We start from the raw sequence: 72,089 nt of genomic DNA on the forward strand, positions 1-72,089 counted from the left end.
GATCCTCTGCAGTGAATGGGTGCCGTCAGAATGAGAGTCCAAACAGGTGATAAAAACATCCACAAGTGATCCACATGACTACAGTTTGATCAATGTGTTGATCACTTCTGTGCATCAAAGGCTGACCCAGAAGAGAAGAAATGGTTAAATAAAGTCATTATTTTTGTTTTCTTCACACATAAAAAGTATTAGGTTGAACCTGCTAAATCCAAAATCCACCCAGGTGTACAATGGTATTCTATGAAGTACCTTTGAGTACCATATAAATACAGTGGTATGACCAGCACATCCCACATAGAGAGTTATTCGCAGGAAGGCAGATATTTCTGCCTTTTAGGGATGTCAGTCTATGAATACAGTTCAAGTTTATAGCATTAACATGATTTGCATCTAGATATATATTTTTTCTTACCAAATGCAGAACATTCATTTTCTGAATAATATATTCTTTTTCTTATAGCCTACAGCTGTTCACCACAAGTCTTCTCATTAACATGTTTCACACATAGCTAACATGTCATACTTGTTGAATTTCATTTAGGATTAATATTCTACCATATAACAACCAGTGTGTGCTGGTGGCTCATGAAAAATAATATTCTCTTAGAAACAAGTGTGTAAACCAAACCAAGTACAGAAACAAGGTCAGAACTGAACTTTTCCATTAAGGGGTAATAACTGCCCACTGGAATTGATTTCCAGGGGCATCTTTTACAGTTGTGAGGGCAATTTTTATAATCACCTTATTATTAAAGCATATGTTGTCTATAATGTCAAATGCTTCAATTTACCCTATACATTAATCAATATTTTAAACTATTGTCAATAATAATAGACTGTTTAAAGTTGTATGGAAATTATACAAGTAAATACTTGTATTTTTGATTATTTTTCTTTATATTGTACAAATAAGTCGGACCATGACATTAGCCAAGTCTAGCACAAGTTATGCAAAAACGCCCGTTATAATCACTGAAGCTACAAAATTAATATTTTATTTACATATCTGCACTGTGTTGTTTATGATGTTGGAATTCGCGAGAGTCCGCACTTATCAACAGCTCCGCCTTTTTCAGCGCTTATCTAAGCACCTCTGATTGGCCAATGCATTCCTAAATTCAACAGAAACACGTTTGATTAGTTACAAGGCTCAACACTGTACAAAACAGCACATAAAAGCTAAACCTAAATGTAATTCCACGAATTGACACTTATTATTCATTTTCACATTTCATTGTGATAGCCATAATACATTGTCTAATTGTGCAGGGCAATTTTTTTTTTTGTTTTTGCCTTTTTGTCTTGAATTTATGGGTCGGTTTTGTTCATTTTAGTGGCATTTTTGCCACAAACCTTCATTAATTTAGTAACATAACTGAATTTAACCAACTGAAACGTACGTGATTCTCAAAGGGGTAGTTCAACTAATTTTAATAATAATAATAGTGTTTTCATAACACGTAAACTGAAAGATACTCACATATTTTGCTAATTATTGCTGCTGAAAATTTTCAATTATTGTCATGTTTTAGGCTGTACTAATCGGTCAGACTTAGAAAAATATTTGGACTACTATAGACTGACAAAAGTTATTACAAATCATTGAGAAGAGTGCAAAAAAACAGTCTGAGAAACAAACAGCGTTTGTGGTTGGCCAAACTGAACCAGGGTTTCCAAGGCAAGAATCTTGACAACATTTGTGTTTGTTCTTATTTCTGGTCAGGTACATGAAATATTAGGCTAATATCTTAATTATTACTGCTTGTACATATCTTTACCACCTATTAATTTTAGTTTGTCAACATATAGCGCCCTTTCCTGCTTACTAAGTCCTTCTCTATATGATTTAGCAGCTTCCATAGTTTTCCCCATGGTTTAGACAGCATAAATTAGCAGAACAACGTATTCAGTATATTAACCGTGCAATCCATGCTGTTGTTTACATCCGAGTATCGCCAATATGGCCACACATCCAGGTAACTGACCAAATCGTGACGTAAGTACAAACCCTCTATAATAATAATAATAATTACTAATGTTGCATATGTACCCCCAGAATTTAAATTGTTCAATTTTGTCACTATTGTGTACTTTTTTGCCTATATATAATGCAAATTACCAAAATGGCAGAATTTACATTTTTAAGTCAAGTTCATTTTATTACTTTGCACTTCTCTATATATTTTGTATATACATTGCATAATGCAATTGTCCAAAAAATTATTACTAATGTTACACATGTAGGTCCCATGAGACATAAGAGGTCGTCAATTGATCTTACCGTGCAGTTGCATCACAGATATCATTGTTGAATTATTCTAAATCGATTTACAACTGCATGATATCTTTAGCAGCATCCTGTGTGTCAAAAAGCATTGATGAAATGAGTGATATAATGCGTTTGCTCGCTGTACGCGCTTGGAGTGAGGCAGGACCTGGGGGAGGAGACATGTGTATCACGCTTTCGCTCATGCTTCTGTGTTTCGCCTAACAATTCCACCTCATCATGCACATTGTTCCACCGAACTGAACGAGCGAGCTGTCACTACGATCATCCAGCATCCCTCCATCACACCTTCCTTTATCCACTGTGGATCTGCTCGCGTTCGGAGAGAACTGGAGAGCCGGACAAAATAAACAACCGTAGCTTTGCGCGGGTCATTATTTAAGTCGTCAGACTTCATGGGACGCGGTTTTAACGCGAGACGGTTAAAAGACCTACTCGTCGACGTACAATCTGTTTCTGGAGACAATGTTTTAAAACAAACACTGGCGGGCGCGCTTCGCTTTAAATGAGCTCAGCTTGGAGAGCCACTCGGAGCCCAAGCAAGGAACTAACTTGAACTACACGAAAGTAAGTATTTCGCTTTATTTTTAATCGACTGTTTTACTTGCTTCGTGGTTGTTTTGTTGATATGTCAAGATTATTACAATTCATGACGCGATTTTGACAGAAAATCGGTTGTCAGTGGCATTCTAGGGAGTTTCAACATTTGCGTCCAGATGTTTTTGACTGTGTCTCATGTTTTTGTATAACATTCCCATATTCGTCTTCATCAGATTAAAGTAGTTTAGAAACCTAGTATTTGTTCCTAAACTGTGTAAGTTAATTTCAAGTAGGCTACATACTGTACCTCACTACAAACGCGTGTTGTAATTTTGACCAAATTACAAATAAATTTATTTGTTGTAGTTATCAAATGTACTTATTTATTATACCTTTCCACCACCTTAATGTCATTTTAAGTATCCTGGTTGATAAATATAAGTGAAAATGAAACATTTTAATCAAAAACGTAACACTGTGTGTGGAAAATGATATTTGAAAAGTATTTCAACATATAGGTGAAAATTTGTGGTTAAATGTTAGCCTATATATCAAATTGAACGCAAGAACCTGCTGACCCTGATGAGACCAGTTCTGTCCTCTGACATTGATTAATATGATCTTAGATCATTATAAATCAGGCTTAAAAGGTGACTTTCTTATGCCCAATTTGTATTTATCTTGTAAACGTTTAGACACATTGTCACCTCAGGAAAGTAGTGATTTCACCCCTGTAGCTTATTTTTGATTGGCTGAACTGTTAACTGACTAACAGGACATTAGTGAATCTATTTATTTCAATGGCACTTCCGTTCCACCACAGCTGGCGGAGGATCCCATCTTAGCTCATGGGTGCTCAGTTATGCTGCCAATTTTCTTTTTTTTTTCTTTTTTACAGCATGGAAATTACATCATGGCAATACTTATTGGCTGATGATGACACTACGAGAAAATGCACAGTCGCAAACTCTTCACTAATGACTATCCTGAACTGTAACGTTCAAGGCAGCAGACAGGGAAAATTATGTCAATTTCACACTTTTTTTAGGGGCGCCTAAAACGATAAGGCACTTGTGAAATATCTACTGTCTTCCATCTAATATAACTACATATTTGCAATTTTTTCAGTATTAAAAATTACTCTTTTTTTTATCAGAATACACAGATATTTTTGAATGACTGTTAATGGAGAAAGATGTTGTAGAAGGAGTTATAATGGGTTCCTATTATTTTCCATCCCTTAATACATTCCATTTAAGTCTTATGTACAAGTGCTTATTTATCTGTCGTGGTTACAGGATCTCACTTAAACTGCATTTTTATTCATTGCATTTTACCAGTATGCAAGACTGTTGTTTACCCATTTTTCTACATGTGGTTTACAGCTGTCTTTTGAAAAAATGCCAAGGCTTTCGCTGTCCGAATTACATGCATGCCTAAATAATTGACATGCATGAGTGATTAATTCAGACATAAACCTGAGCGTGGTTTTCATGGGAGTACAGGAGCTGGCCGTTTGTCGCTCTCGCTTCTAGAAGGCTATTGAATAAATCATCGTTCTAGAACTGACAGGGAGCGAGCCTCGGGCACTGTGAGCTCATCACGCCCTGTTATTCATATTAATGTTTTTAAAAAGGCAAAGTCTCACCAGACCCACAGGCAAATTTAGTATTTTTTTTCTCTAGCCTGTACTGTGGCATATGTTTGGATGGTTCAGGGAACATTATTTCAAAGGTGAACAACATCCAGCCACTACGAGGTCTATCCCTGAATCATTTGTGAGGTGTATTCGGATGCTTAGATGGTATTTTGGTGCATGGAAATGCTTATATCTACGTTTTCTGACTTTAAAGTTTGAGTGAGCTTCCAATGTATATGGTGCTACATATTTAAAACATACATAAACATACACAGTCAAGCTATTGAAAAAATTAATTTCCTCCGAGGAGGCAAGAGAGACAATGCCTCCTCAAAATATTGGATAAGAAAAAATTTGTAGTACAAAAATAAAACAATGCCAGTACTACAACATGAAAAAAGTGCATAAATCACTTGTTTTTCTAAAGTTACAGTGGGAGTCTGTGTCTCTCTCGCCTCTCCTGAGCCCATTGAGTTTTAACAGACCCCCTAAAACATGCATTGGGTTTGGTGGGGGGTAATTGAGAATGAATGGGGTAAAGTCAAGTGAAAGGATGCAGTGGCTCCATTGCGATATGATTGGATATGACTGGTTATGTATGGCTATGATTGGTTCATGCCATAAATACTGCCTCGTGTCTGTTCCGCATTCGCTATTCACTCTGAACAATGTAATGGCTTTAATAGGAAGACTAATTTTAAAAAGTAAGTAAACAACTCGAACACTAGATGCAACCACTTGGTTCGTCAAAATAAGACTTAAAATGGCCTGAAAACATAATCTGTGGAAGTTTTTAGTGAGTAATCAGCTTCTTGAATTTTAAAGTAAATCTCTGTGTCTGTAACCAGTATTTACCGAGCTTTGATAACTGATGATCCGAAAAAATGTTCAAAATAGGTAAAAGTTAACTACTAAAAAGAATAGCTGAACATAAGTACACAAAAAATATATATTGTTACTGCCTTGAGTTAATACGTTGGAATCAATATTAAATGCTTATATAATATTATTATTATTATTATTATTATTATATTTTTTTTGTTATTATTATTATTATTCTGATAGTGTAAGTAATGCTTATTTAACCAAGAATGTGACTTTGCAATTTTAATGTTAGGACACCACTTAGACTTTTTAGATTTTTTTTTTTTTCTTTTTTTGAGAAATACCATATCAAAAAAAGAAAAGAAAGGGCAGTATTTTAAGATTTTAAAAATTCTGTCATCATTTGCTCACCCTCATGTCATTCCAAACCTGAATGACTTACTTCTTCTGTGAAACATGAAAGATAAAAACAAAATGTCTTGTTGGATTTTTTTGGACCCCATTGACTTTCATTGTATGGACAGTGGACAAAAACGTTTCTTCTTGTTCTCTTGAAGAAAGTAAGTGATATAGGTTTTGAGCAACTTGTGATCAACTATGATCATTATATGCCTTTTATGCAAACAATTTGTGTGGTTTTTATACAACATATTAACATAAATAACTTTGCACTTTCTCACTGAACATAAATTAAGCACAATGATGCACAGCACTATGATTGTATATAGCACTTCGGAGACAATCACATACTGTAACAAAGGCTTGCATCATACAGCAGAGATTGGATCCGCAATACAATGAGGTGCATAAATGCATATTTGCATTGAAGTAAATTATGTAACTCAGCCAAAGTTGCAGTAGTTCTCTCTCAGAAAGCAGGGTAATGGATTTACTCAGGGAAAGCTGTGATACTTTGCACCTTTCCCCACATATAACCATCAGCAGTGGAGAGATATCAGCTTAAGCAGTGTATTGTTTGTTTCCCTCTGCATCTCGGCTCACGTTAGTGTTGTTTTTTTGCCTGTGTCAAGGTCGACTCGGGGGGATATGCAGTGCCCATTTCCTCTGGCGTGCATGGAGTGTCTCACTTATGGAGATCACAGCTTACGATCCATTATGATGTAGCCCAAACCCCTAGTAGCTGTGAACTTAAGTGAAACATGGTTACACTCTTAGTGTGAACTGTGGTTGGAAAGAGCAGAGGGAATGTTGGGTGTTTCATGAGGTGAAAGATTCAAAATTCAACTCGTTATTTTCTTTAATATAATCATGCTAGTGGTAGAATTTGTTCATACAAATTAGCTGATCTTTATTTAGTAATACATTCAAAATTGCATCCATGCATCTGCCATAAATTGGTATAATGAACTTATCAAAGAAATAATAAACAATATATGTTTATATCCCATCATAGTGCCAGTTAATTACATTTGCATTGAGACAAGCTTCATTCTTTAAGGTAATGATTGCACCTCGGGCTAAAAGAGACCCGTAGAGCTTCATAAATGTAATGGATTGCTTTCCGGCTCTATAGATTAATGAGGAATTGGTAAGGCCTGGTTCAGGTGCCCTTAAGCACTCCTTTGTTCATTTGAGATGAAATGGAGACATTGAATTTAACCCAAGGCTGTAATTAAACTCAAAATGAAACAGGACACACGGTTTTCCCAAAGGAAGGCCACTTTCCCAAGGGAAACCCAAGAATCAAACTTTTTCAAATGAGTCTCATAAGAGTGCCAGACTTATGAAGGGAAAAGAACAGTTGAATGAATAGTTGACCCAAAAATTAAAATATTAGCATTTTTTGCTCACCCTTATATTATTCCAAACCTGTATGACTTTCTTCTGCTGAACACAAAATAAGATATTTAGAAAAATGTTGCAAACAGTTTCAGTCCATACGAAATTAATGGGAGCCAAAACTGTTTTGGAAAGACATGAGGTGATTAAATGATGACAGAATTTTCATTTTTGGTTGAACTTTCCCCTTAAAGATTTGTCTTTCTTCTTGTTCATTGAAAGATACCTATGAAACGATGATGTCCAACCCCTTACCTGCTCTACACAAGCACCATAATGGCACCAGTGAACCAAAAGCCTTGGAAATGCAGGTCTATTTTTGGCCCATGTCGGATGGCTTTCTCCTTTCCACTCGCCTGTGCGTATCTGTTGTTTTGCACAGAGAATAGACAGCTGCCAGACACAAGCAAATGATTTTATCGCTTGAGATGAAGATGCCCTCCGTTGCTGATGGAAGGGCTTTGTAAATACACAAGTGCATAATGAGAGGCCATCTAATTTTGACAGCCTACATGATGGAAATTTAACCCTCCTGCTTTTCCACAATTCTTCCAAGTCTTGTCATATTGTATATTGAACAGATTGTTATTTAGATTTTCGCTGTGTGTAGATATTATATAGGATATACACTACCATTAAAAAGTTGATTTTTTTAAAACATTTTTTAAGTCTATTATGCTCATCAAGGTTGTATTAAATTGAGCGAAAATACAGTAAAAACAGTCATGTTTGGAAATATTATTACAGTTTATAATAACTGTTGTCTATTTTAATATACTTCAAAATGTCATTTATTTCTATGGTGCAAAGCTGAATTTTAGCATCAAAGCTTCAGAAATCATTCCAGCATGATGATTTATTATTATTATTATTAGTTTTGAAAACAGATTTTTTTGAAAACCATAATGAATTTTTATTAGGATTCTTTGTGAATAGACAGTGTTCAACAGAATAGAAATTACTTGTGATTTATAAATGTCTTTAGTGTCTCTTTTGATATGTTCTCGCTGATTAAAAAAAATAGCATCGACCACAGACTTTTGAGTGGTGGTGTATATAGATTTAATTAGTAACAGTTGACAACATCATCATATAAGCATTTTGATCTGCTAAATTAATAAACAGCATATCCATGGACCTCATTCAAGGTAGATGCCTTGTTTAATTTGTTGGGAATAAAAATGAGGCTAAACATTTGATAGGTTTTATTGTCTTAAAGGGATAGTTCACCCAAAAATGAAAATTCTGTCATTAATTACACACCCTCATGTCGTTCCAAACCTGTAAGACTGTTCATCTCTGGAAAACAAATTAAAATATTTTTGATGAAATCCAAGAGCTTTCTGACTCTGCATAGACAGCAATGCAACTGACATGTTCAAGGACCAGAAAGATAGTAAAGACATTGTTAAAACGTGACATCAGTGGTTGAACCATCATTTTATGAAGCTATTGTGAATACTTTTTATGCACAGAGAAAACAAAAATAACTTTATTCAACAATTTCTTCTCTTCCCTGAACACCCTTCTCCCATTGGTCAGACAAACAGTTAGCCCTGCCCTCACCTTTACCCCATTGGTTGAGTTAGTTTTACTGTGTTAGAATGCTCAACTGTTTGAAGAAATCAGCTAGGGCTGTCATTAACGATTATTTTGGTAAACGAGTAATCGGTCGATTATTCTGACAATTAATCGAGTAATTGGATAATTATAAGTAGTTTTTTTTTTTGTGGAACTTAAAATAGACCTAAGCGAACAATAGCCTGGAAAATTACTTAAAATACATATATAATATAGTGCTGTCATGATTCCTCGATTCAATTCGAGTACTCAATTTTAAAAAAATCCTTGATTGCATTTTGCCCGTGTCGAGTAACCAGCAAAATACTGGAAATGGACGAGAATCCACATGAACTGTTATCATTTACACTAGGGCTGGAGGATTTTATCGATTCTGCGATATAAATCGATATTTTTTTTCCAAAGAAAGTATCGATTTTTTAGCCGCGAGTATCGATACATACGTCCCATTCAAATCCCCCGTGTTGTTTACCCCCGTTCGCGTTGCAGGAAGAGCGATTTGGTCAGCCAGCCGCTAGTGTTGCTGTAGAGCAAGTTACCCGTACTAACTTTACACAGACGCAGATGTCTACCTCTTCCTGTTTACCAAGTCAGAGCGAGTATATTCAGAGAATGGCGGCGAATATAAATCCAGCACCCCCCTGCTTAAAAGCAGATGTGTGGGAGCACTTTGGTTTTAAAAAAAAGAAGGAAAGCAACGACTTGGATAAAAGCATCGCGGTTTGTAAGCTATGTGGCACTAACGTTAAATATTCCGGCAATACCACAAATTTACGAGCGCACCTAAAACGTCACCACCTGGACAAGTTTATGCTTACGGAGGACCCAAAGCAGCAGCGGCCGCGTGACCCAAAACAAACTACGCTGGACATCGATGGCGGTTGTTCCCACAAGTTTCCATCTGCTTCACCAAGGTCGCAGAAAATTAGAGTCCATTGCCTACTTTATTTGTCAGGATTTGAGACCGTATTCAGTGGTGGAAAACCCATTGTTAATTGCAAATTGCAATGTTGCACTTTATTTACTTTTCAAAGGCTTGTAAGCTACAGTTTGCACTGTTTCAATAAATGGAACTAATTTTCTCAACACATCTTTGATTAATTTTGTCCAGCATTTATTTTGCAAGCTGTCTGATGTTTTTTGAGTTTATTTCAATTAATTCAATCCAAGTAAATGAAACACTCACAAGATTTCACCAAAATCACTCTTTCTCTTTTAAATCTATCAGAAAATGATGTAAGCGTATTGAATTATATAGAATCGTATCGAATTATATCGAATCGTATCGTTGGCTAAATATCGTGATATATATTGTATCGTGAGCTGAATATCGTGTATCGTATCGTATCGTGAGATTAGTGTATCGCTACAGCCCTAATTTACACGTCGGGAGCATCTCAGACTCCATCTCTGCATATTGTTGTAACTTTGAGTTTACTATAACGCTCATCTGGAAACGTAGTGTGCGCCATTTCATCACATTTATAAGGTAAATCATTTATAAACCTACGCAAGCACAGGAAAATACATCCATATATCTTTCAGTATGCTTCATCATGGTTTTTAAAATAAAAGTTTAAACCCTTGCTCTGAGTTTATACGTTTTTATGTCCACATATTTAAGAAATCACTGTGACTGTAGTATTTCTGTCCTAAAGAAATGGCCAAATATTAAAGATTAAGTGGACATTTGAATTAAATGCTGTTTAGGATTAAATCGTGCAGTAAATTATAAACAATCGTTGGCGCCCTCTGTAGGCATTTGTTATAATGCATAACATTAGCTTCATGTTTATAATACATCATGTATTTTTGTTTAATAAAACTATATGATTACTTGCTTTTGATACTTTATCTGAACTAATTATTATTGCTTCATTGCTATATATGTATTTCAAATTCTTATAAAAGCTATTGTTTGCTTAGGACTATATTTATTACCTCAAAAAATCATCCAAATAATCAACAGAGTACTCAATTACCAAAATAATCGTTAGTGACAGCCCTAATATAATAGCAATGAGACAATATAATTACTTTAAATAAAGTATCAAAAGCAAGTAATCATATGTTTCATTGAACAAAACGTACAAAAAATACATCATGTATAATAAACAATACAACTAATGTATGGATTATATCAAATGACTGCAGAGGGCGCCAGCGGCCTGACGATTGTTTTTACACTTTACTGCCGATCTAATCCTTGTTAAATATTGACTAAATGACATTTAATTCAAATGTCTACTAATCTATTTGGCCATTTTTTTAGGACAGAAATGCTACAGCCACTGTAGTTTCTTGAATATGTGGACATCAAAACGTGTAAACTCAGAGTAAGTGTTTGAGCTTTTATTTTGGAATTGGGATGAACAGTTAGCATACTGAGAAAGATAATGATGTATTCTCCTGTGTTTGCATAGGTTTCTAAATGATTTATCTCACAAATTGATGAAATGGCGCACATGGCGTTTCCAGTAAGCTACACACATTTAAATAATAACAGCATATAGTATAAACCTACATCACATATATTTATTTAATTAAATAATAGCTTGTTCTCGAATTGAATCGAGGAATCGTGACAGCCCTAAAATCAACCTGTAAATGTTTTACTTACAGTTGACTTTGCATATTAATTTGGATTAAATCTTAATATTAATATGGTATGATGATAATCTGATATTGAACAGGCTGTTTATCCCTTGCAGTGCTGTTTTGATTCTTGTCACATTAAATAAGGCATCTACTCTGATGCATCTTGTGCTACTCTGAAAGTCTGTGCAAACTGCTATCGGCTTTTAAGGACACATCACAGTCTCAGAGTCTCCCTTCTGTGAGGTGCAGGGTTCAGTGGTGTGACATATCAAAGCTTATTAAATCCAATTTAATGACCACACAAGCTTCCACAGCCTCAGACCTTTGCTTATGTCAGCATTACGAAAGGTTGAAGAGTCACATCAGTGGATGCATTTAGCTTGTAGTGCAATGAAATACTTGAATACACACAGGACATCCATGATGCAATTAGACCACAGCTAAAAGGTGAACTCAAGGTGAACTCTCCATTGGCGATGATGATCCGGTCTATCTCTGAAACGGAGGGATTATGTAAAAATTGTTGAAAAGGTAATTATGCAAATCGTGGGAGCGGTGAGTTCGTGTTCTATGTCAGCGCTCTCCAGTTCCCCACCGCTGGATGGGTCTGCAATAGAAAAGCCTGTTTTTGCCCTTGAGGTAGTCACAGGCTTTTCTCACCAGTGATTGTAGATCATAAAAAAAGCGGAGTATGACATTTCACATTTAAAGCATGGTACATAAAGGTTGCGTGAGGGTCAGAGCCTGTGACGAAGATCAGTCCGAGCCATCTCAGTGGATCTTTTCTTAAGCGCCGTCTAATGCATTTCAGCATTATAGTCGTTTTTATGTCTTCTCCGTCTCGGTCACAGTGCTTTGTGGAGTCTAGCATTCAGCTTATAAAAGGCAGACTGAAATAAAAGTCATGTTCGGTGCCAAAGTTATATGCCATTTCTCTGATAGTCTTCCTTTAAAAGTGACCTCATATTAAGAAACGTCTAATTAGTGGTGCATGCTACACTTTCATATCCATTTATATATCCATATATATATATATATATATATATATATATATATATATATATATATATATATGTGTGTGTGTGTGTTTTATGTATATATTTTTTTTTAAATGGCCCCAGACCCAAACATCTCAATCATACACTAGCAGTCAAAGGTTTTTGAGCAGTAAGATTTTTAATGTTTTTTAAAAATAAGTCTCTTCTGCTCACCAAGCCTGCATTTATTTGATCCATTTGAAATGTTTTACTATTTTAAATAACTGTTTTCTGTTTGAATAAATTTTAAAATGTAATTTATTCCTGTGATTTCAAAGCTGAATTTTTAGCATCATTACTTCAGTGTCACATGATCCTTCAGAAATCATTCTAATATTCTGATTTGCTGCTCAAAAAAAAACATTTATTATTATTATCATGATGTTGAAAACAACTGAGTAGTTTTTTCAGGTTTCTTGATGAATAGAAAGTTTGGAAGAACAGCATTTATCTGAAATAGAAATCTTTGTAACATTATAAATGTCTTTATCATCACTTTATTATATCACATCATTTTAAAGCATCTTTTCTAAATTAAAGTACTAATTCATATAGTTTATAATAGGGCTGGGCAATTTGGCTTAGAATCAAAATCTCGATTAATTGAATATTTTAACCCGATTACGATTAATGAACGATTATTTTATTTATTAATAAAATTATATTTAATTATATTTATATAATATTTATTTTTTTGCCCTCATAGTTCACTGACAAGTTTTGTACAGTAAATATGCTCACATATTACAAGCGAGAGATTTTTGGATGAAGGGTGCATTACTTGATTTTAAAATAATTGAAGGAAACACACTATCTACGATCTATGATTATTAATTGAAATCAGTGTTGAACAACTGAAATTAAAGCAAGCATTGCTTAAAACGAAAAGTCACATTTTTCTTAAATTAGTGAAAATAAATAACTTGCACTATTGGAAACAAAATAAATAATTTTCAATGTTTTTCATATTAAAAGTAGAAAATAAGCAATATCTCCTCTAAATAAAATTACCCTTTTATATCCTGTAAATACTTTTTACTGTATAAATACCGTTTAAGCTCTCCATCGACATGTCGACGGAATAACGTAACGGAGTGCTTGTGTTTTTTAAAGGGAAAGTAATTGAAATAATCTTCCTGGAAAAATTTTAACGATTATAGGTTCTGAATGTCGATTTCGATTATTTTTCGATTAATCGCCCAGCCCTAGTTTATAATAATAATAAAAAAATATATACTGACTCCAAGCTTTTGAATGGTATAGTGTGTACTTTTACTAAAAGTTTTTTATTTCAGTTAAATGCTGATCTTTGGATCTTTCTATTTATCAAAGAATCCTGAAAACAAGTACTCAACTGTTTTATATATTGATGATAATAATGAAAAAAAAAATGTTTCTTGAACAGCAAATCAACATATTAGAATGATTTCTGAAGGATCATGAGACACTGAAGACTAGAGTAAAGATGCTGAAAATGTAGCTTTGTTCACAGGAATTAATTACATTTTAAAATATTTTAAAATAGCAAACAGTTATTTTAAATAGTAAATATATTTCACAATATTACTGGTTTTGCTGTACTTTGGATCAAATAAATGCAGGCTTGATGAGCAGAAGAGAAACATTAAACAATCTTACTGTTCAAAACATTTTGACTGGTAGTGTAAACTAAAAATCCATCATGAATATGAATATAAATAATAAAATATTTATAATTAATAATTATATATTATTAAAAAGATAATCAAAGCAAATAATTATTCCTGTAATGTCAAAGCCGGATGCCTTCAGAAATCATTCTAATATACTGATTTGCTGCTCAAAAAAATATTATTATCAAAGTTGAAAACAGTAAAAAAAAAAAAGCTGATTAATAATTTTTGTGAAAACATTGATGAAAACTTTGATGAATAGAAGTTCAAAAGAACAGTGTTTGTTTAAAATAAAAATATTTTGTAGCATTATAAATGTCTTAACTGTGACTTTTGGTCCTTTCCCAAAGGTCTTGGAAACTTTTTACCATGCCTGTAATTTATTTTTGCTTTTTTTTACTAAAATCCATCATATAAATATGAATGATTTAAACAGTAGATAGCCTAATTCATAATTATAATCAAAATAACGAATTAAGGTCGGCGGTGATAGCCGTGTGGTTAGCGCGCCGACATATGGCACCGTTGCGCTCTGGGCGTCCCGTGTTCGAATCCCGCCTCGAGGACCTTTCCCGATCCTGCCCCCCATCTCTCTCTCCCACTTCGCTTCCTGTCCTATCGCAAAAAAGGCCAAAAAATAAAATCTTTAAAAATAATAACGAATTAAGTATACCATTTTAATATTTATAGTGTGGAAATTATTTATATTTATTTTTCAAACATAAAATTTTCCCGTAGTTGCTTTTTTCCAAAAATTGGTTGTTTACAAAATTATTTTAGACATGAGATGAGATATGAGCCACAAAAGGTAAATTTCAGAATATCATAGAATATTTTTTTATTATTGTATCTGCATTATTTCTAATTTTGGCCAATTATGAATATAATTTTTTTTTAAATATACACAAGTCTAGCAATTCTAGCAATTCTTTCCATTTTCACCACAGAATGTTATTAAACACAATTAATAATTTGAGATACGGTTAAAATTAAAAAATTTTTGGAATTGTTCTTGTATCAGGAAAAATGAAGATTTGCATTGGCACAGCTTAAAATGTTTTTTTTCCTTAATTAGAATTTTATAGTTCAATAGAGATGTAAGCGCTAATGAAACCAAGTTTAAAAAGAGGTAAAGTGCTTCAGTCCCTCACATCTTGTTGCAGTTGTGCGCTCTGCTCTGTCTCAGTGAGAGGCACAGAGGAGCAAGAGTGCTCTCCTGCTGCTCACTCCAGTTGGTGACATTTTACACTGACCCCTGGTGCTATCCAGTGTTCTGGTTGTGATGACGCAACAGTTCAGGCAGCGTGACAGTGGCACAGTTGTGGCTGAGCTGCAGGGTGTTTGACTGCGCAATGTGTCTGGGTCAGAGATGACAGCGTCCTGGTTGATTCAGCCTCCTGGGATCCTGATTTGGTCAAAAGTTTTTTTAATTTTCTGCTCTGGTTTGTAGGGAAAATATTGTGCTCTCAGTAGATGAAAGCATGATGAAAATAGGCAAAATGTTAAATCAGTGAACATGCGGGGTATTCCAATTGTGAGGAAATCTGCAGAGCTTTGTTTGGACCTGAGGATAAGCTACAGAACATTAAAGCCAGGAATCATCGCTGCTGTCTCTGCAGTGTGGTGATCTCTAGTGTCTCCCCACGGCACTTATCCAATTATAAGGCAAATGCTAATGATCAAAGTTACCATTCTCTCCTCTGCTAGCTCAATTTTGTGAAGTTGTGAGTGTTTAATGACCTCTTCACCCATTTGGACTCTGGTGTTCTGGTATATGGAGTTCTGGTGGAGCCTGTTAATGCAATCCTGCCAATCACAACACAGAGTCCCAAGCAGGTGTGACACCAGGGTTTGTGCACCATTTGAGGATGTTTTTAAGTTCCAGTTGAGTTCCTGAATTTGATTAAAATTTTAATTGAGGTAGAATATTTTAAAAATAACTTAACAAATCATTAATTCAGTTCCTTGAGCACCAAATCAGCATATTAGAATGATTTCTGAAGTATCATGGGACACTGAAAACTGTAGTAATGCTAAAAAAAAAAAATTATTTTGCCATCACATAAAATAAATTGCATTGAAAAAATATTATTAACATAGAAAATTCTTATTTTAATTTGTAATAATATTTCACAATATTACTGTTTTTACTGTATTTTTGATCAAATAAATGCAGCTTTGCATACTTATAGTACACTCTAAAAATGCTGGGTTATTTTTTTTTTTACCCAAATGCTGGGTCATTTAATTGGGTTGTATTTATTATTTTTACCCAGTTAGTTGTTTTTGTGAAAAAATGTTTTTCTGCAATTTAAAAAATGCTGGGTTATTTTTTAACCAAAATGCTGGTTCAGTTTGTTGTGTAATTTTATTGAGTTAATTTTAGTATTTTTTGCTCAGATGCTAGGTAGTTTTTCTGTAACTAAATGCTGGATTATATTTTTCCACCCAACCGCTGAGTTGAGCCTGTCTCCGATGAAACAACCAAAATAAAGATTTGTATACATTTAATTACATTCATAAAGTCTTTACTGTGCTGTAAATTATATTATTTTACGCAACAAAACATACAAGGACGAGTCACTTAAATTAAAATGCTTTTAAATGTTCCAATTTGTATTTCTTAAATGCTTGTTTAGGAGTTTAAATGTATGTAATATTGTAAACTATGCTGTATTCACCCAAATAAATTCAATTTGTCTTGTATTTTTTGCCCACATGGGTGTTCTTGCTCAATAATAAATGTTCATCTTTTGATTATTGCTGTTGCCTCTATAATTCTGTGTGTGATTTTATATTTCCAGCCCATTTTAAGCCAGAAATATTTTTAAACAATAGTTGACTTGACTTAAATAAAACAACCCAGCATGTTGGGTAAAACCATTTAACCCAACCAGCTGAGATAAAATAACCCAGCATGTGTTCTGTCCAATATTTACCCAGCGCTGGGTTGCCAAATAACCCAAGCTGGGTTGTTTTTTAACCCAGCAATTAGCTTGTTGATCTTTAGAAAATATTTAATGCTTCATACAACAGTTAGTTATATTCAGAAGAGTGACTGTCTTTTTTAAGTGAGTCTCTGAATCATTCATTCAACTCATTCAATTCATTTGTTCAAAAACAGTTCGTGAATTCAGGATCACATACTACTCTTCCTTTTTTGTAACCATATCTTTCTATTCAGCAAATGATTTATTCAGGAACTGATTTATTAAAGAATAAGTTCACTTCTAGAATAAAAATTTCCAGATAATTTACTCGCCCCCATGTCATCCAAGATGTTCATGTCTTTCTTTCTTAAGTTGAAAAGAAATTAAGGTTTTTGAGGAAAACATTTTTCTCCATATAGTGGACTTAAATGAGGATCAATGGGTTGAAGGTCCAAAGCTGTTTCAATGCAGCTTCAGAGGGCTCTACACGATCCCAGCTGAAGAAAAAGGGTCTTATCTAGTGAAACAATTGGCCATTTTCTAAGAAAAATACAAATTAAGATGCTTTTTAACCACAAATGCTCGTCTTGCACTAGCTCTGCAATGTGCGTCAGACTTCACACATTACGTAATCACGTTGGAAAGGTCAAGCGTGGTTGTACTCCAGTTTAAAAGCGTAGGGTAGAGTAAAAAACTTGAAAATCGTGTTTTTATCTTTTTTGTAAAGGGCGTTTAATTTTCTTTGCACGTTTTCTGGAAACACTGGGTTGATACTTCTGTCTGCGTCACGTGTGACCTTTCCAACATGATAACGTAATGCTTGAAGTCAAGCTAGTGCAAGATATATATATATATAAAATGACCCATAGTTTCACTAGATGAGACCCTTATTCCATCATCCTTGGATCGTGTAGAATCCTTTAAAGCTGCATTGAAACTGCAATTTGGACTTTCAACTTTTCAATGAAAAATCCTAAAATGCTTCCTCAAAGATTTTATTTCTTTTCAACTGAAGAAAGAAACACATGAACATCTTGGATGGCATGGGGGTGAGTAAATTATCAGGAAATTTCTATTCTGGAACTGAACTAATTCTTCAAGAGTCATCAACATTGATTCATTCGGTAACATGACTAGTAAGAGTTGCAAGAAGCTATAGGTAAATTGAAAAAAAAAGTTTTAGCGCTTACCACGTTATCACACCTGGGGCCTCATTTATAAAACTTTCTTACGCACTGATTTGATCTTAGAGTGTTCGTACGATCAAATCCACGTCAAAGTACAGATTTATAAAAAACCGTCTTTGACGTGGAAAAGTACTTATCTCCACGTCAGATTCCAGCTTGGCGTACGGCCGTTTCCTTGTGGTAATGCCTGGTATTGCAGATAGTTCAGCCTCACTATAATTTGATTTCTTGCGCTCCTTTTTACTAGCCATTGTCACAGAGTTTTTGCTTTAGGAATGAGCTCATTTTATGTTAATTAATTAAGCAGGGGCGTTTCGACGGCGGAACATTCAGCTGCACACAATTCCACGATCATTTGTGATTTATAACCGAATGACTGGCGTACGCATGGATTTCGTGGTGCATTCGTTTTCCCTGAATCGCTCTTACGATCAAATCAGAAAAGTTCTTAGATAAAATCAAGGATGGTTTCTACGCAAGTCTTTATAAATGAGGCCCCTGGTTGGGACACATTGAAGAAAGTATTCAGCTACTTACATAAAGTTTCTTTAAGCTTGTTTATAGTCTCGCTAAATAGGGACAGTTTGTTTTCTTGGCTCCTAAAGATATTTGTTCCACACCCATCTAATCTTGCACTGCAAATCTGTCAAGCCAAAATAATGGCAAAACAAACAAGTCATCAGCACTGTATAAATAATTCAGCAGTTCACACAGTAAATCGTTTTATGTAGCTTTAGTTGATCTGCATCTGAGTTGTTATGTGTCACTTTCTCAATCTGTCTCGTTCTCTCCCTCTATCATCTCTCACTTTCTCTATCGTTCTGGACCATGTCTGATCCGATCTCCTGGTGGGTGCCGTCTGCCCCCATCTGCCTCAGACCGCCTTGCTCCGTGTTCCCCATGGAGCCTGCCATCATTAATATTGCTTTCACATGTGTGTTATGAAAAAAAAACACTGGTACCTGCTGTCGGTGTTGTTAGGTGATGCTTGGGCAGAGAGGGAGAGACACACTGTCTTTGGAGACTGTGAGCTAATGGCTAACTTGTAGAAACAGATGTGGAATTCAACATTCAGTGAACGTGATAAATGATGTGGAAATGTATTTATGTTTGTGTAAGATGAGGCTGAATCATTTTTACAAGAACACATTATTTCATGTTAATGTTTAATGTGTTCAATTATTTTCAGTGTCTGATTGAATGTCTGATTGTCTTTTATATACATTATTTAAATGTAAATAAAAATATAAATCGTATATTTATTTTATTATATATATATATATATATATATATATATATATATATATATATATATATATATATATAATACAATAGGGAATATGTAGCTTTTAAAGTAAAATGTGATTCACTTTTTCAAGTCAAAGTCTAGTGGTTTATTTGGCAAATTAGAAATTTGAGAGAACTTAGTTTCTCATGTTTGAATGCATTAATTCCAGTTTCTGTGAGTTCTTCTACAAATATCAGAGCTGACTTGGTAAAACAAAGTTTGTTTTTTAGTGATGACACTTGCATTTTAACTCTTAATGTATTCGGCGCTGTACCAACTGCACTGATTTGTAAAACAGATTCATGGACTAATTGTGTAAATGTGCTGTGCAGGTAAGCAAACACTGTAGAGCAACATAATTTAACACTCTACTTTTAATTAAGACCACTTGCAGGCACATTTATCTCACTGTTTGTGGTAAATTACTTCAGGCTTTGCTTTCCATTATGAGTTTTCATGTGTTTGCTTCTAATAGTTGGAGAGCTCCAGCTACTGTGTTGGATCAGAGACGACGTCCGCGGCTTCCGGGCCATGAGTAGTTTTAAGGGCCAGGATGTGGAAAAACAAGGCATCAAGCTGCCAAAAAAATGGATTGATTCCAATGAAAAAGTAAGTTCAGTTTCACATTTACTCTTCTTTTATGCTTTTGTAACATTATACAGTTGAGGTCAAAAGTTTACAAACACCTTGCAGAATCTGCAAAATGTTCATTTTTTTATTTAGTACTGACCTGAATAAGATTTTTCACATAACGTTTACATATAGTCCACATAAAAATTACCCTGCTCAAAAGTTTACACGCACTTGATTCTTAATACTGTGTTGTTACCTGAAAGATACACAGCTGTGTTTTTTTTGTTTAGTGCTAGTTGTTCATGAGTCCCTTGTTTGTCCTGAACAGTTAAACTGTCTGCTGTTCTTCAAAAAATCCTTCAGGTCCCACAAATTCTTTGGTTTTTCAGCATTTTTGTTTATTTGAACCCTTTCTAACAATGACTGTATGATTTTGAGATCCATCCTTTCACACTGAGGACAACTGAGGGAGTCATATGCAACTATTAAGATGGATTAATTGGAGGCAGGGGTGTAAACTTTTGAACAAAATAAAGATGTGTACATTTTTTTTTTTTTCATTTAGCTTCAGAAGATACTTACATGTTTCCCAGAAGACAAATTAAGTTAAATTTACCCTGATTCTAAAAGTTTTCACCAACTGGCTCTTAATGCATTGTGTTTCCTTCTGGAGCATCAGTGAGCGTTTGAACCTTCTGTAATAGTTGCATATGAGTCCTGCAGTTGTCCTCAGTGTGAAAAGATGGATCTCAAAATCATACAGTCATTGTTGGAAAGGATTCAAATGCACAAAATGCTGGAAAAAACAGAATTTGTGGGCACTAATGGATTTTTCTGAAGAACAGCAGGCAATTTAACTGTTCAGGAAAAACAATGGATTCATGAACAACTATCATAAAAAAACAGCTGTGGATCATTCAGATAACAACACACTATTAAGAATCATTTCTGATTCTTCTTCGGATTTGTGGTGAAAAAGTAAATAAATTTGTATTTTTCTTAGAAAATAATCATTTTGCTAGATAAGACCCTTATTCCTTGTCTGAGATGGTGTAGAGCCCTTTGAAGCAGCATTGAAACTGCAATTTGGACCTTCAACCCGTTGGCCACCATTGAAGTCCACTATATGGAGCAAAAATCCTAGAAAGTTTTCCTCAAAAACCTTACTTTCTTTTCGACTGAAGAAAGAAAGACATGAACATCTTGGATGATATAGAAACAAGTAAATTATCAGGAAATTTTCATTCCGAATGTGAACTTCTCCTTTAACTGTAATCGTTTACTCTTTTCTTTTAGTCAAACTTGAAATGTTTCTTTTCTGTTTTCTTTTTCCAATCTTGACGGTAGATCCCCACAGACCGTACGATGGTTGTCAGGGGAGGAGGAGACGCTTACAATTCCACAGGTCGGTTGAGAAAACGGCGTCAGCGCTATGTGGAAAAAGACGGCAAGTGCAACGTCCACCATGGAAACGTGCGCGAAACCTACCGTTACCTTACGGATATCTTCACCACGCTGGTGGACTTAAAGTGGCGCTTCAATCTGCTGGTCTTCACGCTGGTCTACACCACCACCTGGGTGTTTTTTGGCTTCATTTGGTGGCTCATTGCCTACATCCGTGGAGACCTGGACCACACTGATGACAACGAGTGGACGCCGTGTGTCAATAACCTCAATGGCTTCGTCTCTGCTTTTCTTTTTTCTATCGAGACTGAAACCACCATTGGTTATGGGTACCGTGTCATAACGGACAAATGTCCCGAGGGCATCATTTTACTTCTGGTGCAGGCCATCTTGGGCTCCATCGTCAATGCCTTTATGGTGGGCTGCATGTTTGTCAAGATCTCACAGCCAAAGAAACGTGCCGAAACGCTCATGTTTTCCAACACAGCTGTGATATCCGTGCGGGACAGCAAGTTGTGTTTGATGTTCCGCGTCGGTGACTTGCGTAACTCGCATATAGTGGAGGCCTCCATCAGAGCCAAGCTCATTCGCTCTAAACAGACCAAGGAAGGAGAGTTCATCCCCCTAAACCAAACGGACATCAATGTGGGCTTTGACACGGGGGATGATCGGCTGTTCCTGGTGTCGCCACTGATCATTTGCCATGAGATTAACAAGAACAGCCCCTTCTGGGACATCTCTCAGGAGCAACTGATGCGAGAAGAGTTTGAAATAGTGGTCATTCTGGAAGGAATGGTGGAGGCCACAGGTGAGTGTAGATCATGGAGAACGAGTGCTGGCAAATGCCATATTTAAACCGTTTTGTAGGCAAAAACATGCTTCTCCATTGACAGCCATTCAACAGGAGACATGTATTTTGGTTAAAAAGATTACAAGCAAAATGACAAGTATTTGATTATTAGAGAAGATGTTTAAACTATATTCAATTCTTATTATTATTATCAACGTTAAAAACACTTTTTGCAGTTTAATATTTTGAGGAAACAGTTTTTTCAGAATTCTTTGATTTATAGAATGTTCAAAATAACAGTATTAATTTGAAATAGAATATTTTGTAACATTCGAAATGTTTTTTTTTTGTTCTAAATTCTAAATTTAAATTTTAAATGTTTTTAATTTGAATGGTAGTATATAATAGTTTCACGATAAATATTTAGTAGTACAACTGTTTTCAACATTGATAATCCTAACAAATGTTCCTTGAACAGCAAATCAACATATTCAAATGATTTCTGAAGTATCATGTGACACTGAAGAATGGAGTAATGACTGCTAAAAAATTCCCCTTTGCGTCACAGAAATAAGTACATAAACGCAACAAAATAGAAAACAGTTATTTTACTTCACAATATTATTTTTTACTGTATTTTTGACCACATACACTACCAGTCAAAAGTGTTTGAACAGTAAGATTTTTCATGTGTTTTAAAGAATTATCTTCTGCTCACCAAGTCAGCATTTATTTGATCCAAAGTACAGCAAAATCAGTAAAATTTTGAAATATTTTTTACCATTTAAAATAACTGTTTTCTATGTGAATATATTCTAAAATGTAATTTATCCTGTGATTTCAATGCTGAATTTTTAGCATCATTACTTCAGTCACACGATCCTTCAGAAATCATTCTAATATTCTGATTTGCTGCCCAAAAAAACATTATTGTTATGTTGAAAACTGCTGAGTAGAATTTTTTCACGTTTCTTTGATGAATAGAAAGTTCAGAAGAACAGTATTTATCTGAAATACAAATCATTTGTAACATTATAAATGTCTTTATCATCACTTTTGATCAATTTAAAGCATCCTTGCTAAATAAAAGTATTAATTTCTATCATTTCTATAAAGAAGAACTATTCAATTTATATGATGATTTACAGTATATCTAATGATTCATGTACTATATATAAAATCTTCAGAATCTAAATCATAACTGTTGATCCAGATCACAAAACTAAATGATTAGTTAAGAGTGATCCAGTGACTCTGATGTGGTTGTAAAGGTTAAATGCTATCACATAAATTCAAGAGACTTGGAATGTAGCACACAAGTCACTTCTGCGTTACTATTACGGTGCTTTTGGGTCCTTCAAGCCGCTTGACAGCTCTAGTCCTCATTTACTTTCATTATACAGAAAGGGGTTCCCAGAATCTTCTTTAAAAATCCTCATTTTGTATTCCACAGTAGAAAGAAGGTCATACAGTTTGGAACAACATGACTGTGAGTAAATGTTTCTGAAGTGATGCTGGAGGCACAGGCTAAGTTACTGCCATTGAGATGAATAGGAATAGGAATGCATGGCTCTCTCCAGGTACATCAGAGCTCTTCAGATGAGTCAGGGATATTTCAATGGGTGTTGCCTGCAAGTCAAACATGAAAAGTGACCAGATTTACCACAGTTCCCCTGGTAACAGAAAGCTGACAGCAGGGCGTGATGTGGTATTTTCATGGGATTCACTAATTATATTGACAGTGAATTCATGTGACAGCAGTTGCAATTACACTATGCTAATTAGCTTTTGCATTGTTCTCTGTGTCAGTATAGACAGATATTGCAGCCTGCATGGAGCAGAAGGATGGAGGACTCTTGAGATGTCTCTCAGTAAGACAAGCTCATGGCCTGTCAATAGAACCGCCTCAGGGAAATTAGCGAGCAGAAGACAGTTAAAAGAACTAAAATGCAATTCACTCTGACGTACACATTAATACACACACACACACACACACACACACACACACATACTCACAAACACACTTTCTCCTACATCCAAAATAATGAATCATTGCTCAGGAGTGGGAAGCAGCGAGTAGTTTGATTCAGTCCACAATCATCACTTGTTCTGTGCAGTTATACTTTTTTTGTCTCACATCTGACATTCAAGAGCATCCCACTTTCAGTCGATGTAGGTTTAACCAATCTATTATTAGACAAAAAGCAGGATTACAGTAAAAGAATTAGTATCAGAACACGATACCAAACTATTCAGGTCAGGACTGCACCTCAAGGCCTAACAAAATTGGAATACTATAAAGAATTATTATTGATTTCCAAAATAAAGCGCTTTTTTGGGGCTTTAATCTAATAAGTAATGGAAGTAATGGAGGTTTAAGATTGGTAGCTCCTGGCCAATCACATTAATGGCATCAGGGAGACAAGAGTAAAGAGTAAGAGACTCCAAGTCTAATAACAAATATAATTGTTCTCATTACAATTTTAGTGTGAGTCTCAACCTGAACAGCAACTCATTTTTAAAGGAATAGTTCACTGATCAGAGTAAATTTAACTTATTTTGTTTTCTAAAAAACATGTAAGTATCTTCTGTAGCCTCTGAAAGATAGCATTAAATGAAAAAAAAAAGAAGATATTTAGGCAAAATAAGAAAAATTTACACATCTTAATTCTGTTCAAAAGTTTTCACCCCTGGCTCTTAATGCATCGTGTTTCCTTCTGAAGCATCAGTGAGAGTTTGAACCTTCTGTAATAGTTGTATATGAGTCCCTCAGTTGTCCTCAGTGTGAAAAGATGAATCTCAAAATCAAAAAATCGAAACATTTCTGCTGATTGTATTTAGGCTTCCTAACCTATAAGAATCATAACCTTTAGTTGGCCACACAGCATATTTTTTGCAATAATCCAAAAGCCAATGGAAAAATCCTATTGGGTTTTTATTTAGGGAACTAGGGTAATGCTAACTTCTGGGCGGCTGGACTACAGTTTTCATTGCCACATAAACCTTCAGAAATCATTCTAATATGCTGATTTATTACTTTTTTTTTATCAATGTTGGAAACAGTTGTGCTGCGTAATATGTTTTTGGACCTATGATTCGTTTTTCAGGATTCTTTGATGACTAAAAAGTTGAAAAGAACAGCATTTATTCGAAATAGAAATCTTTCTGAACAATACAAGTCTCTGCCAACATTTGTTATCAATTAAACACATCCTAGGTGAATAAAAGTATTAATTTCTTACAAAAATATATATTTAAAATATAAAAATAAACGTTTACTGACCACAAACTTTTAAGTGGTAGGTTATGTTTGTTACAAAAGATTTTTATTTTTAAAAATGCTGTTCTTTTTAACTTTGTTTATTAAAGAATCCAGAAAAAAGTATCAGAGGTTCCAAAAAATATTAAGCAGCACACTGAAGACTGAAGCAATGATGCTGAAAATTCAGCTTTGCATCACAGTTTTAAATTACATTTTAAAATATATTCACATAGAAAAGTTAGTTTACATTAAAAAAAAAATATTTTACAATATTACTTTTTTTTTCAGGATTTTTGATCACATAAATGCAGCCTTGATGAGAATAAGAAACATCTTTAAAAAAAACACAAAAAATCTTACTGATCCCAAACTTTTGAACAGCAAAAGTTTGTAAGTGCAGTTTTTTTTCCATTAAAACTGCTCAGACATGCATTTTAGGCTTAAGCCTTGTCTGTGAAACCAGGGCTATATCTATTAAGTGTGATAAAAGTACTTGTTAATCTTGTCTGTGTAAAGTTATATTATTCCTGTCATGTCCAAACAGAAGGAACAACTGGCATAACCAGAGGTTCATCCACCTAGAACAATAGTGTCATCACTAAAATGATGAACTTTACAGCCTTAATAACCTACCTGTCTGTTTGGAAAATGAATGTAAGTGCTTTAACAAAAAAATCACACTGCACATTTCGCCTTTTAAACCATTTGTAATTAACTGCACCAGAGACTTCCATTATTTTAAACATGTTTTGTACCAACTGAAGGATACATTTTTTATCAGTGGTAGTGCATAGCATGGCACAGATGCTGTTTTGAGAGCTTAACCTGTGTTAAACCCGGAACAGATCCTTAAATAAAGGCTTTTAAACTTCCCACAGGGTGCTGCACTTAGTAAAACATGTTTGGTTTGTCCCTCAGAGGCTTCGAGATGTTTTAAAATGTCTTTCCATTGATAAATAAATGCTTTAGAGGCTTTGCTTTGGGGTTCTAGAATAGTCTGATGTTTTAGATTTTCCCTGAGCGGCTAACAAAGCATTTTGTTCACAGTGAAATGGTTTTAAATGAACAGTTTAAAATGTCCAAACGGAGGCGTGAAAGTCAATTGCAGAGCATTAGCACTGAAAGTAAAGCTTCTCTCGCAGTAGCACTCATTGAGTATATAGTTCGATTGCATAGCCTGTGTGGTTATCGAACTACTGTACACTGGGAATCTCATGAATTTTGATATGTTTGATGAATGATATCTGCTGAGTTTCCTAGATGTCATTTATATTCATTATGACAGCCTCTATATATCACTTTGTGTGTGTTTACTTGTGTGTGTTTGAAAGAGATGCTTGTTGAAAGTGTGTTTTGTTGCTCTGTTTGTCACTGCACGTCTCTGGAGTAATTGATGCGGTTATTCGAGGTTCACTTAAGCAGATGATGAGAAAGCTTGTTTTCTATTTTTAGGCGGTGTGCCCATAAATATTCATCGGTGCATGTGCATGCATGTCTGTGCGTTTCACGGGAAACATGATATTCTTAATTAATTAAGCTTAAGTACATTCCTATTGACGTATTGAAGATATCATTACTAACTTTCAAAGGCCAAAAGCACAATTAGACTGTGACCTTTAGATATTTGAGAGAGACATAATGGAACAGTTAGTTCTTTAGCAAACGTTACATAAATGGTTTTAATACAGTTGAGGTCAAAAATTTACAAACCCGTTAAAAAAGTCATTATTTTTTATATTACCAAAATACGAGGGATTATACAAAATGCATGTTATTTTTATAGTACTGACCTGAATAAGATATTTCACATAAAAGTTTACATATAGTCCACAAGAGAAAATAATAGTTATAAACAAGTATATAAAAATGACCCTTGTTCAAAAGTTTACATACACTTGATTCTTAATACTGTGTTGTTACCTGAATGATCCACAGCTTTTTTTGTTTTGTTTTTTTCTGTTTAGTGATAGTTGTTCATGAGTCTCTTGTTTGTCCTGAACAGTTAAACTGCCCGCTGTTCTTCAGAAAAATCCTTCAGGTCCCACAAATTCTTTGGTTTTTCAGCATTTTTGTGTCTTTGAACCTTTTCCAACAATGACTGAATGATTTTGAGATCCATCTCACACTGAGGACAACTGAGGGACTCATATGCAACTATTACAGAAGGTTCAAACGCTCACTGATGCTTCAGAAGGAAACACAATGCATTAAGAGCCGGAGGGTGAAAACTTTTGCTATTCGAAGATCAGGGTAGATTTAACTTATTTTGTCTTCTGGGAAACATGTAAATATCTTCTGTAGCTTCTAAAGGAAAGTACTAAATGAAAAAAATATATATATTTAGGCAAAATAAGAAAAATGTACACATCTACATTCTGTTCAAAAGTTTTCACCCCCTGGCTTTAGTGCATCGTTTTTTCTTCTGAAGCATCAGTGAGCATTTGAACCTTCTGTAATAGTTGCATATGAGTCCCTCAGTTGTCCTCAGTGTAAAAAGATGGATCTCAAAATCATACAGTCATTGTTGGAAAGGGTTCAAATACACAAAAATGCTGAAAAACCAAAGAATTTGTGAATTTTTCTGAAGAACAGCGGCTAGTTTAACTGTTAAGGACAAACAAGATACTCATGAACAACTATCAAGAGTATGTAAACTTCAGAACTGGGTCATTTTTTATAAATTCAACTATTATTTTCTCCTGTGGACTATATGTAAATATCTTTTATGTGAAATATCTTACTCAGGTCGGTACTAAATAAAATAATAAGATGAATTTTGTATGATCCCTCTTGTTTTGGTAAAATAATTAACATTTTGCAGATTTTACAAGGTGTATGTAAACTTTTGAACTTTTAAACTGTTTATTAGTATCACTGTAAATAAATAAATAAATAAATAATCAACATTTCAAATTTTGCTCTTTGTCCCACTTTGGATTCAGATTATCAAGAGTCTCACTTCTTCTTGCCTCTAATTTTTTGTGTCATGCATAAACTATTCATGATTGTCCACACCATTGTCGTTTGGAATCAGGCTCTTCTTTTTTCACTGCTATTTTTGTTGACTTCTCTGTGCTCACGGCCATTTTTCCCTGTTTTTTCCCGCAGGAATGACATGTCAAGCCCGTAGCTCATACCTGAACTCAGAGGTGCTTTGGGGAGAGCGTTTCACCCCTGTGCTCTCGCTGGAGGAGGGATTTTACGAGGTGGATTATGACACGTTCCATCACACCTATCCCGCACCAACCCCGTCCTGCTCCGCCCGGGAGCTGGCAGAACTGGCAAAGAAAGGGGAAGCTATTCCTTTGCCCCCTATTTCACCTCCAGCAACCCTCGGAGAACCCCCAAGTCCGGAGGAGATGCCTGAGGAGGAGACCAAGGCAGATGAAGAAGAAGCAGAAGAGACTGTTAGCAATGGTGATGTGAACAGAATGGAGTGTGTGCAAGAATGAGTTAACACATTGCAATCTCCAGTCTTCTGCTGCCCCTGTGTGGCAGACGGATATATATGGAGATGCAGAAACTTATTTCAGCCACATAAACTGAGGAATAGCTACAAATCTCTATAGGCCTATAGGTCTACATTTTGCCATTGACCCCACACTGGTTCACACTTTTCAAGAATAGAACAAAAATGCAAACTTTAGGTGCGAAAATGCTCTTTCAGCTTGAATTTAAATGCAGTTTATTTAAATAAGATGTGTATTTTGGCAGCTTTGTACTGTGATTGCTTAACACGCTACTGAGCTTGCATCATTGCTTTTGAGGTATTTATGAATTCAGTTTATTTATAGAGATTAAGATGTATTATTATTATTGTTTCAGATGGTGCTTATAGCTACAATACAGTATTTTATGAAAGCTTGTTTTCACCACAGAATAACAAAAAAGGGGAATTGTGACTATATCTCACAACTCTGACTTTTCTTTCTTGCAAATTTGAGAAAAAGTTTTTTTTCTGAGAAAAAGTAGTTTTAAAAAAGTCGTAACTTTTCTTTTTATTCCGTGGGTGAAAAAAAATTAATTATATGGAAGCTTGTTTCTGCCATGGGATAAAAAAAAAAAAAGTAAAACTTTATCTCATCTATTATTATTTATAATAAGTATTATTTATTATTTATCTGTTTGCAATTCTGAAGGAAAAAAAAATTGCGAGATATAGTCTGAATTGTGAGATATTCTGAGAAAAAGAAGTCAATAAAAAAAGTCGCTATTATTTTTTTTCTCTCTGTGGAATAATTTTTATTCTGTGAAAAAAAAACAATTGTAGGAAAGCTTGTTACTGCCATTGGATACATTTTTTTAAAAGTCATTGCGACTTTTTATGTCAAATTGTGACTTTATCTCACAACTGGCTTTTTTTCTTGCAATTCTAAGGGAAAAAGAAATGTCTGAATTGTGAGATATAAATGTACAATTCTGAGAAAAAGTCATGAAAAAAGTCACAAATCTATTTTTATTCCGTAAAAAAAAAACTGAATTGTATAGAAGCTTGTTTCTGCCATGGGATTTAAAATGTAAAAAGTCACTGCGACTTTTAATGTCATAATTTGACTCATAACTCAAATTTTTCTTGCAATTCTGAGAAAAAAAAAAGTGCAAAAAATTGCCTGAATTGTGAAAAAGTCACAATTCTTAGAAAGTCATGAAAAAAAAAAAATCACAATTCTATTTTTATTCTGTGAAAAAACAGAATTAAGTAATTAAAACTTTTTATATCAGAATTGTGACTTTATCTCACAACTCTCATTTTTTTTCTTGCAATTCTGAGAATTTTTTTTGCAAGATTTGAGGTCTGAAAATAAAACAAAAATCACTTAACACGCTAATGTTTTTTTCTCAATTCTGAGAAAAAAGCTCATTAAAAAAGGTCGCAATTCATTTTTTATTTTATTATAAAAATAATTAATTGTAAGAAACCTTGTCACTGCCATGGGATAAAAAAAATTAAGTAATTGTGACTTTTTATTTCATAATTCTAATTTTTTCTCACAGTTCTGAGAATATAAACTAAGAATTGCGAGATATATTAAAGTCAGAATTGCAAGATGTAGTAAGTGATTTTTGTTTTATTTCATGGTTAAAAAAAAAATTGTGAGGTGCAAACTTGGAATTGCAAGAAAATAGTTGGAAATATGAGATGTAAGCTCAGAATTGCAAGACATAAACTCGGTAATCTCAAAATTATGACTTTTTTCCTCAGAATTCCAAGAATTCAAAGTCTGAATTGTTAAAGCTGCAATTTCCGTTTTTGTTGTTTATTTTTTTATCTCATGGCAGAAACAAGCTTCCCTATCATTTTCTGTGTGAAACTGCTGAACAAACAAAAAAAACGTTTTTCATTTAATTAATGAAGGACATCACATTCCCTGTAAAGGGCGCGTTGAATATGCATAGAATACGCTTCAAATTGCACATCATGTATGAAACTATACACACATGCTGTATAGAATATAGTAGATATAGCTGTGTTAGCAAACAGCGACCTCTGCTGTTAGTGGACTAGACTGACAATTTCAGTGAGATTTGCCAAAGTGGAAAGTGTCATGGTGGGAAATCCTTATTTAATTTCTTGGAATGACCGATATGTAACATAAACACAAAAAGTTGGATATTAACACCCAACAAACAAACGCACAATGTAATTGTTGCTTGTTTATTTTATTTGAAATGTATGAAATGTACTGTAGCTAATATGAGATTCATTTAGTCATTTTCCATTGGCTATCTCCTGTCTGTCATTAATAGTTCCGCTTGAGAAACACCCTCACTGTTATTTATAGCTCTTCTTTAGTTGTTTTTGTTTGTTTTGTTGTTTTTTAACACTACATTTATTAAAATGTTTCTGTTTTATTTTACAATAAACTAATAATAAAGAGATTAAATAAAAAGATTATCCTTCTCAATGCGCTGTACTGTTTCTATGAGAGTATGAACTAACAATTATAATACAAAAAACATCTTTAACCCCCTGCAAAAAGATGAGTTCTACACTACCAGTCAAAAGTTTTTAAACAGTAAGATTTTTGATGTTTTTAAAGATGTTTCTTCTGCTCACCAAGCCTGCATTTGTTCGATCAAAAGCCTAAGTCCTAGTTTTGGTTTAAAGTCTGTGGACACCCAGCTGACTTCTATTTGTCTGTCCAAAAAGGTGGTATGACAGTGGTAATATGTACATAACATACGGTAGTACAAAATAGATATCACTTTTGTGTAGGTATGTAGTCTTTTATAAACTATAACTATACTACTAAAATAATACTATTGTATTCCTATGAATCTCAGCCAAAAGATAGTTCGCCCAAAAATCTCATGTCGTTCCAAACCAGTAAGACCTTTGTTCATCTTCAAAACACAAATATTACAAATACAGGAGCTTTTTTTTTTTTTTATTGAACAATGTCAAAACATTCAATACAGGTCAGTTCCAACAAATGCAAAGGAAATTTCAAAAGCTAGGGGGAGATATAAACAACATCATACGAATACATTAAAGGATGTACAGGCTTGCACAATTCGCATAGCTTTTTGTTTCTTTGAGGGCAATATGGACTCAATATAATGTTTCACTTCATTTTTAAATGCAATAAAACATGGATTTTTACCTGAAAATTTACATTTATGAAAATGAAATTTGGCCATTAAAATAAAGAAATTAATTAAAAATGTGTGGGTCTGTTTGTCTCTAGTGTTTTCAGGAGCTTTCTAACCCTGAATAGAGGTTTGCATTTACGTCATGATTTGGTCAGTTACCCGGATACACAGCCATATTTAGCGATAATTGGATATGAACAACAGCATTTATTGCACGGTTAATGTACTTCTGAATATGTTGTTCTGCTCATTTATGCTGTCTAAACCACGGAAAAAATGTGTGGAAGTGGCTAAATCATATAGAGAAGGACTTAGTAAGCAGGAATATGTTGACTATTTGATTATTAACTAAAGTTAATAGGTAGCAAAGATCAGTGTTGGGGAAAGTTACTTTTGCATTACAATATTGAGTTACTCCCTAAAAAAGTAACTAGTTACTTTTTATGGAAAGTAATACGTTACTTTTGCGTTACTTTTTAAATCTGGGCCGGGCTTGCTTGTTTGTTTTTAATATAAAAAGTTCTATTTTTGGCAAATGTAAAAGCCTTTTCACAGGCTTACAGGAAAGTAAATTCACGTCTGTACAGTAGACCGCAAAAGAAAAAATGCAAACTCGTCAACAATAAAAAAGAAAAAAAAAGAAAACATATGTTAGATTATCTTTTGCTTTTAATTTTATAATTAATTTTTGCTTATTAGTATGGATGAATTGGATCATCGAAGGTCGGCAGCAAAGACACTGGTTAATAAAATGGGATTAAATACATAAAGGATATTTGTATTATTTAACATATTTAATTATTGCAGGTTTGCGATGAATTTCACTATTTCTACACTGTAAAAAGTTTGCTGTAAATTTTACAGTAACTTACTGGCAGCTGGATGCCAGTAAGTTACTGTAAAAATGTTTACAGTATTATTACTGTAAGTGCATATACAGTACTAAAACTTCTTTACTGTAATTTAATTTACAGTATTTTTACTGTAATTTCATTTACAGCATTTTTACTGTATCTTCAATTACAGTATTTTTACTGTATTTTCAATTACAGTATCAGTACTATAGAGTTTATTTTCATTTATTTTTAACATTTTTTACCTGTAAAAACAATCCAATTGTCATACAGCACTGTAATTCAAGATTTTTACCACCCCAACCCCATAAAAATCACAATAACTCATAAGCATTAGTTCTGATAATATTCTTTTTAATTGTTGAACATTTTCTTTTTAAAAGTACAAATTACAAATATTGACCTCTAGGATACAGCAGAAAAAAGGGCATCACCACAGTCCCCTGGAGACTTTGTATCATGGCAAACATACACATACTGAAAAGCAAAAATAAGTAAGTACACTACCAGTCATAAGATTTTTTTAAAGAATTCTCTTCTGCTCACCAAGCCTGCATTATTTTGATCCAAATTACAGCAAAAGCATTAAAATTGTGATAAATTATATAAATTAACTGCTATTTGAATATATTTTACAATTTAATTTATTCCTTTGATCAAAGCTGAATTTTCAGCATCATTACTCGTCTTCAGTATCACATGATCCTTCAGAAATCATTCTAGATATATATATATATATATATATATAATTTAATTTTTTTTTAATTTTCAGGATTCTTTGATGAATAGAAAGATATTATTTAGCAAGGATGATTTAAATTGATCAAATGTGATGATAAAGACATTCATAATGTTACAAACTTATATTTCAGATATTTCAGATAAATGCTGTTTATCTGAACTTTCTATTCATCAAAGAAACCTGAAAAAAATCTACTCCACTGTTTTTAGCATTATAATAATTTCAGCAACATCATAATAATAGTTTTTGAGCAGAAAATCAAATTATTAGAATGATTTCTGAAGGATCATGTGACTGCAGCAATGATGCTAAAAATTTTGCTTTGATCACAGAAATAATTTACATTTTAAAATATATTAAAAAAGAAAACAGTTATTTTAAATAATAAAAAGGGTTCAAAAGTGTACTGTGTTTGCTGTACTTTGGATCAAATGAATGCAGGCTTAGTGAGCAGAAGAGACCTACTTTAAAAACATTTAAAATCTTACCGTTCAAAAGTTTTGTCTGGTAGTGTAAATACAATAAAATCATACAGTAAAAATGAGTTTGTGTTAAATTTGAGTAATTTTGAATTAAAGTTGACAAGCTCTCTGATGAGAAACAGCAGAATGGGATTCGGGCTGATGCTTGTTGTTTGCACCCTCCTTCCAGAAGTCCATCTGATCTGTGACTGTCAATGCATTTGCTGCCACAAAGGTTGACTGTCTGAACGAACCTGCAAGCACAAGAAAAAAAATATATTTTTTTTTAAAGCAGTGTTTATAGAATTTGCCTCAACTGTCCAACTTGATGCTGTATGCATTTTTTAAAAAACATTATATACTACATATGAACGCTGTAGTGAGAAAAACTGAAGAAACATTTTATTGAAATTTTTTATAAAGATGGATGGGCCAGTGAATCACTGATTCAAGGTGTTTAAAAAAGGTAAATTCATTCAGTAATGAAACACTGCTGTGTGCAGAGACGCAAGACATGGCTTTGTTTAAAACCGTTTTTACTAAATGGACAAAATTACTAAAGACAATATTTTCTTCATAATTTAAATCACTTAATATTACATTCTTGTTTATTGAATTCTGATACTAGTAAAGTCTGCCACAGACCATGCTAAATGCTAACCAATCTGTTCATATAAACATTCTAATAGCATGTGTGTTTCCTAGAAAGTCTGTGCATATAATAAACCTACTATGATTAAAAATCTCTATTTGTTGCTTTACAGTAACAATAATCTGAATTGACAGACGGTAAGATGATTGCTATTATGAATTTAAAGGTTACAGTAAATTAAAGATACCTGAAGCAGCTGCATTTTGCTGTTTAAATGCTGATTTAATAGAAATAATTTTAAGCGCATGCAAACCCGATCTTGATGTGACAAGACATGGTAATAAAAAACATTCCCAGGAAATAAATACCTTACAAATGTGTACTTTAATAACAATATAACTTGCTTAGGATAAAAGCATCTGAAAAAAATGCATGAATGTAAATGCAATGTAAAACAAAATGTGTTTTGGGTTACCTAATTCTGCATGTCTGTAAAATGGACAGCTGTATGATGATTCTGCCCCTGATGGTCAGCATCCAGTTTGTGCTTAGAGAAATCTCCTGTAACAGACAGTGTCACAACACCCTTTTAGTGTTACTATAGTTTATGATCAGAAAAGACAACTACTGTAGAGTAATAAAATTTACATTTTTAATAAAATAAGCATTTATCATATTTATTAGCAAAACTTGCTATATTAATATATTGCTAGCTCGTTACTCTCTTTAAAAAGTTAACCTGTTCTGCAAGTCAGTGGAGAACAGCAGCCTGTGGCTAATTTGGCTAATTTAGTAACGTTAACATTAACTTAGTTAAATTGATGGAAGGGGAAGCTCACCTGTTGTTTGCACCGCGACGACGGCAATCACCAGAAAAGACTCTAATACACCTCCGATGCAGACGACATGACCACGAGACCACAAACTTGAAAATAAAACACAAAAGATGCAGTTAACCGCGGTGTTCAGTTTTACCTCAGTGTTTCATGTTAGCGCGCTGTTTATGTCACGTCTGTCACTGAAGGGACCGTCTATAAAGTTACATTCGACATTCATACACACATTTCTTACTTAAACATCATTTGAAGAGAATTACCTTGCTAGCTATAAAGAGGCAGCGTTTAAAAGATATTATGCTGCTCTGTGACTAACGTTAAGTTTGTCAACTTCGGCTTACTGACATTATTAGCTTACCAGTTCATTATCGTCGATACTATGGCAGTCATTCACAGAAGAAGATCCAAAATACACCTCCGCGCTCCGACGTTACAGACGACATCCAGACCAGAAACTTGAAAATAACAAACAAAAGAAGGGCTTGAAAATACAGTTTAAAATCTCCACAGAAACAGTGATGTTGCTTAACGCACTTTACCTCAGTATTTCACCTCAGTTTGCTGTTAAGCTTGAGTAAGGGCTCGTCAGACGAACTAACTTGCATTAAAGGGCAGCCGAATATACAAACGTGTTTCTCAGTTTAAATAAAGTTTATTTCGACTAATATAGGTCACCTTAATTTACTCACCAGTCCATGTTTTCACCGTTATGGCGGCGCCCCGGCCGTCAGTCAGAAAAAAAAGGCTACCGACATGAAAAACACAATGAATATTGTTAGTTTGCTGTTAACAAGTGAAAACAAATTAAAATTGTTCAGTTTTTCATAAAACAGAAATAATATACTAACCTTTTTGTCGAGTTATTGATGCAACATTTCTCTTTTGTCCTTTTTACCGCCACTTCCTCTCAACAGGAGAAAAAAAAATCTCCCTTGCCATTGGTCAATTTTTCGCGGGCAAGTTCACTACTGTAAACGGATTTACAGTAGTGGAGAATTACAGTAGTGATCATATATTTTCCCATAATCCTTTGCAGTTTACAGTAAAATACTGTATATACATTTTACAGTATCTTACTGTAGATATTACAGTAAAATACTGTTCAAATTACAAAAATCGGTTACAGTGTATTCATTTTGAAGAAATGCTGTATCTGTTTTTTTAGTGAGTGAGATTATTTTTTTGCATGTTCACATTTATTCTAGAACTAAAGTAACATCTTACAATTTCTCTCAACATGGGGACAGGAGAGCTTTTAATCAATAAATGGGGGCGGGAGTAACTGGCATTACTTATTTGAAAAAAAAAAGTAACTCAGATATTTTCTTGTCAATTAAAAGGTATTGCGTTACTTTACTATAGTTACTTAAAGGAACACTGGAAATAGGCTCATTCTCCAACTCCCCCCGAGTGAATAAATTGAGTTTTACCGTTTTGAAATCCATTCAGCCGTTTTCCTGTTCTGGCTATAACACTTTTAGCATAGCTTAGCATAGATCATTGAATACTATTAGACCAATAGCATCGCGTTCAGAAATGACCAACAAGTTTCGATATTTGTCCTATTTAAAACTTGACTTTTCTATAGTTATATCGTTTACTAAGACCGGTGGAAAATGTAAAGCTGCGATTTTCTAGGCCGAAAAGATTAGGAACTACAGGCACAGTAATATCACGCAGCACATGTGTAAATGCTAACCTAGCTGGGAATTGATTTCAGGCACTGCGTGATATTACTGCGCCTGCTGTGTCCATATTACGGCAGCAAACTTCCTTGACTATTACGCCGGAATGGGAGTGTAGTTCCTAATCTTATCGGCCTAGAAAATCGCAGCTTTACATTTTCCGCTGGTATTAGTACACGATATAACTACAGAACAGTCAAGTTTTAAATAGGACAAATATCAAAACTCGTTGGTCATTTTTGAACGCGATGCTATTGGTCTCATAGGATTCAATGATCTATGCTAAGCTATGCTAAAAGTGATATCGCCAGAACAGGAATGGCTGAATGGATTTCAAAACGGTAAAAATCAACTTATTAACTCAGGGTGAACCTATTTCCAAAAAAAGTGAAGTGTTCCTTTAAAAGTTATATAATTATAAAATATTATTACATAACTTGCGTTACTTGTAATGCGTTACCCCCAACACTGGTAAAGATACATACAAAAATATTAATTAAAATATTAGCCTAATATTTCACCTACCTGACCGTTAATGATAAGAACAAACACAAATGTTGTCAAGAATTTTACCCTGGAAATCCTGGTTCAGTTTGGCCAACAAACACCTTTTGTTCCTCAGACAGTTTTTACACTCTTCTCCTCGATTTGTTATAACTTTTGGCAGTCTATATTGCTCCAAATGTTTTTCCCGGTCTAAGCGATTAGTACAGCCCAAAACATGACAATAATTGACCATTTTCATCGAGTTTCGTTCGGTTCAGTGGCATTGTTTACGTTTAGTGCCGCCAATGTGGCCAATTGATGAAGCGTCGTGAAAACACTATACATATAGACCTTTTTCCTGAACACGGAAGTAAGTCCGACTCTTAACTGAAAGAATGCTTTGCATTTCCGGTCTGCATTGTTTCTAGTCACATTAAGGTATATTCTGAGCTAATAAACTGATGTTAAACCTATTCAAATGTTTTTAAAAAGCACATGGCTCCATCACTTGGCAATGTCGCAATGACCGTCATTTGTCAGTGCCTCACTTTCATGAGTGTGTAGATGACACGAAGCAGCCGACGTTAGCTACATTAAAAACAGTTGGACGCTATTTGAATGGGTTCCTATGGAAACCGGAACAAAAAAGCATTCAATCTGACTTTAGAATTCGTAATGGCGGCGCTCATCGTTTACTCAGGAAAAAGGTCTATACGAAGGTCTTTTTGAAATGTTGAAGTGTTTGAAATGACATTTCATCAATGACTGTTTTTTTATTTTTGGGTAAACTATCCTTTTAAACGTCGCAGTTGGTTTTACTGTAGTTGCAATGGCTCCCACTAGATGGCGAGACAACGAGGAAGAGCCACGTTTTTTCCAAGTGCATTATGGGAAAAGACTTTCGACGCACATGTGGCCACCTGATCAGTGCTGAACGCGTCTGGAGGAAAAGCAGCGGGACTGAACCAGCGGCAGCTATTTGTAGTATTAAAACAGGATTAGCCATAAATAATACAGTAAAATGAAACCAGGTAAGTTATAGCTATATGTTTTATGCATATAAGGTTGTTTTCATTGTTGTGTGATAAAATATAAATGTTTTTAAGTTGTTAGTGTGAGCATGCCGGCCAAGTTAGCCATGCGCTTAAAGCTGTGGAGCACGAAACACTCTTTCTCTAAAATGTAATGACATTGTTTGTCGTTTTATTAGTGTGTTTAAACATCTTAACTCAATGTGGTTTTATTAAAACGTTTCGGTAAGTGCTATAATATTTCTTGTGGTGCATAACATTGAGCTAGCGAGCAACAGAGCCATGCTGCACACGCGGCGAGGAAGCTCCACATGGCTTTCAACTTACTTAGATAAGTTGTTGTTTCTAAGATTAATCTGTGTTGTTTTTTTATTGTTAAAATTACTAATTAGATTTCCAATTTGTATTAATTTGATTATGGCGGGACGTTATGCACAAGGTTTATTTTGATAGTCGAGTTTCCACACATTGTTGAGGACCACATGGGTTTAGGAAATTACCTCGTCTGTCAGACAGACCATGTTGATGTCGACAATCTAGTGAAAACAAATAGTTTAGGTTTAGTCGATCTGTAACAAAGACACATTACACACTAACTAAAAGAAATTGAGTTTAATTTAGAATACAGTTAGTTGTTTAGTTGGGTTGAGGACATTTAAACACCAGAGCTCAGTTGCAACCCTTGGTTAGAAAAGTGTTGTCTCTAATGGCTTTCTTGGTGAAAACCAGTTTTAACTAAAAGGTTTTTCTTTCTAATATAAGGAGTTAGTTGAAGCTGGACATCTGTGAATTAATATTTGACTCTTTTTGACAGGATTCAGCCCAAGAGGAGGCGGACGAGGAGGCTTTGGAGGAGGAAGAGGAGGTGGTGGCTTTGGTGGAGGAAGAGGAGGAGGAGGGGACTGGGGTGGTAGAGGAGGTGGAGACCGTGGTAGAGGAGGAGACCGAGGTGGACGAGGAGGAAGAGGTAGAGGTGGTTTTGGTAAGCGATTTTTGTTTGTTTTTCACTTTATTATTATTATTATTATTATTATTATTTTTTTTTTAGATATGTAATTCTTGTGTTATCCATTTTTCTGTTATTGCTTATAACATTTGGGTCAGACATTAAAATGTTAGTGGACACTATCAGTCCAATGTTTTTGAACTGTAAGATAAATGTTTTTTTAGTCTCTTCTTAGTCTGCATTTGTTTGATCCAAAGTACTGCAAAAACAGTAAGAAATTGAATTAAAATAACTGTTTTCTATTTGAATGCATTTAAAAATATAATTTATTCTTATGATCAAAGCTAAATTTTCAGCATCGTTAATCCAGTCTTCAGCGTCACATGATCCTTCAGAAATCATTCTAATATATTGATTTGCTGTTCAAAAAACATTTTTTAATCAATATTTAAAGCAGTTGAGTACTTTTTTCAGGATTCTTTGATATTTAGATCCAAAGATCAGCATTTATCTGAAATAAAGAGCTTTTGTAACACTATACATTATACCATTTAAAAGCTTGGAGTCACTCAGTATTATTTTTTTTTTGTTGAATGATAGAAATTAATACTTTTATTTAGCAAGGATGCTTTAAATTGATAAAGTGATGATGAAGACCTTTATAATGTTACAAAAAATTGTATTGCACATAAATGCTGTTCTTCTGAACTTTCTATTCATCAAAGAAACCTGAATAAATTCTACTCTGTTGTTTTTAACAATAATAATAAATGTTTTTTGAGCAGCAAATCAGAATATTAGAATGGTTTCTGAAGGATCATGTGACTGGAGTAATGATGCTCAAATTTAGCTTTGAAATCGCAGGAATAAATTACTTAAAATATATTCAAAAAGAAAAGGTATTTTTTTTTTTTATCTAAATTGTACTGTTTTTGCTGTACTTTGGATCAAATTAATGCAGATTTGGTGAGCAGAAGAGACTTCCTTGAAAATCATTAAAAATCTTACTGTTCAAAAACTTTTGACAGGTCTACAAAATATAAAAAAATGGTGTATTATCAATATGTCTGTATTTTTTTTGGTTTTTATAACCCCTCTTTTTCTAGTTTAGTATGCAAGACATTTGTATTTGTATTTCCATTCATCTTGATCACTATATCTTTTTTATATATATATATATATACACACACACAGGTGGAGGTGGAGGATTCAGGTCCCCTGGAGGTGATGGCTTCCGTGGACGAGGTGGCGGACGTGGCACTCCTAGAGGCCGTGGAGGAAGAGGAGGACGAGGAGGGTTCAGAGGAGGCAAAAAGGTGACAGTAGAGCCCCATAGACATGAAGGTGGGTCATCAACGACACAATTTCTCAAATGGAGACATAACCGGCTGTTGTTGCTCAGAATGTGTTAAATCATCATATTCTGTTTAAAAATTCAGGAGTTTTTATCTGCCGTGGCAGAGAGGACGCCCTGGTCACAAAGAACATGGTTCTTGGAGAATCTGTGTATGGAGAAAAGAGAATAAGTGTTGAGGTGAGCTTACAGAAGCTTGTCTTTAATGTTCTCTAGAGTAATTCTAGAAAGCATTGCGCTCATTACTTTTTCTTTTTTTTCTTTTGTGAAAGGAAGGGGAAACTAAAATTGAGTACAGAGCATGGAACCCTTTCCGGTCGAAGCTGGCCGCAGCCATTTTAGGAGGTGTTGACCAGATCCACATCAAGCCAGGAGCGAAGGTCATGTACTTAGGAGCCGCATCAGGAACTACCGTATCCCATGTTTCTGACATTGTTGGACCGGTATGTGTTTCTTTTCCCTTTTTTTTTTTTTTTTTGTTAAAGTCCACATCTGCACACAACATCATCACCATCATCATATAAAACATTAAAATGTTTATTTTCATGCATAACACTATATGTTGGAGCATTATAGTTGCCTCTAATATTAATACTTTAGCTACTAAGCAGCACTAACTAAACTAAAACTATTACATATCATTTTCAGTTACTGAAGAAGGTTAAATAAAATAAGCAAGCAGCTATTACAGTTCAAGCACTTTAAGGCATTTCAGCAAGTATGGAAACCACTAAAATCAATATATTATACTTTAAATTTTTATTACTGTTATAGCGGCAGCTGTGGTCCAATCTCCTTAAAACTTTGCATGCTTGTTTGGAATAGAATGTGCACAGCAGGCTTCATGAAGTTTTGAATTTTTCTTGAGGTTTTATAGGATTTTGGGTACATTTGGACAGGTCACTTTTCTAAACAACCCTGTTATAGCTCCCCAAAGGGTAAATTTAAACTTTTGATAATTATTGACCTAGAGAGTCCAGAGAATCGTACCGCAGTGAAGGGTTGTCACGATACCATAAAAATAACTTCCAATACTATATCAGCGGAAGTATCACGATACCATGCAGTATTCTGTTAATTTAAAATTCAGTTCTACAAAATGAATCAATTTCAGAAATAAAAAAAATAATTTGAATACTTCATTAATGTGAATGAATACCTGGCTATTAGGGGTGGAACGGTACATGTATTCGTTTCGAACCGAATCGGTACGGGGGTCACGGTTCGGTGCATGAATTTAAACGGAGAATACACGGTATGAAAAAAAAAAAAAACTTGCCTGCAAAATAATTAATGTAATGCGGAACTACTGTTAGATACGCGGGTTCTTTAGGGACAGCTAATATTTAGCCCCGCTTTAGCTCTGAAGCTCTGATTGGCGTCGATGCAGCCGAGCTCCGCCTATGTATGCGGTCTATCAGAGCCCGTCTACATTCTCTGGCACTCAGCAATTTTTTGTCAGCTCGACGGTCCATCATTGTGGTCCAGGGATTTCCTGAACTTTATGATTTGTCAAGCCCCCATTATTTTGACGCTAATAGAAGAAACAATGCATGGAGACGCATAGGCTTGGAGCTAGAGCGCAGCTGATGGTTGCTTAGAAACGGCAGACGCTTCCGGAGCGCAAGCGCCCGAGCGCTTTGTTGATCAGGAAGAAAGCAGCGCACCTAGCGTTTTTCACGCGTTTTTAGGCGCGACATGTGAACGGCCCCTTAGATCGCAAGTTTGGGAAAACTTCGCTTTTCCAGTCAGTTACAGTAGTACAGGCGAGAGAGTGGTGGAAAAGACGAGGACTGTGTGTTGCCGTTGTTCAGCGGTTGTTGGGTATGTGAGTGGAAATACATCTAATTGCCTTCTGCATTTTTGTTTTGCTTTTCCCTCCACTGTACCGAAATCATACCGAACCGTGACGTCTGAACCGAGGTACGAACCGAACCGTGACTTCTGTGAACCGTTCCACCCCTACTGGCTATTGTTATCCATGAAATCAAGCAAACAAAACTCATCTTAGTAGGGATGGGTCACGATCATCAAATATTCGATTAGTTGATTTAGTTACCGAATATCGAATAGGTTGTGCGATTATTAAATGCCCTAAGTTTTCGGTGGTGATGCGCCAGAGCTGTCAAGGACAACAGAAGAACTAGATTTCTAATTCTAATAAAATGAATGAGAATGAAGTGCAGTGCAAACTCTGCCGTGTGAAGCTTGTTTATCATAGTTGAGCCACTGCAATGCAAAGGCTGTTCTCTGCGGCCGGAATATCGCATAAAAACTCTGAATGGAAACGTGAAGATGCGCATGAATATAAAAAAATGCGCATAAAACGTATGTGCACTATTAAGTAGGATAGACTTTTTGTCCGAAAAGAAAAAAATGCGCATAAACTACAATAAGAAAACTTTAACAGAATAAATGCGCTTTAAAAAAGTCATGTGACTTTGCACGATGGAACGGGATAACTTGACTAACCATCGACCCATCTTGTTGCAAAATGCAAAACTGTCCATTTGACGACTACCGTTTATCTAAAAGGTGATTTTGGAAGCTCATCGGAAGAACATTCGTTTATTTATTTGGTTCCAGCGTGTTTACTGATTTTCAGTACGCCTATTTTTTTATAATTCAATTTTGTGAAAGTTATAATCGAAAGTAAAAGTAAAATGCTCACAGGCTATTTATAGCCATTTAAAAGGTAAGAAAAGCGTGGGAACAAGGGAAAACTCTAACTGTCCCTCAACATTTCCCCTCGGTGTTACCGTTATTACCTGTGTTGTCACACGGACACGGTGGGAAAATTCCCTCACAGTCACATCCCTACTGCTCGCCCTGAGGTGCAACCAATTTATTATCTATAAGAAAATTATTGTTTTCAGTTGCTTTTCCTAGTTTTCTAAGTGCTATTTAGTTTTGTTCTCTCTGTCTCGTTGTATAGAAACAATGCTTTATGCGCAATTGCCATGTTCCAGTTTTGCGCATAAATTCGCATTTTTGAATGGAAACATATTGTGAACAGATTGCGCTCCCGTTTTTATCCCGATCATGTGGACATGCTCATTTTTTTAAATAAAAACACTATATAGGTTATTATTATATTAAAATTAATATTCATATAAGTAGCCTACCGTTATTCAGGGTGTTCACAATATGTTTTAGTGCGCAATGTTTTAAGCCTACAATATTCATGGATTAACTGATCAAATGTTTTTTTTTTTTTTTTAATGCTATGAATGTTCATGTTCATTTTTAAAATAGGAATGTCTTAGGCTTATGAGCAGCTGAATGCTAATCGATGGACTGTTACGTTAATAAGTGCCATTATTTATTATATTAATATTTTAGCAATCATACATTACAACCATTTAATGGCTTATGTTAAGACAGATTTGTTAAGACAGATTCTCGAATGAATTAAAGTTTGTTGTCATACATATTGAAAGCCTGAATGGTCTCGTGTCCTCTCTCTGTTTATGTATGGGCGTGCATGCGCAGGAGGGGTGCGATTTTCGAATAATAATCGAATAATACCCTGCGATTATTGAATAGTATTTTTGCTTAAAATGCCCATTCCTACATCTTAGCACTGTACAGAAGCTCCATGAAGTGACATTTAGATGTGGTATTTATACATTTAGACTGAATTAATAATTGCATAAATAATGTTATGAGATTAATGTTTTAAATACAAAACTCTGATTATAGAAATATGTTGGAAAAGAATGTAATATGTTGGGAAACTTAAAACCGCCAGCAGGTGGCAGCATGTGTTTATGATTAAATCACTGAGACATTCAAACAATTCTTTCAAAACAGCTATATCCTTCTGAAGCAAATCAAATTATGTTTTTATGAATGGCTTAGATTATCAGTGATTCGCCAAAGTGGATTCCAATACCGAAACGAAACAAAAAAAAGCACTCTTAACTCTTGCTCGTGTCATATTGCTGAACTGTCAGGAGCATTTTTGCTTGCGTATCTTGAAATTGCAAAGTTAGCAGCTTACATTTTTTTTTTTTTTTTTTTTTTTACTAACACTGCTGTTGGAATATCTGTGAGCTGTACCTCGCTTGATCAAAGGTCTTAGTAATTGTTTATACATTTATACATTGACAATAGTCAAAAATAGGGGTGGGCGATATGACCTAAAATTAATATCACGGTATTTTTCATCTTTTGAACGGTGACGGTATAATATCACGGTATTACTTTTTTTGGTACATTTTGGGAGGAGTAGCCTGTCCTGTCCCTTTAGTATGTGAATAAAGTTTTTTTTTATATATAAAGTATTTTTATAATATAATAAGTAAATGGTAGGTATCCTTATCAAAAAGAGACATGGGAGAGTATGCATCCTTAACATATTTGTTTTGCAAAAAACCTAAAGATCTTGCTTAACAGTGTACAACAAAAAAAATATTTTTTATTGAAATTGAATTTCTGCAATATTTAAAACCTTTAAATAACTGGGGGAAATCAACCCATGGCAACAGTTTAAAAGTAGACCAATTCTGTGGGTAAAAACGCTGACTTGGCAACCCTGCATCCAACACCAGCTGCTGGAGTTAATGTCATTGCACACATGAGTACGACATTTTCGTCTGAGATTTTTGCACGTAAAAAAAAAAATACAGGTTATGTTAATCGAGTTTACACACTGCCTCTGAAACTTTCGTCCATCATAAAAAAATTGGATCGTGTTTGATTTTCTGCATTTTCGCATACATAATAAGCATTTTGATAAGGATGGCGAATATGACAAAACTAAAAAAAAAACGCATACTCAGTGTACAATGACCTTTAGATTTAAATGATCACGGGTCGAAAGTAAAGAGAGATTACAAACATAGACTGGAGGATTTGCTGCAATCTTGTACTCACTGACAAATATCTATTAACGTTATAAGATGTGCTGCTCCCTTTACACAGAGTGTGCGTTATCGCAAAATCAAAAGTAAACAGGCCGGTCGCGTTCGCCTCGCGCCCGCTCAATTTGTGATCCGCTGTGTAAATCCTTCGGCCGGCCGCCGGGAAAAGTCCCGACCTTTCTTCACGATGTTTCACCAGTCGTTTAATGGCCACTCCCCTTTTACCTACCACCTGCAAAGCTGATACGAATATGTTTTACTTTTTAATTTACAACAAGATATTCAGTATAAGGACAGGTATTCAGACCACAACTGAACGTTTGAAGAAAATTTAATGCCTTATTTAGAATTAGCTACTATTGATGTAAATGCAGCCGTTCGAGGCACATAATTGATTTATTACGGTATTGACGGTATTAGAAAATCCATGTCATGGCACAATGTCACACTGGTGCTGACTATGACACCGGTGTACCGCCCACCCCTAGTCAAAAAGATACTTTTAAAAACAACAATGAAAAAAATATTTATATACAGGTATGTGCCAAAAAAAAATTAGAATATTGAGGGAAAGTCCATTTATTTCAATAATTTGTTTCTTTTTTTCTTTTTTTTTCAATGTTTTATTCATATACATAAATTAACACTGCTGTTGGAATAACTGAAGTGCTTTTATGTGTTTAAACAATTTATGTAAAAATGCCATCCCAGCTTTATATTTAATGTTTAATTTTAAGCATTGTTTGACATTTTCTAATTTTCATTCATTTTCTTCTTGTAGGAGGGATTGGTGTATGCTGTTGAGTTCTCCCACAGATCAGGCAGAGACTTGCTGAATGTGGCGAAAAAGAGAACCAACATTATTCCCATCATTGAAGACGCAAGACACCCGCACAAATACCGCATGCTTGTTGGTAAGTTCCTGTGATGTAGACATTAGAGTGGTAAAGAATGCACATTGCAAGGCAGTTTAATAAAGCACTCTTGTTTATTTCAAGGTATGGTGGACGTCATCTTTGCCGACGTTGCTCAGCCTGACCAAACAAGAATTGTCGCCCTCAACGCACACAATTTCCTTAAGAATGGAGGCCATTTTGTTATTTCAATCAAGGTAGTATAATGCTGCTGTGTTGACATTGATTGTTTTTGCTGCAAGTATTCATCAGTGTTCAGTTGTTAACTTTCTTTTTTTTTTCTTCCTCAGGCTAACTGCATTGATTCAACAGCCGCTCCAGAGGCAGTGTTTGCTTCAGAGGTTAAGAAGATGAGCGCTGAGAACATGAAACCTCAGGAGCAGCTGACGCTAGAGCCGTACGAGAGGGATCACGCAGTTGTTGTGGGAATCTACAGGTGAGTCTTCATGCATAAACCTAAAAGAGCAATGAACATTTGTGACCCTGGACCACAAAACCAGTCAGAAGGGTCAAATTTTTTTTTTATTGAGATTTATACATAATCTGAAAGATGCATATATAAGCTTTCCATTGATGTGTAGTTCGTTAGGATAGAACAATATTGGCTGACATACAACTATTTGAAATTTTGGAATCTGAGGGTGCAAAAAAATCATCGCATTTAAAGTTGTCCAAATGAAGTTTGGACAATTGAATGCATATTACTAATTTTTACAGTAGGAAATTTACAAAGTATGTTTGTGTATCATGTGACCCTTTGTTCATGCAGCTTTGTGTTTAGGCCTGAATAGAAATTAGATGACTTCAAGTTCTGGTGTGAAATGTTATTTATAGCTGAAACTTCCTTTTTTGCAGACCACCACCGAAGCAGAAGAAGTGAGGTTTCTCTGTGGAAATTTTCATCACTATTCTCGTCCTCCTTTGCTCCTGAAATAAATGCTTCTGCCACTAGATGGACCCACAGTTTGCAGATGACAAAAGACTGATATAACTGAACCATTTTCCTGTGTCCACCAGTTTGGGAGTGTATCCCTTGACCGACAGGCAATATATAGTTTATGGAGAGTAGCTCTGCTCCCGTTTTTTTTCCTTTCTATGAACATCTTCTGTCATGTAATATACTGTACTGAAAGATGATTTGTGTTTTGCTTGTAAGAATTATTGGAAGCTAGATGTGTTATGTTAACTAAATCAACCGTTTTCTAAAGCATACATTTGTTATTGTTTCTTTTGAGTATTTTTAGTAAAAAATTTTAACAATCAAATGTCACCTTTTTTTCACTCACTTTTTGTTTGTACTTCTAAAAAAAAAAAGTTTCCAAGAAGCCAATTCAATTCAATATTGACCTGTTATCAAAGCTTGTTTGCTGTTTTCTCTCAGCCTCACTATCTGATGAGTGACCCAAACCCCCTTTTGAGACAAGTATATACTCCAGCAAGCTAGTTTATGATGAGTTAAACTTGTTTTCCCTTACAAGGCACTGTGAAGCATGTATTTGTTAAAGAAATTGTAAGTAATCTGAACTGAAAGTTGCAGACGCTCAGAAGTGTGATCATAAGCAGGCAATTTAAAAAATGAGATGTTTTTGTAAATAAATACTCAATCTATAAGTTTGTTCAGTTTATTGCTTAATTACATTTGAAAATGTATATAGGAGGTTGATTATCATAATCTCAAGGGGTATATAATGTTAATTCTCATGCACAGTAATCTTGCCTGTTGATACCTAAATCCAAAATGAAGCTAGGTCTTAGTAATTGTTTATACATTTATACATTGACAATAGTCAAAAAGATACTTTTAAAAACAATGAAAAAAATATATTTATATACAGGTATGTGCCAAAAAAATTAGAATATTGAGGGAAAGTCCTTTTATTTCAATAATTTGTTTCAAAAGGTGGAACTTGTATGTTATATTAGTTAACTACACACAAAGTGAAATAACTCAAGCCTTTATTTGTTTCAACTTTAATGATTATGAATTAATGATAACAGTTTTAAAAAATCCAGTATTTCACAAAATTATAATATAATGACAAAGTTCAACATTGTAGGCTACCTGTGTCCCAATCTAGTCAGCTAATTAACGCAAAATGCCTGTAAAGGTTTCCTCAGCCTTTAAATTGTCTCAGTCTGGTATAGAAGGCTTCAGAATCATAGGGAAGACTGCTGACTTGATGGTTGTGCAGAAGACCATCATTGACACCCTCCATAAGGAGGAAAAGTCTCAAAAGGCAATTGCAAAAGAAGCTGGATGCTCACAAAGCGCAGTATCAAAGTATATTAACAGTGTTAAGAGGAAGGGAAAAATGTGTCCGGAAAAGGTCCGCAAGTGACAGGGATGACCGTAGCCTTGAGAGGATTGTCAAGCAAGGGCGGTTCAGAAATCTGGGGGAGCTTCATAAGGAGTGGACTGAGGCTGGTGTCAGTGCATCAAGAACCACCACATACAGACTGCTGAACCAAAAACAACGTCAGAAGCGTCTGTGCTGGGCTAAGGAGAAAAAGTACTGGTCTGTTGCCCAGTGGTCCCAAGTCCTGTTTTCAGATGAAAGCAAATTTTGCATTTCATTTGGAAATCAAGGTCCCAGAGTCTGGAGGAAGACCGGAGAGGCACAAAAGTCAAGCTGCTTAAAGTCCAGTGTGATGGTTTGATGTCATCTGCTGGTGTGGGTCCATTGTCTTTTATCAAGTCCACAGTCAATGCAGCTGTCTACCAGGAAATTTTAGAGCACTTCATGCTTCCTGCTGCCGACAAGCTTTTTGGAGATGATGATTTTATTTTCCAGCAGGATTTGACACCTGCCCACAAAGCCAAAACTACCAGTACCTGGTTTAATAGCCATGGAATAACTGTACTTGATTGGCTGGCAAACTCGCCTGACTTAAACCCCATTAAAAATCTATCCCCCGGTTTCACAGACAAGGATTAAGCCTAGTCCTAGACTAAAATGTAAGTCTGAGCTGTTTCAACTAAAATAAAATTGCACTGATTGATCTTAAAATACATCAGTGCCTTTGTTTTGTCTCAAGATGCACACGCCACACCAGTAATGTTTTTTTTCTAAGCATGTTTATAAAAATTACTTAAATGTCCTAATTGAACTATGGCCTAATCCTGGTTTAGTCTAAGCCCTGTCTGTGAAACCGGGCCTATGGGTTTTGTCAAAAGAAAGATGAGGGAATGCAGACAAGCTCAAGGCCAGTATCAAAGCAACTTGGGCTACAATAACACCTCAACTATGTCAAAGGCTGATCGCCTCCATGCCACGCCGCCTTGATGCTGGAATTAGTGCAAAAGGAGGCCCAACAAAGTACTGAGGACATAATACAGTACATTAACACTTTTCAGAAGGCCAACATGTGTTTTAAGATCCTTTATTTTGGTCACATGAAATATTCTAATTTTGTGAAATACTGGATTTTTTTTGTCTTTAATCCATAATCATCAAAATTGTTATAATAATTCAGTGTATGTAGTGAACTAATATAAACATACAAGTTTTACTATTTTAAACAAATTATTAAAACAAATGGACTTTCCCTCGATATTTAAATTTTTTGGCACGTACTTGTATATTAAGCTTACTAATGTTTAAAATATTATCGTGGGTTTCAGTAGGTAATAGAAAGATCTAGTAAATATCTAAAGCTGCGTTCACACCGCCCAAACCGTCATGCGTCAGTTGCGGCAAGATTACATGTAAAGTCAATGGTTGAGTCCGTCAGAGGTCCGTCAGAGGCTCTGCGTTGCGTTGTGTCCGTTGGATCCGTCAACTTTTCAAGCGTTACCTGCGTTTCAAGCGTCAACGCAGCCAACGCAAGCAACGCAGAAGTTCAGCTAGTTGAACTTTTGACGGACTTAACGCACTTGACGCAGTGCGTCAACCAATCAGAGCGTCTCACTGTAGCGACGTCACCACACGTATTTTGAATGAAGCGGGAGCAGAAAAAACAACAACATACATTTCTCTGCGATTGACGACGGCTACAAACTTATTCTAGCCGTCTGCAATCGCAGAGAATTGTATGATCCGTCCTCGTTGTTGTATAAAGACAGGAATGTAAAGGAACTTGCTTGGATGAAGATCGCTGAAGAGATCGGGTTGTCAAATCTTTTCTCAACGTAATTATTTCCCATTTCGTTAGCTAGCGAAACATGTTCATGAGAGGATTCCAAAATGTCCAGTCCCAATAGTTTGCCATGGTTTATTCAGGGGAAGTGTGCAGAAAACTAGATGCGTTGGGAGCGTTGCCTGACGTGTGCGGTGTGAACGCACCAAAAAGCAAGCGTTGCCAGCTTCAACGTACATGCGTCAAACTAGATGCGTTAGGTGCGTTGCCTGACGCAGACAAAGTGTGCGGTGTGAACGCACCATAAGTGTTTAATACTTAAATGCTTGTTAAATGTGTTTTTTTGGTTGTAGGATTGCACTTTGCACAAATTATGTAGAATGGCCCATATATATTTTGACGTAGTTGTGTAATTTTTCACAGCATTTAACAATAGGAAACGTCACTTTGGTTATTTGAGAAATACAACAGGAACCTACGCTTCTAGGAACCAATTATGTAGCTCTTGGTAAGGGGGATCAAAAATGCGGTTGCACAATGGAGAGCAGCATGGACAGCACAAGAGCTGTCAGAAGAACTAAAGAGGAGAAAAAACTGCTTCGAAGGCAGATTAAAGCCAGTCTCACGTTATTGAAACACGAGGGCATAAACACAGTGACACATCCCACAAAGGTACTTACAAAGCTTCTTTTGACGAACTGTCAGCATAATATGGATCGACCAAATTATCAGTTTAAATAGCCAGCACTGCTGTTAGTTTCCTCTCATTATTTTTGTGTGCCTGAATACTAAACACGTTTTTAACAGTGTATAAATGTATTAACTACGACAAATTCTACAGATGTTATTTTAAATGAATGCAATTCAATTGATAGTACTGTTAAACAGTTCTGAAAGATAAATGATTCGCGACTTTCTCAACAAATGCCATGGTTAAACTATGGTTATTGTAGCAAAACCATGGTTAATTTGTGGTAACCATGGTTGAACTATAGTAACTTTTTTGTGATAAAACCATGGTTAATTTTCGTGAAGTAATTGTGAATCATAATGGATATAAGTTATTAGTCTAAGTTACAGTAACAAGGGTCTGCAGTTCATTTCTTTGCGTAATTGATTAAAAGCAGTCAGTAATGTCTATGTTCATGGATGTTTTTTATGTAGCATCTGGTGGTCTCTAATGGAGGTTTGGGGAATGGAGTGAGCAGAGAGTCGCTGCTGGAGGTTCTTAAGGAGGGAGGTACTGTTGAGTCACTCCTCACCCCTCCAGGGAAACCATATGCGTTTGTAACATATTTGTCAGCTGAAGCAGGCCAGAATGCATATTCACTGCTCAATGGACGAGCACTGCAGTGTCATGATCAAAGTGTGACACTTTATTTCAGCTATGTTGAGGAAGGTGAGACATATTTATAATCACATTTTTAGTGAGCCTTAAAACAGTGTTTCTGATGGATCTCTTCTTTGATTGACTGCCAGTGGACAGTGATAGGAGTGTATCCTGTGCTTTGCCTCCTGGTCTCTCTGTTTTGGAGGATTTTGTGTCTCCAGAGGAGGAGCTGCAGCTGCTGCAGGCTGTTGATTGGACGCCAGATACTGATGTCACTGGTAAGAGATACTTGGGTACTTGACAGCCTCAGTTAGAATAATTGCAAATCAAAAAAATGTCATTGTTTAATCCTCTTTGTCATGTATTAATATGTGGCAGAGTTATATTTTGCAAAAGGCAAACTTAATGACACTACACACTACAAGCCTCTTCTGCTCATTTATTTGATCCAAAATACAGCAAAAGCAGTAATATTGTGAACTCTTTTTACTATTTAAAATAAGCGTTTTCTATTTGAATATATTTTTAATTGTAATTGATTCCTGTGATCAAAGGTAATTTTTCAGCATAATTACTCCAGTCCTCAGTGTCACATGATCCTTCAGAAATCATTCTAATATGCTGATTTCCTGTTCAAGAAAATATTTTTAATATTTTAATAATTATTATCAATATTTAAACAGTTGAGTACATACTCAGGATTCTTTGATGAATAGAAAGATCCAAAGTTCAGCATTTATATGAAATAAAAAGCTTTTGAGCATTATACACTACTATACCATTCAAAAGCTTGGCGTCAGTATCATTTTTTTTGGAAAAGAAATTATAGAAATTAATACTTTTATTTAGCAAGGATGCTTTAAATTGATCAAAAGTGGTGTTATGTTACAAAAGATTTCTATTTCAGATAAATGCTGTTCTTCTGAACTTTCTATTTATCAAAGAAACCTAAAAAATCAAAATCATACTATTAGAATGATTTCTAAAGGATCATGTGGCTGGAGTGAATAATACTTTAAAATCACAGGAATAAATTACATTTAAAAATGTATTGAAATAGGAAGCATATTTTAAAATATTACAGTTTTTGCTGTACTTTGAATCAAATAAATGCAGGCTTGGTGAGCAGAAGAGACTTCTTTTTTAAATATTTGAAATCTGGTAGTGTATTTATTAGTAATAATAATAATGTATTTATTTGTGTATTGCAGTGCAGAAAGCTTTAAAACACAGAAGAGTGAAGCATTATGGGTATGAGTTTCGGTATGATAATAATAACGTGGACAAAGACAAGCCTTTACCAGGTGGTAAGTATGAAAAATGCACTTTTTTTGTATCATCTTTTTTTTTGATGATGATGATGATGATGATTATAATATGTATGTGTGTGTGTGTGTGTGTGTGTGTGTGTGTGTGTGTGTGTTTTAAAAGAAATCTCTAATACTCACTTATTACTTTTAAACAATACAGTAAAAACAGTAGTATTGTAAAATATTAACATGTAAAACAACTGTTTTCTATTTTAATTTTTTTAAATTATTCCTGTAATGTCTCAGTTTTAATCCGTCATTTACTCAAGACTTTTTTTGTTATTATTATCAGTGTTGAAAACAGTTGTCCTGCATAATATTTTATTGAAAAATATGTTTTTAATGTATTTAAATAAAAAGTAAAAAAAAAAAAAAATTCATAAATAAATATTGCAAGATTTTAAATGTATTTACTGTCATATTTAATCAATTTAATGCAGCAACGCTGTATAAAATGAATAATTTTCTCCACACATTTGAATAGAAGTGTATATATACTTAAATATAATTTAGGTATTATATGTGACCCTGGACCACAAAACCAGTCTTAAGTCGCTGGGGTATATTTGTAGCAATAGCCAAAAATACATTGCATGGGTCAAAATTATTGATTTTTCTTTTATGTCAAAAATCATTAGGAAATTAAGTAAAGATCATGTTACATTAAGATTTTTTGTAAAATTCCTACTGTAAACCTATCAAAATGTAATTTTTGATTAGTAATATGCATTGTTAAGAACTTAATTTGGACAACTTTAAAGGTGATTTTCTCAGTATTTAGATTTTTTTGCACCCTTAGATTGCAGATTTTCAAATAGATGTATCTCGGCCAAATATTGTCCTATCATAACAAACCATACATCAATAGAAAGCTTATTTATTGAGCTTTCATATGATGTATATATCTCAGTTTTGTCAAATTTAACCTTATGACTGGTTTTGTGGTCCAGGGTCACATATATTTAATCAACTTAAATTGAATAGACACCTGTCATTTCAGGGCTGCCGGCAGAATGTGATGCTTTACTACAAAGATGTTTGGCTGATGGCCACATAAGTGTCCTTCCAGACCAGCTCACTGTAAACCAATACCAAAGTGGACAAGGTAGTACATGATGTATTTATGCAGCTGAGGGGAGATTTATGTCTGCGTATAGGACTAAATGTTATTGTCTGGAACAGGGATTCCCCCTCATGTGGACACTCACTCTGCTTTTGAAGACACCATCCTTTCTTTGAGTCTCGGAGCAAAGGTATGAATAAATGAAGCACTAAATTTGTGTCTTCTAAGAATTTTTGGGGATGTGTTTGTAAGGATATGTTTATGTTTACGTTTTTCATACATCAGTGTTATTAGTGAATCAGGGTGTTCTGTTACACCAGACCTGTTTGTAGCCTTATTGATTAGTTATGGTACAGCAGCATTATTGATTTCTGATTTTCCTTTGTCAAAACAAAGATAGAGATGGAACATGAACCTCATGATATTCTTACATGAATAAATATAGACCTCTTGATATTTTTCTGTAGACAGTAATGGACTTCAAACATCCTGATGGACGTTCTGTCGCTGTGGTGCTGCCAGAGCGAAGTCTGCTAGTGATGAAAGGAGAGAGCCGTTATTTGTGGACTCACGGGTGAGAAACAGGACTTTTATTTTGTGCATGTTCACTAAATACAATATATTATGCTATATTACACTACCAGTCAAAAGTTTTTGAACAGTAAGATTTTAAATGTTTTTAATAAAGTCTCTTCTGCTCACCATGCCTGCATTTATTTGATCCAAAATACAACAAAAGCAGTAATATTGTTCAAAAATATGTTTACTATTTAAAATAACTTACTGCTGAGTGATCATGTAACTGGAGTAATGATGCTGAAAATTCAGCTTTGAATTCACATTTATAAATTACATTTTAAAATATATTCAAATAGAAAACCGTTTTTTTAAATAGTAGACATATTTCAAAGTGTTACTGTTTTTGCTGTACTTTGGGTCAAATAAATGCAGACTTACAATACAATACAATACAATACGATACAAGTTTATTTATATAGCACATTTAAAAACAACCAATGTTGACCAAAGTACTTTACAAAAGCAAAAATAAAAAGACAGTTTAATTAAAGTTAAGAGAATATTAAGGAATATTAAACGCCTTAGAGAAAGGGTAAGTTTATAACGCAGATTTAAAAACTGACAGGGTTTGAGCAGATCTGATATATAACGGAAGGCTATTCCATAACCTGGGACCGATTACCGCAAAAGCGCGATCACCTCTATTTTTAAGTCTAGTTCTGGGAATATAGAGTAACTTAGAATCCATTGATCTGAGACTTGGTGAGCAGAAGCGACTACTTTAAAAAGCATAAAAAACCTACTGTCCAAAACTTTTTGAGTGGTAGTGTATATTATAAATTCTTTTTTGTAGGGAGAGATGAACATGTTTTGTCTATGTTTCATGTCAGCATAACACCTCGGAAATTTGATGTGGTACCGGTGTTGGAGGCTGGAGGGTCAGGGGTTATAACCTCTGACTTGAACAATCTGACCCTGAGTCGCCGTGATACCAGGACATCTCTGACGTTCCGCAAAATCAGACATACACCCTGCAACTGTGGTGCGTGTGTGAAGTATTTTTTGTATAGTACAGTACCATTTAATAGTTTGTGCTAAGGAAGATTTGTATTTTTAAGTAGTACTTTTATTCAACAGGGATGCATTAAATTGATCAAAAGTGACAATAGCAAAATTTAGAATGTTACAAAAGGTTTCTATTTTAAATATTTGCTGTTATTTTTAAAAATCCTGACAAAAATATATTACAGTTTCTACAAATATATTAAGCAACACAACTGTTTTCAACATTGATAATAAGAAAAAATGTTTCTTGAACGCCAAATCAACATATTAGAATGATTTCTGAAGGATCATGTGACACCAAAGACTGGAGTAATGATGCTGAAAAGTCAGCTTTGCCATCACAGACATAGATTACATTTTAAAATGTTAAAATATAAAATAATTCTTTTAAATTGTAATAATATTTGACAGTATAACTGTTTTAATGTATTTTTGGTCAAATAAATGCAGCTTTGATGATCAAGTGTTTTTAAAAACAGTCATACAACCCCAAACTTTTAAAAAATATTGTACATTCTTGAGATGAAATATTTAATTTCTTTTTGTAGCCTATCCATCTGTATGTGATAGCCAGCAGCCGCCTTCTCCACCAGCTGTGCCTGTTGCTGAAGGCGATGCGTGTCGTTTGGAGGCGCAGTATGTTCATCAGGTCTACGAAGAGATTTCCTCCCACTTCAGCAGCACACGACACTCACCGTGGCCGCAGGTGCGAGATTTCCTACTGTCACTGCCACCTGGAAGTATTCTGGCAGACATCGGATGCGGCAATGGCAAATACCTGGGGATCAACCCTGAAGTAATGTCTGTAAGTAATATAACTCAGCAGACTTTACCAGGAAGAGAAATGGACTTGGTTGGACATTTCATAAGTTGATTTCCATTACTTTAACCCCTAACTCGGATGTTATCTCTATTGTCTGTCCATTTGTAGGTGGGCTGTGACCGCAGTGCTAATCTGGTGCAGATCTGCATTGAGCGGGGTTATGAGGCATTTGTGTCAGATGCGTTGTCTGTCCCCCTGCGCAGTGGCAGCTGTGATGCCTGTATCTCTATTGCAGTAATACATCATTTCTCCACACAGGTGAGCGTACAATGTAATTCAGGGGGGAAAATGTTACGTTATTTTAATATAATAACGTTTTTCTAAATTCCATTTGCAGCGTAAGAATGTATTTTCTTCACAACCATTTCCCATCTACTTTGTGACACTAAACAGCCTTTTTTGATGCTTTTTTTTCTGAGCCATTACCCTTATGTGAATTAAAGGAGTAGTTCACTTTCAGAACAAAAATGTACAGATTATGTACTCACCCCCTTGTCATCCAAGATGTTCATGTCTTTCGTTCTTCAGTCGTAAAGAAATTATGTTTTTTGAGGAAAACATTTCAGGATTTCACTCCATATAATGGACTTCTATGGTGTCCCTGAGTTTGAACTTCTAAAATGCAGTTTAAATGCAACTTTAAAGAGCTCTAAATGATCCCAGCCAAGGAAGAAGTGTCTTACCTAGCGAAACGATCAGTTATTTTCTAAAAACATTTACAATTTATATACTTTTTAATCTCTACACAGAGTACACACAGAGCTAGACAAGACGAGCATTTGAGGTTAAAAAGTATATAAATTGTAATTTTTTTTTTAGAAAATAACCGATCGTTTTGCAAGATAAGACCCTTCTTTCCTCAACTGTGATCATTTAGAGCCCTTTGAAGCTGCATTTTGGAAGTTCAAACTCGGGGGCACCATAGAAGTCCATTATATGGAGAGAAATCCTGAAATGATTTCCTCAAAAAACATTTCTTTACGACTGAAGAAAGAAAGAAATCTAGGAAGGAAAAAGTCCTAGGAAAAAAACAATGTTTTATAGTTTCCAGAGTAATTAGCACTATTTTTAACATATTAGAATGATTTCTAAAGGATCATGTGACACTGAAGACTGGAGTAATGGCTGCTGAATATTCTGCTTTGCTATCATAGGTATAAATTACATTTTAATGTATAGATAATAAAAAAGCAGTAACATTTTAATGAAATTTCACAATATTACATGTTTAATCAAATAAACGCAGCCTTTGGATAAAACACTGCTTTTAAAAACACTAAAAATCTTACCGACCCCAACAGTAGTGTGTGTTTTAAAATTTGACAGACTTTAATACATTTTACTTTGATATTGAAGTCTCTTCTGCTCACCAAGTCTACATTTATTTGATCCAACATACAGCAAAAGCAGTATTATTGTGAAATATTTTTACTATTTAAAATAACGGCTTTCTATTTGAATATACTATAAAATGTTATTTATTTCTGTGATTAAAGCTACATTTTTCTGTCATTATTCCAGTCTTCAGTGTCACACGATCCTTCAGAAACCATTCTAATATGTTGATTTGCTGTTCAAGAAACATTTTTTATTAATAATGTTATCAATATTTAAAACTTTTAATTTTTTTTTCACGATCCTTTGATAAATAGAAAGGTCCAAAGATCAGCATTTATCTAAAATAAAGCTTTTGTAACATTATACACTATACCATTCAAAATAAATTGGGGGGGAGGGGGAAGGAAATTATAGAAATTAATTGTTTTATTTAGCAAGGACGCTTTAAATTTATCAAAAGTGATGATAAAGACATTTATAATGTTACAAAGTAATTATATTTCAGGTAAATGCTGGTATCTGAACTTTCTATTCATCAAGAAACCTGAAAACATTCTACTCAGCTGTTTTCAACATAATAATGTTTTTGAACAGCAAATCAAAAATTAGAATGATTTCTGATGGATCATGTGATTGGAGTAATGATGCTAAACATTCAAGCTTCGAAATCACAGGAATACATTTTCACAGGAATTACATTTTAAAATGTATTCAAATAAAGATAGTTATTTTAAATAGTAAAAATATTTCAAAACATTACTGTTTTTGCTTTACTTTGGATAAAATAAATGCAGGCTTAGCAAGCAGAAAAAACATGTATACTTTCATAGTACATGGGCCTTTATATTAAAATAAAAATAAAATGTCTTTGTGAATGTAAAAAAAAGTAATATGACAGATTCATCCATTTGAGTTTTAGTATTTGTAATTAGACAATAAATTTGAGATGAATATTGTGTAAATCTGTTAATGATGCTGAACAAACTGCATGTGTTCTTAGGAGAGAAGACAGGCTGCTGTCACAGAGCTGGTCCGGTTATTAAAGGTAGGAGGAAGAGCTCTGATCTACGTTTGGGCCATGGAGCAAGAATACAACAATAAGAAATCAAAATATCTGAAAGAAAGAACAACTGAGACAAGTATAGAGAGCAGCGAGGAGCTTAAATCTGAAGAAAATAAGTCCAATCCACAGGAGGAGCATGATAGGAAAATTAGTTCAGACATGAAATGCACAGAGGAGCAGAATGAGACACAACCTAGAATCCACGTCCATACTAACCGCACAGCTTTTCTTTCACAAGATCTCCTGGTGCCATGGCACTTAAAAGGTAATGCGGACAATAACAAGGGAGCAGCGACTGGAAGCACAAACGGCCTCTTGGACAACGCAAGTCAGAAGCCTGTATTTCACCGCTATTATCATGTCTTCCAGCAGGGAGAGCTGGAGGACATGTGTTGTGGTGTGACAGATGTTAAAGTGCTTAGGAGCTACCATGATCAGGGTAACTGGTGTGTGGAACTGGAGAAGACACTCGGTAGCTCCTTAAAGAATGATATTGCATAGGAAAGCTAAAAGAATATAGTATATTGAATAAATGCATTTTAAAAATGTACATTTTAATATCAATTTGAAAATTTTCATGCATGCAGTGATGGCTAATAAAACACTCAACTGATTTTGTTTGTAAAGCAGTACAAAATGTTGCTTTATGTGCTTTCTGGTACAAAACCTACCTTAATGAATTACTATTCTACAATGAATAACTGTGTTAACAATGTTAATGTCAGCCTGACTTTTACTGATTTATGGCTGGATGGTTTTATCACTTAACAACCACTACAATAATGCAATGTAAGCACCATAAATAAGCATGTCAGAACATTAATAAGGTACTATGTGCATGTTATTAATGCCCCTTTTTTGTTTTTGACAGAAGTCGCTTATGCTCACTGAGGCTGCATTTATTCAAATCAAAAACACAGTAATATTGTGAAATATTATTACAATTTTAAACTAAACTGTTTTCTATTCTAATATATATCAAATTATTTATTCCTATGATGGCAAAACTGATTTCACATGATCCTCAGAAATAATTCTTAGATGCTGATTTGGTCCTCTAATTATTATTATCAGTATAAAAAAACTGTTGTGCTGCTTAATATTTTGTGCTTGAAGTAGTGCTGTCAAACGATTAATCACATCCAAAATAAAAGTTATATAATAAATGATATGTGCGTATACTGTGTATATTTATAATGTATGTACACATACAGTAAATATTAGGGTTGTTACGATACCATAAAAATGACTTACGATACTATACCAGTTGAAGTATCATGATACCGTGCAGTATTCTGTTCATTTAAAATTAAATTCTACAAAATGAATAAAAATTTCATAAATAAAAAGATGTAAATGAAAACAGGCAAGATTTTTCTCTGAATACTTCATTAATGTGAATGAATGACTGGCTATTGTTATCCATGAAATCATGTAAACAAAACTCTTAGCACTGCACAGAAGCTTCATGGAGTGACATTTAAATGTGGTATTTATACATTTAGACTGTACTTATAATTGCATAAATAATGTTATAAGATTAATGTTTTAAATACCGAACTCTGAATATAGAAATATGTTGGAAAAGAATGGAACATGACGGGAAACTTAAAACCGCCAGCAGGTGGCAGCAGTGTTGATGATTGAATCACTGAGTTGTTCATTCAAACGGCTGAATCATTCAGGAGTGAATCAAATGACTCGTTTTTATGAATGGCTTAGTGAATCAGTGATTCGCCCAAACCAACGCGGATTCGGATTCAAACACAGAAACGAAACAAAAACATCTTGCTCGTGTCATATTGCTGAACTGTCACAAGCATTTTTGCTGCCATATCTTAAAATTTCAAAGTTAGCAGCTTGTATATTAAAACGTATTCATTTATAATGTTAAAAAAATACATATATATACTGATTGATAAGAACCAATTGCAAAACCACTATGTTAATGAATGGAATTGCATTCGTGATTGCAAATATGCTTCCAGAAACGAATTATTACAATACGAAAATTATTTCTAGTAAAATATTTTGATGTTTAATAATTGATTCTTGGGCTGCTATTTTTTTAATAACATCAGACGGTCTGAATCAGACCCTCTCTTCTGATAAACTGCAGCGTGAACAACGACGTGCGCGTGCACCTTCTCATTTCAAACTGAAGCGTCAGGAAACACTGAATACCATATAAAGCGTAGACACAGCCTGTACTACACAAAGCACAGCAGAAATACATTTTGGCAATCAACTTGTAATGTTTCTGCTGGCGTGCATGTTCAAACGAACGTTTTAAACAGTGTTCCTGCCTTGCATACAACATATCATACGGTTGCAAAAATGCAAAGGCCGCGGGTATTTTTAAGCTTTAGTATCGCGATACTACCGTAGTACCGGTATACCGTACAACCCTAGTATATATTTTGAAAATATTTACATGTATATATTATTTATATTCATGTAATTGATATTATATATCAATACATATATTTTTAATAGTGTTGTCAAATCGATGAATCGCAGTTAATTCAAAATAAAAGTAAGTTTACATAATATGTATGTGTACTGCATATATTTATTTGTATATATTAACACACATACATTAATATATATATATATATATATATATATATATATATGTGTGTGTGTGTGTGTGTGTGTGTGTGTGTGTGTGTGTGTGTGTGTGTGTGTGTGTGTGTGTGTGTGTATGTATGTGTAAATATTTCTTAAATATATACATGTATGTTTATATATATATATATATATATATTTATTTATATATACACATCACATTTTTCTTAAATATATACATGCATGTGTGTGTATTTATATATACATAATCAATATACACAGTACACACATATACTAGGTAAACAAACACTTATTTTGGATGCGTTTAATCGCGATTGTTTGACACTAGTTTGAAGCTTAACAGAAAGTTAAAAGGAACAGCATTTATTAAAAAATATATTTTTGTAACATTATAAATTACTTTAATCTCACTTTTGATCAAATGAACGCTTCCTTGCTTTATATATTACCAAGCGTTTGGAGTGTTTAGTGTTTTGGTAGTGTTTAGTTGACCTGAAAAGGGTTATTTCTCGTTTTCATTGCTTTTAAAGCAGCTGTTGAACTCACTGTACTGTTTTTGCACACCACTAGATGGCGTCGGATCGGAATGTAATGCAGAGGTAAAGGTATGAACTTTCACCTTGAATTTGATGACGAACTTCCTGCATGTTTAAATTTTACTAACCTAGGCTGACCTGGCGGCCCATTTCATCTCTATCCAATTTAAAAATATACATTTGCGGTTTGCCATAAGCTACGGTAGGTTTCAGATTTGTAGAAAGAATAGAGATTGGGAAGACATAAGGGTCAATTCATGACAGACTTTATTTCAGTCTTTACGTCCCCACAAAAATCCGACAGACGTGTGAATGTTAAAGCCTACAATGCGCCTAAAAGGTTATGAACAAAGACACCTATAAATATATTTGGTGTGAATGTCTTGCGTGGGGGGGAGTTAGTCACATTTGTGACCTTGTCTTTTTATCCCATTGGCACATGACACATTCAGACTGTTTAAATGGTGCCCTCGGCCTGGAACAATGAGGGATTCATGTAATGGTGATGAAAGAGGATGTATATAAAGACCTCGGTTAACTTAATCAGTTTCATATCCACTGCACGACCCCCTCCTCGATAAAGCTTTCTTGAAAAAGCACCCCACTATTCTGATGACTTAAGTGCGACGCGCGTTCACGATAAGACTATGCAACAGAGATAACGTTACGCATTTTAAAATTATGCTTTCGTGTTTCACGAACTGTTTAGTGTCATTAGTAATTTGAATTTAAGTACTATAAAATTACTAATCAAACTGAATTAAGTGTGTCGCGAAAAAGACAAGTTATCGCTACTGGATAAAAACCATAGGCTATTAGTTTTCATACAATGAAAAAATTTATACAAAATACTTAATACATTATTAAATAAAGGTTCTTTATTGGCATTGATGGTTTAATGAAGAACCTTGAACATCCATGGCACGTTTCAAATGCAGAAAGGTTCTTTAAATTTTTTAAATGGTTCTTTTAAGAACTGTTCACTGAAAGGTTCTTTGGAGAACCAAAAACTGTTCTTCTATGGCACCACTGCAAAAACACCCTTTTCGAACCTTTATTTTTAAGAGTGTATATAGTAGTAGTGTATTAAGTAGTTGTGTATTATTATAGGTTATGATTTCGTTAAGTCTGTAACCAAACTTTGCAGCAAGATGTCCTTTGGAAAGCCCCAGTCAACGTATTTAAAAAAATATATATATATTCAATTTAATAAAACGACTTGGCACTTTTCTGCAGAAGAATACTAGCTTAAACCGGTTCGTTTGCGTCTCCTAGCCTTACCAAGCTGGTCTGCGCAGTTGAAATTACCCTAAACATTTCTAAAACCGGGAGTCTGACCAGACTGTTATTAACAAATCGTCTTAAACTAGTTTCAACTTTGTAATGTAACTTGATACTTCGTAATATGAAAACAACATTTGGGAAAAACTTCCGAAGTACTTAATCACATCAGTGTCTTGTCCCACACCGGTTGTGCTGAAATATAAATGTTGAGCTAAACTAAGATAAAAAGTTTTCTTCGTCATAACCATTTAAGGTCGCAGATTAGCTGCGTAAGTAAGCTGCTTCACATCTCCACAGCCTCGGCATTGTTCATTTGCCTTGGCTTCCAGCAACCTATCACTTTCTAATAGCCCGAAACGGGCCAAAAAGGCACTCCAGTGCGCGTTTTTTAAATGATTGTTCCTGTAAAGCATCGTTTTGCTCCCCTACACAGGCAAATGCCGAGGCAAATCACGCTAACAGCCGCTGGGTGCAGCCCGTTGTCGGGTTTGTTTAGGCGGCCATTTTGTGAACACTCTGCACACACATTGAAGCGAGCGCGCTTTGTAGCGGGGACGCGCTTTACCGTGCAGACCCTCTCTAAGCGACAAGCAGCCGCGGAGCCGATCCGAGATTAACGGGCAGTGAGGGGGGGTCCCTGGCGAATGCACATCGCTAATTGTAGCGGTGCGACGAAGAAACCCCAGTTTTTAGTTCATCCGTTTTTCTTTCTTTTTCCTTTTTTTCATTTAATCACTCTTCTCACCCCTCCACCCCCTCGCTGCTGCTGCTGCAACACCACCGCGAGCGACCCGCTACTATACTGCCGCTGCTGGGCGATGTGATCGCGGTTAGCCTGAGCGCTAGCCGCCGAGACCCGCACACCACCTCTGCTACTAACCGGCGATTTTTTTTTTCTGAGGGGAGACACCGCGTCAAGGCGGACTATTGCGGAGCACCAAGAGGCGGTTGTCACGGTTGCATGTACTGCTGCTCATCGGAGTGGCGGTTGGCCGCGCCGGGGGTTTGAAAACGCTCCTGCCGCGCTCATTTGCGCTCATTTGGGGGACTGTGAGTAGAAAGACAAATGTGCTGAGGAGGGATTGTAGAGCGACGACAAGACGATACGCGGTTTCGTCTTTTTCGGGAGACGATCGCAGCAACCCATCCGAAGGGGTGGCGGTTCGGGGGGAGGGGGTCGTTTTGCCGGTTTTTCGGTCCGCCCCGGTACCTGTGTGGCGGAGGTTCGGACGGTAGAGGGGGAATACTGGTAATGGCTGCTTCGGGAAGCTGGACACGAAGCTGAGGTAAGACTACAGTTGGTTTCTTCACGTCTAAAAACATATTTTTCAAGCGAGGGTAGACGGATGCTCTCATAGGGCTCTCAGCCCGTTCCCTCCTTATTCCTCGCAAGACACCGTGTTCCCGAAGATGCCTGATGCACAGGCCGGGGCTTTGGGCAGGGGAATGGCGAGGGAGTGGGGACATATTCGGCTTGTTACTTCATGCAAACTGGGTCAGATGCAAAAGACCACGGCCAGGTATTTAAACGTTATCCTCCTGTGCCATCCAGAGAGCGGCGGCTCAACTCATGGCAGCCAGGCTGCTTGTCAGTGGATGTGATTTGCAATGATTGAAACCGTGCAATATATCTAACCCCGATTTTGAGTATTAAACAGCTCATTCCGTGAGATATGCACAGAATAAGCATCAGTCAAATCCATTGCATGACTCGCGTTTGCAGCCATGCACCCATGAACATGTTCGATTATAAGACCTTCAATGCATCTTTCGATTATCGCTTTTCATTACTCAGATTGATGAGTCAGGTTAGCCCATCACGTTTGTTTTAGACACCCAGTCGTCATTTAATGCTTGTTTAAAAAAAAAAGAAGACAAAAAAATCCCAGAGTATCAGCTCGGCCACAATTACATTAATGCAAAACTGCGGTGTTGCATGGGATGCAAATCTTGTGCACAGAATGCCTGAAAGCTATCGGAAATTTGACAGATATCTCCTTGGTTTTCAACGCATTTACCGTTTCACAAACATTTGACCGTGCTAGGTCATTTTTTTCTGTGAATAAAACCGCGACTTTATTCCAGTGATCTCAATATATAGGGTGACGTTACAATTTTCCTTATAATGTTCATACGTGCACGACCGTGTTGCTTGGAGGGGAATACATAGCCGATTCTTATAACAATCCACTTCTATTATACATATGGATGTGGCACATTTACCCGGGTCTCTATTTAGCCCAGTGTGTGGATAAATCTGGCTATGCCTACACCCCTCATCTCCATAGCGTTTTCTGCAAGGCTTCTGCTGTGGTGCTGAAGTAGCAATGCCGGTTCAAAATGGACACACTTCTGCTTCTGCTCTTCTTTTGCATGTTGCCATCTCCATCAGCCTTTATACTGCATCATTAGACGTTGTCACCTTTAGGAATGGTTTAAGCATGCATATTGTCACTGTGCTAGTTAGGATTTAGGTACATTTTTCAGAACAAAATGGGTGAAATCATTTGGATGTAGGTGAATCTTGGATTTAAGCTAGAAAGAAAGAGACGCACAATAGGACACTGTCTCTTTTGAGACACCTTTTATACTTTTAGTTGCATTATAGGAGCCACCTGTGCCTTAAATAATGTCTCTTTTATCTCCCCTTCCCAAACCATTTAAACTTTTTCATGCTTTTTTGCACTCCGGAGCATAAATGAATCAACCCTCTTTAGTTTCTTTGTTTTTTGGCCATGTTATTTATTTTTAATGTGACGAGCTCTGTTTTTGGTTTTCTTTTGGTGTCCGTGGCAGAGTGACACGGGGCTGTGAATAGACTTACTAACTTCATTGTACGAAATCTTTCAACGACTGTGGGCTTATTTTGAAGGGGGGTTTTTTCTTGCCAAAAAAGCATTTGTGTTGAAAACTCATTACGTTACAGAGATGACCAGTGATTTTTCTTGAAACATTAGATATTTTCAACTTTAGAAGCACAGGATCAAGCCTCAAAGGCAAATTTTACCGTGTTGCCTCAAATGGACACGATATACGGTACTTTGTATAGCAGAAACAACTTTCAGATGTTTATTTCTGTGCGATAACTTACTATTGAGTGGTAGACAGTTGCTGGTAATGTTACATCTCTCATTTTTTTGCAGCTGACATAAACTAAACTGGGATGGACACAAGCTTGTTAGTCTTTTCAGAGACCACCTGAGGCAGTATTCTCCATTCATCTCGCAACACACTCTTAAATTTGATAGTTCTGGGAGGAGAGGACATACATGCTTACTGTCTCAGTTTATGTATGCCTCTAACTTCATTGATGAACATATTACATTACAATAAACATTCATGATAAATCTAGAGTAGAAAACTGCTGTTTTTTCCTCATAGCCCACCTCCCTATCAGTATTTCAGTCCATCTGTCCCTGTGTGACTTTGACCTTACTCTATCAGGACAAATCCCTCCACTCATCAGATGGCATATAGCCTAACACATCGATTTGGATGTGGCTCCTAACAAGCTTTTCCTCTAAAGCATAGCTTGCGTGTGGGGTCAACATGTAGCTATGTGGATGAATACCGAAGTTCGTTCTCCACTGAGATTGTCAAGGCTTTCAAAGTGTATTGTAAGTTCTGAACATCTTGAAATTTTAGAGTACAATCTTGCTTCTGTTGCTTGTCTAAACTGCCAGATGAGGACAGGGTTTTGGTGACCTGAGTCAAGTAGTTTCATTTGACTTGAATCGAAGACCAGAAGTAGGTTCATTCGAGGAGATCCACAGAAACGTAATTCATTTACATATCAAATTGAGGCATTACAAGGAAATTGCATCGGGAAATGGAGCAGCATTTACAGCCTCCATCTTAAACGTTAATTGCTTTGTCTTGTAAGGCATCGCAGTTAAAGCCATTTCCCACTGTTTCAGCAAACTCATTCAACCACTTAGTTTGGTGACCTGTCCGTTTGGTAGTAAAGGTTACTTTGAGGTATTCATCATTGAATAGGCTGCTAAACTAGTGTGTGTACATGTAATTGTAATTGGACAATTTTGGGAATTATATAGACTTGTCAGTAAGCATACATTTTTAGATTCAACCCTATGGTTCATAGTCACACTGCAGGACCACAAGTTCATTGAGGTCTTTGTGATCTGCGTTTTATCAAAAAGTAAAGTGTGCCACCCATTAAAAAAGGCACACAAGAGCAGACTTCCGGTCAAGAGCATCTTCCTTCCATAAGCTGTTGCTGCCTGTCCCTTCCTTGTGTAGTTTCTTCCAGCTTCCCTGTGGCTCATAAATTGGTAATGAAAAGCACACAGTGGCTTTGTAGATGTTGAACCGGATTGGTGGATACCTAGCGTATGAGAGAGCCTAGTAGCTGTAATTTAGCCAGGTGTTGGTGACTTTTGATGGAGGTAGGGAGAAATGGAAAGTTAGATCATAAAAGCACAGATGGTGCTCTCACGGAAATCACATAGGACATCTCTTGTATCCAGACCAACATCTCTTTTACAACAGTATGGATACAGGCGCAGGTTGTGATGTGGATGCTTTTTCCTGTAGGGAGAGTTTGGGTGTTTATGTCCTTTACTGTCTCTCTGCTCTTTCTTGACCACTGCATGCCCATATCAAAAAGTAGCCTTGCTACTGCCTTGCTGAGGTGTACCCCTTAGCAGCAGTAGTGTGTGTGTGTGTGTGTGTGTGTGAGTGAGTCATTCTGGTCTAGTCCCCACCTCTACACAATGCAGTCTTGGTCAGTGTTTGAGCCCAGAAACCCTGTAAGTTTAAGCAATGCACTTCACTGACCAGATGATGTTCTTTTCAAATCTAGACAATTGTTTGTAGCTAATTATTTGTGACCCTGGACCACAAAACCAGTCATAAGTAGCACAGATATATTTGTAACAATAGCCAACAATACATTGTAAAGGTGTAGATTTTTACTTTATGCCAAATATCGTTAGGATATTAAGTAAAGATCATGTTCCATGAAGATATTTAGTAATATCAAAACTTAATTTTTGATTAGTAATATGCATTGCTAAGAACTTCATTTGGACAACTTGAAAGGCGCTTTTCTAATTAGTTCTCAATTTTTTTGCACCCGAAGATTCCAGAATCTTAAGTTGTATCTCGACAAAATATCGTCCTATCCTAACGAACCATACATCAATGGAAAGCTTATTCAGCTTTCAGATTATATAAATCTAAATTTAAAGAACTCGACTCTTATAACTTGTTTTGTGGTCCAGAGTCATATTTGTAGAATATAATTATTGGTGCTTGCTAAAGCACAACCCCCTAAAAATAAGTATTAAAGCAACTCATTCTGTATAGCAGGGCTATTCAATTGGCGGCCCGCCAATCATCTTCGTCCGGCCCGAGGGAGCAGCAGGTGGCTTGAATGGTTTTTGCACTAATTAGTTTGTCCACTAGGCGGCGGGCCAGCCAAAAAAGAAAAGCAAGAGAGCCAAGAACAACAACAACAATCTACCGGAGATCGCAACATCATCAATAGACGGCAGATTTGACAAGCGCTTGTAGGGCTCCAGACTGCGACCAAATGGTCGCATTTTTTCTGCCGGTGCGACTAAATTTTGTGAGCGGTCGCAATGGCGCGACCACCGCGTTATTCAACTCATAAGCGCTGCTATTTCTGCTTCATATGAGAAACATTAAACGGCAAACGAAGCGAAAGAGAAACCAAAGCGCGCCACATTTGAGCTGCGCAGCGCGGACCGTTTATCAGCTCGGACCGCAACGCAAACACACTTGTCCAAACTCAGAACAGCATCGGGAACCAAAGTTGATTTCGCGACACTGTTACTGCACAGTGCTGCGAGATCCTGTGAAAAGTGTTTGAATTCGCCCAGAATGAATTAAGGTTGCTGAAAGATCAGTGAGAATCATTCAAATTCTGCTCAGAATTCTGTTTTTAACAGCGCTGATGTACGCTATGTCAGACAACCAGAAGTCACACCAACTTAAGTCGAATGTTATTACATTATTCATTTCAGGGTTTGTACAACCTTTTGAGAGAGAAATTCAAGCACTTTTCAATGACTTTCAAGCATTTTGCACAACCATTTTAAGCACTTTAAAGCTCTTATGATCCAATTTGAATGTTATCTTGATGGCCAAAATATACTTTGTGGTAAACAAACACTTATGTAAAATTAAAAACATAAAATATCGATTATAACCAGTATATGGCAATAATAATCTGTCTATTTTATGCATATACAATTTATAGTTTATGTGAAGATTGTTTTAAAATCACCTAAATTAAAAGCTGTTATATATTTCAGAGCCTATTAAATGTTGGGCTTTCAATTCTACTTTAATGTTGAATGGACATAATTAATATGTAAAACTGAGAGAAAATTCATTTAATAGAGTCACCAGTAGCAATATTGAAATCAATACTTCATTAATAATAGGCTACTTGGTAAAAAGATGCTATTAAACACATATTTAAAAATACTTTGTTTCTACCTTAATTTGGAGGTTCATTGTGAAATTATGACAGTATAAATATATAGTATAAATATGCGATTATTCATGATTAATTACAAAAAAATGTGATTTTTTTAAATTGATTGACAGACAGCACCTTAACCTTTTATAGATGTTGGTGTTGGTAATATTAGTTCATTTTAGTGAAAATGCATTTCAGTGTAATTGTATAGGCCCCCTAGAAAAAGATCGGGACGGCCCCCATCCCCTTGGCCCGCTTCAAATTTCCAGTTCGATAATCCGGCCCTCAAATGGATCTAATTGAATAGCCCTGCTGTATAGTATGTCCAATGCACATAAATTATTATCCCTTAAAGGGATAGTTCACCCAAAAATGAAAATTCTGTCATTAATTACTCACCCTCATGTTGTTCCAAACCTGTAAGATCTTTGTTCATCTTCAGAACACAAATTAAGATGTTTTGGATAAAATCAGAGAGCTTTCTGACCCTCTATAGACAGCAACGCAGCTGACACTTTCAAGGCCCAGAAAGGAAGTAAAGACATCGTGGTTCAACCTTAATTTTATAAAGCTATGAGAATACCTTTTAGTGTACAAAGAAAACCATAATGACTTTATTCAACCATTTCTACTATTTCGTATCCGTCTTTGACACACGTTCACAAGAATACCGCAACACATGCGGACTGACAGGGAACAGAAGAAACTGTTGTATAAAGTCGCTATTTTTGTTTTCTTTGTGTATAAGAAGTATTCTTGTAGCTTCATAAAATTAAGCTTGAACCACAATGTCTTTACTTCCTTTCTGGGCCTTGAACTTCTCAGTTGCGTTGCTGTCTATTCAGGGTCAGAAAGCTCTCAGGTTTCATGAAAAATATCTTAATTTGTGTTCCGAAGATGAACGGCTTTGGAACAACATAAGCGTGAGTATGAGGGGTGAGTATTATGAACTATTTTATTAAATCGTTTAAGTTGTTAATGAGGTGTATTCTACTACGTTTAGTGATCTAAGTGACACTGATGTTCTCAAGCCTTATCTAGAGACCAGAATGTCATAGGTGTTTTATTATTTTTTTATTATTATTTATAACTGACTCAAATCCTTTTTTGCAGCCTGAACAGGAATAACACAGAACTTGATTTTCTCATTCTTCTTTTTATACAGAGAATATACACTATTTAGTTTTGTCAGTAAAACCATATATGTGACCTTGCCATATGGACCACAAAACCAGTCATAAGTAGCATGGTTATATTTGTAGCAATTGCCAAAAATGCATTGTAGGGGTCAAAATGATCGATTTTTCTTTTATGCCGAAAATCATTAGGATATGAAATAAATATCATGTTCCATGAAGATATTTTGTTAATTTCATACCGTAAATATATCCGAACTGTATGCATTGCTGAGAACTTCAACCTCAGATTTCAGATTTGTATAAATCTCAATTTCAAAAATTGACCCTTATGAATGGTTTTGTGGTCTAGGGTCACACATAAGATAATATATCACATACAAAACTGTTGTAAAAAAATTATATCCATCTTTTAGCATGAGTGGAACAAATCAAATAATTTTTTTCAGCTTACCCTTGTAAATGCTGAATCTACACAATTTTGTCTTGTGTGTAAGAAAATCATTGTGGACATGCTAGGGAAAACAGCTGTAGTCTGAACAGAAGAAATCGGAATGCAATTTGAAATGATGTAAAAATATACATTGCCTAATGCCTATTTGACTGAAAGTAATTTTTTTCTATTTTTAAATCTGATTTATTGATTCACCATCGTAAATGATCTATCGAAACAAATGTTGTGATGTTAGTCAGACAACTCTTCTGGATGTGCTAGGAAAAACAACTGCAATCTC

General features: G+C 35.2%; 4 protein-coding genes across 4 annotated transcripts in view; all 4 read left to right on the forward strand.

The window, feature by feature from the left end:
* The first annotated feature begins 2,521 nt into the window (after positions 1-2,521).
* On the forward strand, positions 2,522-29,940 carry kcnj21 (potassium inwardly rectifying channel subfamily J member 21). Its single transcript, XM_073846651.1, has 4 exons — positions 2,522-2,854; positions 19,840-19,973; positions 21,285-22,149; positions 28,502-29,940. The coding sequence occupies exons 2-4, from the start codon at positions 19,896-19,898 to the stop codon at positions 28,843-28,845; spliced, it is 1,287 nt and encodes a 428-aa protein (XP_073702752.1). The 5' UTR covers positions 2,522-2,854; positions 19,840-19,895; the 3' UTR covers positions 28,846-29,940.
* Positions 29,941-38,548: 8,608 nt separating this feature from the next.
* On the forward strand, positions 38,549-48,364 carry fbl (fibrillarin). Its single transcript, XM_073847363.1, has 9 exons — positions 38,549-38,674; positions 39,489-39,656; positions 40,815-40,964; positions 41,060-41,154; positions 41,247-41,417; positions 46,621-46,753; positions 46,838-46,950; positions 47,044-47,189; positions 47,609-48,364. Exons 1-9 carry the CDS (start codon positions 38,665-38,667, stop codon positions 47,631-47,633), a joined length of 1,011 nt encoding a protein of 336 aa, XP_073703464.1. The 5' UTR covers positions 38,549-38,664; the 3' UTR covers positions 47,634-48,364.
* Positions 48,365-51,367: 3,003 nt separating this feature from the next.
* Positions 51,368-60,648, forward strand: alkbh8 (alkB homolog 8, tRNA methyltransferase). The gene is made up of 11 exons (XM_073847447.1): positions 51,368-51,502; positions 51,995-52,229; positions 52,310-52,438; positions 53,372-53,467; positions 54,471-54,575; positions 54,653-54,723; positions 55,001-55,107; positions 55,943-56,094; positions 56,666-56,922; positions 57,049-57,198; positions 59,279-60,648. Exons 1-11 carry the CDS (start codon positions 51,368-51,370, stop codon positions 59,840-59,842), a joined length of 2,001 nt encoding a protein of 666 aa, XP_073703548.1. The 3' UTR covers positions 59,843-60,648.
* A 3,679-nt stretch (positions 60,649-64,327) lies between these two features.
* Positions 64,328-72,089, forward strand: part of dyrk1b (dual-specificity tyrosine-(Y)-phosphorylation regulated kinase 1B) — a 56,574-nt gene continuing 48,812 nt past the window's right edge. Inside the window, exon 1 of the mRNA XM_073846702.1 lies at positions 64,328-65,036. The gene's annotated coding sequence lies outside the window, so the exon portion shown is untranslated. The remainder of the gene's footprint in view (positions 65,037-72,089) is intronic.

This window comes from Garra rufa, chromosome 9 (assembly GCF_049309525.1).
Source record: "Garra rufa chromosome 9, GarRuf1.0, whole genome shotgun sequence".
Taxonomy (NCBI): Eukaryota; Metazoa; Chordata; class Actinopteri; order Cypriniformes; family Cyprinidae; genus Garra; species Garra rufa.

Bases quoted from the DNA above. Each gene is read 5' to 3' on its own strand.
- kcnj21 (XM_073846651.1), top strand. From the start codon at position 19,896: ATGAGTAGTTTTAAGGGCCAGGATGTGGAAAAACAAGGCATCAAGCTG. The intron at 19,974-21,284 runs GTAAGTTCAGTT...TCTTGACGGTAG, and splicing joins GGATTGATTCCAATGAAAAA to ATCCCCACAGACCGTACGAT. The intron at 22,150-28,501 runs GTGAGTGTAGAT...TTTTTCCCGCAG, and splicing joins AGGAATGGTGGAGGCCACAG to GAATGACATGTCAAGCCCGT.
- fbl (XM_073847363.1), top strand. The intron at 40,965-41,059 runs GTGGGTCATCAA...TTAAAAATTCAG, and splicing joins AGAGCCCCATAGACATGAAG to GAGTTTTTATCTGCCGTGGC. The intron at 41,418-46,620 runs GTATGTGTTTCT...TTCTTCTTGTAG, and splicing joins TTTCTGACATTGTTGGACCG to GAGGGATTGGTGTATGCTGT.
- alkbh8 (XM_073847447.1), top strand. From the start codon at position 51,368: ATGGAGAGCAGCATGGACAGCACAAGAGCTGTCAGAAGAACTAAAGAG. The intron at 52,439-53,371 runs GTAAGAGATACT...TGTGTATTGCAG, and splicing joins GCCAGATACTGATGTCACTG to TGCAGAAAGCTTTAAAACAC. The intron at 56,923-57,048 runs GTAAGTAATATA...GTCCATTTGTAG, and splicing joins TCAACCCTGAAGTAATGTCT to GTGGGCTGTGACCGCAGTGC.